The sequence below is a fragment of the Dermochelys coriacea genome, chromosome 1 (genome assembly GCF_009764565.3).
Source record: "Dermochelys coriacea isolate rDerCor1 chromosome 1, rDerCor1.pri.v4, whole genome shotgun sequence".
In the NCBI taxonomy this organism is placed as follows: Eukaryota; Metazoa; Chordata; order Testudines; family Dermochelyidae; genus Dermochelys; species Dermochelys coriacea.
In genome coordinates this window covers 211,045,513-211,113,875 of record NC_050068.2, presented here as the reverse complement: position 1 = coordinate 211,113,875, position 68,363 = coordinate 211,045,513, and the positions used below count along the sequence as shown (strand labels likewise).

The 68,363-nt window shown below is 47.5% G+C and overlaps 2 protein-coding genes across 17 annotated transcripts; one reads left to right on the top strand and one right to left on the bottom strand.

The window, feature by feature from the left end:
• Window positions 1-12,030: 12,030 nt before the first annotated feature.
• PTMS (parathymosin) lies at window positions 12,031-20,858 on the bottom strand. Of its 2 annotated transcripts, XM_038387647.2 has the most exons (5): window positions 19,986-20,858; window positions 14,878-14,949; window positions 13,922-13,997; window positions 13,702-13,769; window positions 12,031-13,009 (listed from the first exon to the last, which is right to left on the bottom strand). In XM_038387647.2, the coding sequence occupies exons 1-5, from the start codon at window positions 20,031-20,033 to the stop codon at window positions 12,959-12,961; spliced, it is 315 nt and encodes a 104-aa protein (XP_038243575.1). In that variant the 5' UTR covers window positions 20,034-20,858; the 3' UTR covers window positions 12,031-12,958. The 2 variants fall into 2 exon arrangements, with proteins under 2 accessions (XP_038243575.1, XP_043357453.1); XM_043501518.1 differs by lacking the exons at window positions 14,878-14,949; window positions 19,986-20,858 and adding an exon at window positions 14,706-14,829 and having other exon boundaries at window positions 12,681-13,009.
• Window positions 20,859-29,330: 8,472 nt separating this feature from the next.
• Window positions 29,331-60,893, top strand: MLF2 (myeloid leukemia factor 2). 15 transcript variants are annotated; one of them, XR_006276771.1, is made up of 10 exons: window positions 29,649-29,894; window positions 30,453-30,527; window positions 30,732-30,858; window positions 31,329-31,364; window positions 33,017-33,070; window positions 33,528-33,653; window positions 34,499-34,658; window positions 34,739-34,978; window positions 38,936-39,047; window positions 60,274-60,893. XR_006276771.1 is itself a non-coding variant. In XM_038416125.2 (8 exons), exons 2-8 carry the CDS (start codon window positions 30,478-30,480, stop codon window positions 34,915-34,917), a joined length of 732 nt encoding a protein of 243 aa, XP_038272053.1. In that variant the 5' UTR covers window positions 29,331-29,412; window positions 30,453-30,477; the 3' UTR covers window positions 34,918-36,368. The 15 variants fall into 15 exon arrangements, 6 of the variants coding, with proteins under 6 accessions (XP_038272053.1, XP_038272019.1, XP_043357390.1 ...); XR_005294854.2 differs by lacking the exons at window positions 29,649-29,894; window positions 38,936-39,047; window positions 60,274-60,893 and adding exons at window positions 29,336-29,412; window positions 35,744-36,368; XR_005294850.2 differs by lacking the exons at window positions 38,936-39,047; window positions 60,274-60,893 and adding an exon at window positions 35,744-36,368 and having other exon boundaries at window positions 29,607-29,894.
• Window positions 60,894-68,363: the final 7,470 nt, after the last annotated feature.

The window sequence follows — 68,363 nt, the reverse complement described above, 5'->3', positions numbered from 1 at the left end:
TCCTCTCCCCCACCATTTCTTCCAGGGTGGGAGTTGGGAGCGCAGCTGCTGAGACATGCCTGGGAAAGGCACCATCAGCTAGCAATACCGCTGATACCCACTAGGTGGTGCCTAGAACAGGGAAGCAAGACAGGGAAGCAAGACTGGGCTGGCATCCCAGCTCTGCCAGAGTGGGCACGGGAAAGCCGTTCTGTCCCTTACTGGCTGGCAGCTGCAGTTACCTGGTCAGGTACATGTCTGGGCTAGCTTGTCTGAGTGCCACTACCTGGGGTGAGCAAAGGGAGCTTGGGGAGTTGGGGCAATGGGATGGGAGGAAGGGGAGACCAGGGGCACTGGGAATGGGATGGGAGTCTGGGGAAGGCAGCAGAACCCATGGGAGATGGGGGATTATCTGGGGTGTTGGGGGGAGGAACGCGGGCAGCAGGAGCCACGGGTGATGGGGATGGAGGCGGGGATGGGAGAAGCAGTGGGAATCAGGGGAAGGCTGGGCAACTGGTTTAGGCAGCAGGAGGCATGAGGTGGATGGGTGGGGGGGAGGAGGTAGTTGGAGCTAGGGGAGATGGGGGGATCCCAGAGGGGATGGGGGGCCACAGGGACAATGGGGGGCAGCACCAGGGGCAAGGGGGGATGGGGAGAGGTGGAGTCCAGGGGAGGCATCAGGGGCCAGGGGCAATGGATGGGGAGCTGTAGGAGGCAGTGGGAGGCACAGGGGCAATGGGTGAGGACCTGTGGGAGGCAGTGGGAGCCAGGGGAGATGGGGAGAGTTGGAAGTCCAGGGGAGGCATTGGTCTAACCTGCCATAAAGGCAGCACTAGCGAGCTTTTAATCTGCCAAAAGGCACATTCCACAGTCATTCTACACCTGCTGAAGCAGGTTGAAGCACTTCTTGCTGTTGTCCAGATTTCCCATGTACAGCTTCATGAGCCATGGGAGTAAGGAGTACACTTGGTCTCCCAGGATCACTATGGGCATTTCAACATCCCCCATTTGAATCTTCTGGCCTGGAAAGAAAGTCCCTGCTTGCAGCTTTCTATATAGGCCAGTGTTCCTGAAGATGAGTGCATCATGAACCTTCCCGGACCACTCCATGTTGATATCAGTGAAGTGGCCACGGTGAGCCACAAGCATCTGCAATACCATAGAGAAGTAGTCCTTTCTATTGATGTACTCTGTCGCAAGACAGTCCAGGGCCAAAACCGGAATATGCGTGTTATCTATCGCCTTGCTGCAGTTAGGGAATCCCATTGCTGCTAAATCATACACTATTTCACACACATTGCCAAGAGCCACAGTCCTTCATAACAGGATGCGATTAATGGCCCTGCACATGTGCGTTAATGCAGCTCCAACAGTGGACTTTCCAACTCCAAACTGATTTATGACTGACCAGTAGCAGTCTGGAGTCACCAGGTTCCACAAGTGATCGCCATGCGCTTCTCCACTGAGAGGGCAGTCTCATTTTGGTATCCTTGCTGGGACAAGCTCTGCACACAATTCTAGGAAGGTGGCTCTCCACATCCGAAAGTTCTTCAGCCACTGCTCATCATCCCAGGCCTGCATACACAATGCGATCATACCAGTCAGTGCTTGTTTCCCAAGCCCAAAAGTGATGGTCCACCGTGTGCAGTTGCTCCGTGAATGCGAAAAGTAATCTGGTGCAGTTTCTTTCCATGGCACACTGCAGGTCAGGCACCTCTGATTCCTCTTCAGATTGGGAGTTCATGATATACTGTATGACCTTCCGTAATGTGTTCATAACAGTGACAACAACAGTAGAGAGCAGTGCAGGATCCATCCTTTCAGACAGAGATGGTGGGTGCACAGTAAACAGGGGCCATTGAAAAATGCAGTGAAATGCAATCAGAAGCCCATGGAATGATGGAATTGAAAAAACTGCATCATGGGATGTTGAGCCCGCACCCATGATGCGCTGCAATCCACTCTGCTTTCCCACAACTCCTAGTTACAGAAGGTGGTGAGTAGCACAGTGGGATAGCTTACCACAGTGCATAGCTCTCACTGTCGATGTTAGAGCACCAACTGTGGATGCACTCTGTCAACAGAAGGAGCGTTGTGTGAGCATGCACAAGCAATGTAATTATACCGGTTTTTGATCGTCAACGTAACTTGCATCAACAAAACTGTAATGTAGACAAGGCCTTAATGTGAGGGGTAAGTAATGCAATCTCCCCGAGAGACTCCTGAGAGCAGGGATCAGAGGGTTTACAATACTTAAGACTTCTTTAGTTTCCCCAAAATTCTTCTTCGCACTCCCTGCCACCCTCCAAGTGCCTAATGAGGTATACAGCACTGAGATCTGCCTGAAGGACTCCTTAGGGTGGTGATCAAAGGGGGGCAGAGTTAAGGCTGAGTCTGGAAAGTATGACTTTAACTGTGCATTGCCTGGTTTTATAAGGTGTGTGTGTGTGACTATTTTTCTCAGTTCTCGGAGGTTTCAGTTTCGAGCTACCGACTTCTATGTGCTGGAAGGATAGATACAAGGCACTGCTAAGCAGCCTTAATTCACCTTTAGCAAAGATTTTTGTGAGTGGGTTTTTGTTTTGTTTTTTTCCCTTTTCTTTCTTAGGACAGGAAAAATTGAAGAGCCGCTCCCCACATCCTATCTTAACTACATGAGAAACTCAAGCTCTTGGCCTTAAGGATTTAGCACAACTGCTGACAAAGTGAAAATGCTGCATGTGCCCCATACATCTCTCTAGAAGTTCAGACACTGCAAAACTATCAGTCTGTGCATGCCCGATGCAACATTTCATTAATTTCCAATCTGTTGCTCTGATACATTTGGCTGCATTAAAACATAAGGTCATATATCTAGGAACAAAGAACATAGGGCACACTTACAGAATGGGGAATTGTATCCTGGAAAACAGCAACTATGGAAAGGATTTGGGGATCATGGTGAATAACTACCTGAACAGGAGCTCCCAATGTGACACTGTAGCTAAGAGTGCTAATGCAGCCCTTGGATGAGCATGGAGATATGACTTCTATATACAAACCACTGCTGGAATACTGTGTCCAGTTCTGAGGCCCACACTTCAAAAAGGAAGTTGACAAATTGGAAAGAATCAGAAGAGAGTTGCAAAATTGATTAGAGGTCTGAAAAACATGCATTACACTGAAAGACTTAAGATGCTCTAGCCATTTAGCTTATCCAAGAGAAGGTTAAGAGGTGGTCACAGTCTATAAGTACCTATAGAGGGAGAAGATTACTGATAGCAGAGAGTTCATTCACTTAGCAGACAGAAGCATAATAAGTGCCAATTAGAGGAATCTGAAACTAGACAAATTCAGACTAGAAAAAAGTCATACATTTAAAGCAGTGAATGTATTTAACCACTGGAACAACTTACCTAGGGACGTGGTAGATTCTCCATCACTAGAAGTCTTTAAAATCAAGACTGGCTATCTTTTTAAAAGATAAGCTCTGGCTCAGTCAGAAGTTATGGGCTTAATGCAGGAATCGCAGGGTTACATTCTATGGCCTGTGTTATACAGGAGGTCAGATGAGATGTTATAAACATCCCTTCTCGACTCAAAGTCTATGAATACGCCTGCCAGTCATTTTCTTCACTCAGAGCTTTTTACCAGCTGGGTTCAGGGTTCAAAGTTCAGCTGTTTCTGAAGACTCAACTTCAAAATGGCCAAAGAAATTTCCTCAAACTGGCTTAAAACACACACTCGTAGGAGACCCAGCAGGAAAGTTTAATCCAAATAAATCAAATTTATCATGAAGTTATGGATGCACAAAAATCAACCCTGTCCACCCTTCACCCCAACATTTTTCAAAGCCACCTCTCCGCCTGCTGTCTCCTCTTCTCAAAGTAAAATACCGCATTTAGGGCCCCATCCAGTAAGGTGCTGAGCATATTAGGCAAGCTGTGTAAAATGTGAACAGCCGTCTCTTCCTCATTCCCTGATGTAATAGTTGTCCCTAGAGTCCACAGATACTGTTCCTTGCCTTGTGAAAGAGGAATAAAACATTTGTAACCCTGGCCCATTTCAGAGAACTGGGACCTGGAAATGAAGATTACTGTCTTACCAGCACTCCTGTGTGTGGCACCTTTGTTACCTGGTGTCAGAAAACTGAACTGTTGTATAAATGTAACAAAGGAAGCCACATGAAATCCTCAGCCTGGAAGGAGGTGAAAACACAAGGAGGTGGCTATGCCTCTTCCACATTTTTCTAAAAGAGAGGCAATGCAGAGAAACTGGAGATGGTGAAATCAACCACACTGCTACATGTGGCAGGCCCTGAGCCATGTGAGGTCTGCAATACATTGCAGTGGGAGCACAAAGAGGTCTGCAAACCACCTGACAGAGTCATTTAGAAATTTCAAGGATACTGAAATCCTCACAAGGTCACTTGGGCAAGGCCCAAGTTTTTGGTTTTTTTTAAACAAGAAACTAGCTACCAGGTAAGCCCATTGAGCGTGCTGTTGCAGACTTACTGAAAGCTAAGGACTTGTCCCTAATCAAACTTGCATCAATTTAACTAAAGGTTTGATTTCAAACCAACTTAGCTAAACCAGTGCCAGCCCCTGGGTAGATGTTTTTTCAGTTTAAACCTGGTTTATATTGCTTTAGCTTAACTCTATTCCTTATGGCAAAAACAAATGGTATTGATTAATTTAGCAACTGAGTGGGTTAACGGTATGGTCACAGAAATAAAACCAAACACGCTAAGAGTTAGTATAGATCCAAGAAACTGGAATTGTCCTTCAAATGGGAGAACCATAAGAACAGTTGGGGAGGATGGGCCTAATTATCCTCTCACTTACACCAATTTTACACAGGTGTAACTCCATTGACTTCAGTGGAGTTCTCATTTATATTGAAGTGAGAAGAGAATCAGGCCCAGCATACCTCAGCTTCAAGATTCAAGAGCATTTTTAATTTTGGATGCAAACTAAATGTTTTGGCAGATCTGACTCAGTAAAGTGAAAAACCCTGCACTTTTAACTCTCCTTGTGGAACATAAGAATGGCCTTACTGCGTCAGACCAATGCTCCATCTAGTCCAGTATTCTGTCTTCCGACAGTGGCCAATGCCAGGTGCCCCAGAGGGAATGAACAGAACAGGTAATCATCAAGTGATTCATCCCCGTCACCCATTCTCAGCTTCTGGCAAACAGAGGCTAGGGACACTTCAGAGCATGGTTTTGCATTACTCCGCATCCTGGCTAATAGCTAAGGCTATGTTTAAAAGACCTCCCTGACATTCTCTGCTTCAGCCCCTGCGGGCCCCCTGCAAGATTCCAGCGAAAGGTGACTGACTCCTGAGGTGGCCCTCCTCAGGGTTCCAGCGAGGGGCGACAGCCTCGTGCTGAGGGGGAGGAGGGGAAGAGGGAGACGCCTCGGGCAAGCAGCTGGGGTGTCCCATTTTCTCTTCGGGAAATATGGTCACCCTGCATCTTCCAGCTGACGTGGGCAGAGGGGGAACCCCACAGCTCCCAGCCATCACGGTGGCAGGGGAAACCATAGAGTTCAAAAAAGAATTAGCTAAGTTCATGGAGGATAGGGCCATCAGTGGTTATCAGTAGGCTAAAATTTTGTCATGGTTATTTTTAGTAAAAGTCACAGAGAGGTCACAGCTTCCATGAATTTTTGTTTATTGCCCGTGACATGTCCGTGACTTTTACTAAAAAGAACCATGACAAAATTTTAGCCTACCAATAAACATTGATGGCCCTATCCTCCATGAACGTAGCTAGTTATTTTTTGAACCCTGATATAGTCTTGGCCTTCACAACATCCTTGGCAAAGAGTTCCACAGGTTGACTGTACATTATGTGAAGAAATACTTCCTTTTGTTTGTTTTAAACCTGCTGACTATTAATTTCATTTCATGACCCCTACTTCTTGTGTTATGAGGAGTAAATAACACTTCCTTGTTTACTTTCTCCACACCAATCATGATTTTATAGACCTCTATCAGATGCCCCCCTTAATTGTCTCTTTTCCAAGCTGAAAAGTCCCAGTCTTATTAATCTCTCCTTATATGGAAAGTGTTCCAAACCCCTAATCATTTTTGTTGCCCCTTTCTGTACCTTTTCCAATCTTGTATATATTTTTTAAGATGGAGCAACCACATCTGCACACAGTTTTCAAGATGAGACAATGGATTTATATAGAGGCAATATGATATTTTCTGTCTTCAGAGTAGCAGCCGTGTTAGTCTGTATTCGCAAAAAAGAAAAGGAGTACTTGTGGTACCTTAGAGACTAACAAATTTATTTGAGCATAAGCTTTCGTGAGCTACAGCTCACTTCATCGGATGCATCATGTCTTATTATCTATCCCTTTCCTAATGATTTCCAACATTCTGTTAGCTTTTTTAACTGCCACTTTTTTTACAGCAACTTCTCTTCACGATTGGCTCAGCACCCGAATATCACAACACAGATCTTTGAAGACCTGCATGAGATGGAAGAAATTGTTGATGATCTCCTGATTTGGGGCAAAAATAACAAGCACGAGAGAAATGTTTTGCAGTGAACCAAAAAAACAAAAACAAAACCCCAAAACCTCCACAAAAAATAAAAACCTTAAATTGAACAGTAACAAATGCCAGACCAGACTGAATGAGATTAGTCAGGTAGGATCAGTTACAAAGGAGTTCAACAGGCCCAAGAAAGATGGAAGTACTTGTACAAGTGAAAATAATCTAAAACAAGAAGTGCTAACACAATTCATGGGCCTGTTAACACACCTAAACGAATTCATCTTTAATTTGTTAGACTAAGTGTTCCATTCAGCATGCTACTTGAGGATGACCACAGAATGACATTGGGATTATTGGCAAAAGGAAAATTTTGGGGAATTAGTAAGAGTTGTCACAGAAGCAGCAGTGCTGAAATATTCTGAGATGAATAAAAAGCCTAAAACCTCACTCAATGTAAACTGACATGCATAGGGGCCTGTCCTTTTACAAGATGAACAGTCAGAAGCATATGCTTTCAGACTACTAAATCACCACAGTTGATGCTCAGGTGAAGAAGAAATGTTGGGAATTGTTTTGGTTTGTGAGTGGTTTCATGAATCTGTTCAAGGTAGAAACAGACCGTGAAGAGTTGGAAGCCACATTACAGCAACCATTGAAGCACAGCCTGGACTTCAGAACAGGAGCATGAAATTGCCACAGCACTGATTAAATGTGAAAGAGGAGGTGAGGAGCTTATTGTCATGTCAAACTTGCCTGGGAATAGTGGCCTCAGGAAGAGGATTTGAAGTAAATAGGATTCATTTACCAACTGCTTCTGAAAGAAAATTTGACAAATTCAAATAAGAAAACAAAAAACAACCCCAGCTCACAACAGTTGAAGAAGTCCTTCTATCTGAATGGTTTGGACGAGCAGTCCAGGGATCTCCAATCTGACAGGGACAATCAAGAGGAAATTGCTGATGATGGGACCTTGTACAGAGGAGGTTGTTTCGTATAATAATATAGCATGAGATCACCACAGCCTCCAGCTGGGTATTATGAATGCAAAAGAGAGCTGGAGGTGGTCTAGTCCCACCAGGTGCGAACACTGTCACAAAGGTAATAAAATTTAAATACAATACCACTGTCAATAGAGGAAGCCAAATGCAAAGGGATAGCTGACATCACTTGAGATACATGATCACCCTTTGTCTAGGGTAGAGCTAGAACTAAATAGGAAGCTCTTATTAGTGAGCAAGTACTCAGCTTCTTAGAAGATTGAGCTGTTGCAGACCATGCTAAGTAGCAAGGGAATAACCATTATGAAGCACTGAGCTCACCAGGGGATTCCAGACATGTTAGTAGCAGAGAATGGCCCACAATTCACAAGTGGCTCATTTCTGCTCTCCGCATTAATGTATCAGTTCCGCACCACATGCCACGCCCTTATGTGCACTCAAATGCAGTCATTTAGCAAAAGTGTTGGTACAAATAGCAAAGAACTTGAGAATCAAAATAAACAAGGGTCCTGGCAGATTTATGGGATCCCTATTTAGCTATGTGAGCCTATCACAACTCACCTCACAGGCTTCCTTAGAGTCATCATGTGGTGAGGCAAAATGGCCTTCCTCCAAGTAGGAGAGTGAGGAACCACTACACTCCCCCTGGTGGGCGGAGCTAAATCCACCCCGCCCACCTCACCAGAAGTCCCGGGGCTGGACAAGAACTATAAAAGGAGAGCCGCACTGCTCAATTGGACCAGGAGCACTAGAGGGAGCAGGCAGCTCTTCCAGGGAGCTGGGATCTCAACAGGATCCCAAACTAGGCCCCGAGTGGAGCTGTGCCCTGTGGCTGGAGGAGACAGACAGTGTGCCGAGGAGCTGCCAGGACCGCTGTCAAATGACTACCCTGAGAAGCTGTGGGGACTGCCAGCGGTCAAATACCCTGAGGTAGGGTGACCAGATGTCTCGTTTTGAAAGGGACAGTCCCGTATTTAAGCCCTCCTGCAAGTGTCCCAACTTTTTATTAAAAATGGGCAAATTGTCCCATATTTTCTGTCTCCCCCGCATCAGTACTGGTGGGTTCTGCTGCTGGCCAGATCCCTATTTGCCAACTGCCTGCCCACCAGCGGTGAGTGGAAGGGTCCAGTGGCTGACAATGGAGGTGGGTGTGCAAGGCTGGTGGCAGAGCAAAGATACAGTGTGCTGGGCTGGCCGCTCCCCCTGCTGGTCCATCAGTGCAGCCCCTGCTGCATGCCAGCTCTCGATCAGCAGGGCCCCGCCCCCTCGTCCTGCTTCTGACCGGCGCTGGCTGTGCACCATGAGCGGTGGTGGCTGGTGAGTGTGGGCAGGCACCACGTGGCAGCCGGTTACATGTCGCCTCTGCTGCCCACCAATGGCCCTTTAGGTGCTCTCCCTCTCACTGTCCTCTCCCTGCTTTGCTCCTTTGACCCCAGCTCCACTGCTCCTCGATATCCCCCCCTGCAGCGCGCATCCCATTCCCAGCGCTGTGTGGAGATCCAGCTCCTGGAGGAAATGCTCAGTTCACCAATAGCCTGGCAAGCAGGCTCCTTCCTTCCCCCACTGCCTCTGGCTGGGCCATTGCCCCAGGAAAGCCCAAGACCCTCCAGCCTGGGGCACTGGTCAGGAGAAGCCAAGCCCTGAATGTGCTAAAGCCCCTCTCAGCCCTGGCATGGGGAAGCCTCTCCACCCTTTAGCTAAGCTCTGGAGTGGTGGAGGGAGAAAGCACTTTCCAGCCTGTTCATGACCTGAACCTGCAGGCTCCACAGCAGCCCCCAGGGCAGGGGCTTAGCATCCTCTTCACCTGTGCCTCCCTGTCCCCCCTGCCCTAGGTCCTGCCCCCAGGGAGCAAGGGGCTGCCCCATCCCCTCCACTGCTGAGCCACTTCTCTGGCTGGTTTGCTGAAGCCTCTGCAGTCAGGTTCCCTGGGGCCTGGTGCATAATGCATCCTGAGGGCTTCATCCCTTCCTGCCCGCACTGTAGCCAGGGGACAGAAGGCAGCTGGGTTATGTCAGGGGCCAGCAGCAGCCTGGAGGTGTTAGCGTGCCTTTTGACACTGTGCAGGCAGGAAGGGACAAGCCGCTTCCAGCCACACGGGGTGGGGGGAGGGGGCAAGGAGAAATGAACTCTGCAAAGGCATGGTCCCTTCCCCCCCCTCCCCTGTGGCTGGAAGCAGCTTCCATCCCTTCCCTCCCGCACAGTGCCGAAAGACTGCTGCTGGCCACATTCTGGCAGAAATCTGGGGAGGAGGGGCATATGACCCTGCGTGCCCTCCCCAATGTGTTGCCTCAGGAAGTCGCAGCACCAGGTACCAGGAGAGGCAGGTCAGTCCTGGGGGCCCAGCTAAGCATGGAGAGCAGAGAATGCCAAGCAGGGAGGGGAGGATCGGTCGGTCACCCCCGTGTGAGAGAGGTGTACAGGACTGTGTGTGTATCACTTCTCCCAGTGTTTGGGTTGGGGGGGGGGGAGGGGTGTATGTGTCATCCCTCCCCATGTGAACCCTAAAGCCTTAAAGAAAAGAAGGTAAATATAAAGAATCCAGCTACTCAGTATTTCTTTTTAACGGGGGATTGGTCAACTTGATGTTAATTTGAACGTTTGTACTGCATAGATCTGATTGATTGCTGTTGAACTTGCCTGAATATGAGTAATTTTACCAGGTGTCCCATATTCAGCATAGGGAAATATGGTCACCCTACCCTAAGAAGACAAGAGGACCTATGGACTGCAGAGCCCTACACCCAGTCTGCGGTAGGAAGTAGCCCAGAGGAACCAGACTCTTGTTTGGTTCTGCTGCCAGAGGGTGAGTCAGCGTGTTGCAAGTGGGATTCCTTGCTGACCCAGTGGTAGAACACTCTACCACTGTTAGGACCCTGGGCTGGGATATGGTGGAGTTGGGTGGGCCTGCATCCCCCTGCCACCCCACCTGAGGCCCAAGAGGCCTGCGTTCATCTGCTGTCCACCCCTAAGCGAGGATGCTAGACCCCAGAATGCTTTGTCTGCTGCATTTGCTCTGCCCCAGCCAGGTGCTGGGCTATAGACTGTTTGTGCTATGCCCTGCCCGGGGAGCCAGCGCTCCCTTATAGATTGCTAAGTACAATTGGCCCCAGCTAGAAGGTGCTGGGCTATAGCTTGTTTGTGGCTCTGCCCCCCTAGAGGGTCTGAGTTTCCCCTATAAACTGTGACTTGCAATCTGCCTGTAGTGAGGCAGAGCGGCCTCCCTCCTCATTTGAGAGTGAGAGACCCTGTTTCAGAGACCCATGGGCAGCAGGACGCAAACCTTAGTGCCAGCAGCTAATAGACTTCGTCAGCTGGAGGGCATTGACCCTGGAGTGATTATGAAAGAGCAAGAAACTGCAACAGAAGAAAATTGACAAGAACGCTGGAGTCACCCCATTGCAAGTGGGAGAGAAAGTTAATTCCAAACAGGAAGGGGCTGGAAACCTTGTCAACAGCTGCACCACGCACCGAGAGGTTGTGTCATAGCATCTCCTGAGGGTCAGTCCTACAGGAGGAACAGAAGACATCTAGACAAAACCAAGGAGTTTCCATTGGCACTCTGTATTTAGAGGACACCCAGAATGCTACTGAGTGAGAAAATTAAGTCAATGGCAATGAAAACACCAGGAACAGGAAACACACAGGCTCCAGGTGGCAGATCCATCTCAGTTGCAGAAGGAACTGTTCTGAGAACAAAAGTGGCTGAGTGAGCGGAAAGCCAATGAGGTTCAGATGAGTTAATATTACTCTGCGGCTGTTGTGTTTTGGTTGGTATACAGCTTTATTTCCATTTGATTTTAAAAATAAAACAAAAAGGAAAGATGTAACAGTAACCACTTGAGTCTGTGGCTCCTGGTCTCTACCACTTGGCAGGGTTATTGGCCTACATGGACAGTGGTTACAAACAACTGATCAAAACAGGAAAAGGTTCTCATGAAGCTTTGTCAAGAAATGTTCCACTATTTTTTCCATTGTAAATCAAAATCTAGATGAAAATTATAATAACTCAGAAATATGTACAATTTTAACCAACACTGTACTCAGGTCATGTGTCTGAGCCAGGAACTAAAGACCAATCTCTTTCCAGCACTCCTGTGCATCCTTATATATATGATTGCTCAATCCAGGGATCAGTGATGACTGATTTGCACAGGGTGCCTTGGTCAGTATGAAAGCTATAAAATACCGCAGAACCTGAATCCAGCAGCCTCAGCATAGAATCCTGGTCATTCTGGGCATTGTTCTGAACCTGGGCATACTGGGCATTGTTGCTTCTGGGGCAGAGACCTGTGCTTTCAGAATGTTACCCGTAAAATAGGCCTGTTGCATTTCTGCGATTCCTGGCATGCCAGTGAAGCAGTACAAGGGAGGAAGAAGTAGGCATAACAGGCTGCTTTTCAAGAGTCTCCAGGTTAATGTCAGGGGGCACCACCCATGGCTGTTCCCTGCAGCAACTGCTGCTCAGGTTAACCCAGGTGCTATTTTTCTTGAACAAACTAACCTGTTAGTTGGTTCAAAATTTGAATTGGGATTCATAGTCACCACCTGACAAATGCACACTTCAACATCTTTTTAAATGAGTTTATTTACAGTGCTACTTGAAAACAATATATATATTTATATCTATCACCCTTATGATGGTTTGTGCCATAGAAAATGCCGTAACTGGATCGGCTTTAATTTACAAAAAACAGCAACAAGGTAATCTGGAAGGGGAATGGAAATTAAAATTTGGTCCCTAATTTTTTTTTTATTTTATTTTTTTTAAAAAGCCCCAAAATGAGAAACTGCAACACACTAATTTATACATAAAAATAACCTTTATCTTCTGGACAAAAATCATGGGGCCAGCTTACCTGTTGTGTAAACTTTTTTTTTTTTTTTTTAAATGTTAAGCTAAATTTCTGCCTGTGTGCGCTTTAATAAAAAAAGTTATTTGCATCTAACATTCCTTTTCTTTCTCTCAGAGGGATCAGATAGAAGGCAGTTAAGGGAAGGCTTAAGATAGGTATCACAAGATCCCTGCCCTCAACCTTCTCTATCCCAAGGAGGATGCTGGAGGGCAGATCTCAGAAGCAGAGGGGTGAGAATCTTGATCAAATTAGTGGAGAGAGGTGGCAAATGAAAAGGGATTAGAGGTGCTTGTTGTGGGATGAGTCTGGAATTTGAAATATGTCAGGTTGCTTGTTGGGAAAGGAGGGGTCATCATTTTGAGGACTATTGGGATTATTTGGGAGTGGGGTGCAGGAATAGTAATCAGCAGTGGAGATGTGCTGGGGGAGTGGGCAACCTCAGATTTGGGAGCATCATAGGAAGACTAGAACTTGGGGTGGAAGGGAAACTCTTAGTCCCATGCCCTCTTCCCTGTCTGAGAGCATTTCTAATCCTTCCTCATCTGAGATTGTGTGAAGCCAGAGGCTAAATGACAGTGCAAGCACAGGCTGGAATGGAGGGAGGAGACACAAATGGAGCAAGAAAGGATGGGATGAGAGAACTCAAGCTGAAGACCCATTTTCTGTCTTCTGTCTCTTTGGATCAACTTCATCCTATACAGGATTGGGGAGAGGGTGTGATTAGCACAGTCAGAACCCCCCTACCCCCCAGATGTTTCATAGGATTCAGCCCAATATGTGATCCTACACATTGAAGCACACTCTCTGCCTGTGATTCACATTGCTGCATGGTTCCCCGCACCCCAAATTCTGTTTATTTGTCCCCCCAGGAGTCCCCTCTTCTCTACAGACCCTACAGGTGACTGGTGCTCAGATATGCCAGTGATGGGCATGGTATAAGAACCCTGGACAGATCAATCCACATGGTATCAACACTATTATTTCGAGCACATAAACTCCACAAGGATCCACTCTGTCTTAGTCAGACCCCTAGAATCCACCCTCAAAACTGGATCCCCGTGACCTCATTAAAAATCTCAATTTCACATTGGATCCAGTTTCCTACATAAGCCACAGAAATAACTGATGTACGTGAGATCCAGGGTCCCACACAATCTCAAGCACCCTACATGTAATAAGTAAGGTGAAGGATCTGGATCAATTGTACACAGCATCCACTGGGATTACTTATCCTTCACTACATGAAATGTATGTATCCTATAGTCACACAAGATCCACGGTGGTGATGTCACTGCTCAGTGATAGAATCCACATGGATTTCACCAACTCCCACACAGGCAGGACAGCCCCCTTTTGCTCCCTCTGCTCCCAGTGCCATCACCTACCTCCTCTTCTTCCTCTGCAGATCGTTTTGCTGCATGTCCGTCCTGCTCCTGCTCATTCTCATCTCCATCTAAACACAAGCAAAACAGCAAGTCATATGTTAATACCAGAAATGCTCAAGGAAACCTGCCCCTGCTGGGGATACCCAGAGGGGAGATTCAGTCTCCGTGCAACCCTGGCTGTCCCAACCCCTCTCCCCACACACATATTAGCAGCTCCCACCGTCATCCTCTTCTCCTGCCTCTTCTTCATCCACATCCTCAGGATTCTCCTCCTCCTCCGCACCATTCTCCTCATCCTGAGTAAAACAAAGCCACAGAAGAAATCAGCTTTGGCCTATTCTTTCCAGGCCACCCCACACTCCTGCTGCCTGAAACTATCCCCATCCCAGCCAGCCTGTACTGCCAAAGCCACCCACTCTCCCAACCTTGTCTCCCCACACAACCCACCTCCCTACAACCCACCCTCCACCCACTCCCCTAGCCTGCAGTCCCATGCTACCTGCCTCCTCTTCCACCAGAAACCCTCCCAGTTTCTTCTTGGGACTCTGCTCCCCATATCACCTACATCACCTTCTAGGCTGTGCTCTTCATGATGCTTGCCTCTCCTAGTGCCTGAAGCCCTCCCCAAACCTCGCTAGTCTGTGCTTCCCTCACATCACCTGCCACCCGAATCCTATCCCTTCCTCACAGGACTGGGCCCATCCCCAGACATCCACCTCTTCAATCCCCCCCCCCACCCCACACTACCCACCTCCTCAGTATTCCCACCCAGCCCATGCCTATCACTTTACCCTATGCCACCTGCCTCAGTGATCCATCACCTCTCACCATGGACCATGCGTCCCAATCCCACCTCCTCTGGTCTACAATTTTAATTTCCAGCTACCTTCTCATTGCTCCTTGGCCCATACTCCCCATGCTGTCTGCCTCCCAGGTGGCCCACTCCCCTCTGACTTGTGCTTCCCATCCCCATCCCTCTCACCCCAGCCCTTCCCCTAACTCACATTCTGCCACCTGCCTCCCTGATAGGCTCCGCTGGGCTGCACTCCTCATCCGTCTCACCTCCCAGATTCTGTTCCCCTGTCCCAATTTGCACTCCTCAGGCCAATTGCTTCTCTCACTGCCAAAAATCCCGTCCAAACGAATGTCCTGAGGGGTGAATATATTTGGCCTCACCTCTATTATCTCCTTCTTCTTTTCTTTGCAGACAGCCTTTTCCTCCAGTTTTTCCTTCTTTTCTTTCAATTCCTAGATATGGGATGAGAAAAATAATTCTGAGATTTAGCATCAGAGAGAATGACAAAACTGGGGTTGTTTAAATTTGAAGTGAAGAGGGATAAAAGAGGACATGATAAAATGATGAGTGGGATAGAAAAGGTAATTACACAAAGGGACATTCAATTAAATGGAAAGGTAGTCAAATTAAACATTATAAATGAAAACATTTTTCACATAACACACAACTGGCATGTAGAACTCATTGCCACATGATAAAATAGAGGCCAAGAGCTTAGCATATTTCAAAATGGGATTACATATTTATGTGGCAAATGAAAAAATCCAGTGTTACAACAGACAGGATTCAGAGTAGCAGCCGTGTTAGTCTGTATTCGCAAAAAGAAAAGGAGTAGCTCATGAAAGCTTATGCTCTAATAAATTTGTTCGTCTCTAAGGTGCCACAAGTACTCCTTTTCTTTTTAACAGACAGGAGAAACAGTTTTTTTAAGTAAGGGATATAAAACCCTTGTGCTCGAAGCATAAGCCAACCACTAACTGAGATTGGTTTGAAAGAAACTTCTCCTGTGTGCAGTTTATTGTATAATTGTCCACTAGGGGGATTCCTGAGTCTTCCTCTGAGGCATCTGGTGCAGGCCACCGTCAGAGACAGGATATAGGATTAGCTGAACCCGGGTCAGATCCAATACAATTCTTACAGCAGGATTATCTGGCTATTTGGACTCTCTCCTCAGACCCTATGCTACCAGCACTCCTAGTTATATTCGAGACACCACCGACTTCCTGAGGAAGCTACAATGCATTGGTGATCTTCCTGAAAACACCATCCTAGCCACCATGGATATAGAAGCTCTTTACACCAATATTCCACACACGGATGGACTACAAGCTGTCAGGAACAGTATTCCTGATGAGGCCACAGCAACAACTATTTCAGATTTGGGGACGACTTATACCTTCAAGTCAGTGGCACTGCCATGGCCCCACAGAATGCCAACACTTTTATGGCTGACTTAGAACAATGCTTGCTCAGCTCTCATCCCCTCGCACTCCTCCTCTACTTATGCTACATTGATGACATCTTCATCATATGGACCCATGGGCAGAAGGCCCTTGAAGAATTCCACCTGTATGTCAACAATTTCCACCCCACCAGCAATCTCAGGCTGGACCAGTCCACACAAGAAATCTACTTCCTGGACACTACAGTGCAAATAAGTGATGGTCACATAACCACCACCCTATACTGAAAACCTACTGACCGCTATACTTACCTACATGCCTCCTGTTTCCATCCAGGACACATCATATTACACAAGGTCTACAGCCAAGCCCTAAGATACAACTGCATTTGCTTCAATCCCTCAGACAGAGGCAAAACACCTACAAGATCTCTATCAAGCATTCTTAAAACTACAGTACCCACCTGGGGAAGTGAGGAAACAGACTGACAGAGCGAGATGGGTACCCAGAAGTCATCTACTACAGGACAGGCCCAACAAGGAAAATAGAACACCACTGGCCATCACGTACAGCCCCCAGCTAAAACCTCTCCAGTGCATCATCAACAATCTACAACCTGTCCTGGAAAACGATCCCCCACTCTCACAGGCCTTGGGAGGCAGGCCAATCCTCATTTACCGACAGCCCCCCAACCTGAAGCAAATACTCATCAGCAACTACACACCACACCACAGAAACACTAACCCAGGAACCAATCCCTGTAACAAATCCTGTTGCCTTCTCTGTCCCCATATCTACTCTAGCGACACCATCATAGGACCCAACCACACCATCAGAGGCTCCTTCACCTGCACATCTACTAATGTGATATATGCCATCGTGTACCAACAATGCCCATCTGCCATGTACATTGGCCAAACCGGATAGTCTCTATGTAAAAGGATAAATGGACACAGATCAGACATCAGGCATGGTAACATACAAAAGCCAGTAAAAGAACACTTCAATCTCCCTGGACACTCGATAACAGATTTAAAAGTAGCCCATTCTTCAACAAAAAAAACTTCAAAAACAGACTTCAAAGAGAAACTGCAGAGCTACAATTCGTTTGCAAACACCATCAATTTGGGCTTGAATAGGGACTGGGAGTGGCTGGCTCACTACAAAAGCAATTTTCCCTCTCTTGGTATTGACACCTCGTCATAAATTATTGGGAGTGGACCACATCCTCCCTGACTAAATTGGCCTTTAACATTGGTTCTCCACTTGTACGGTAACTCCCTTCTCTTCATGTGCCAATATATATTTATGCCTGTATCTGTAATTTTCACTCCATGCATCTGAAGAAGGGGTTTTTTTTTACCCGAAAAAGCTTATGCCCAAATAAATCTGTTAGTCTTTAAGGTGCCATCAGATTCCTTGTTTTTGTGGATACAGACTAACATGGCTACCCCTCTGATACTTGACAATTTCTATGTCATCCCAGTGTATATCATTGTCAGAATAACTATTCTCCTCCTCGCTTCCAACCCTAGGAACAAAATCTCACTCCAGTTACAAATTTGCAGAAGTCTCCTTCTCACAGGAGAGGCTGGGACTATATTAATCCTACTTAATATAGGATTGGGAGCGGGGGTGGAGACTGTCCCTCCTCTCCATGATCAGAGACAGGAAAAGTTCTCTCCGGCTATGTCTACACTACATCTTATGTCGGCATAACCTATATCACTCAGGGGTGTGAATAAACCACCTCCCAAGCGACATAAGTTACACCAACATAAGCGCCGGTGTAGATAGCGCTATGTTGGCAGGAGAGCTTCAGTCACCCTCCCTGAACCAAGAGCTGGATCACTCCCTCCAAACCATATCCTGGTCTCCTCGTTCCCAGTGTCTTGAGCAATGGGATTCTAGGCCCTTCAGTTGGTAAAACAATTCCCCAGACTCACAAACCCCACAGCACTGTGCAGTGGTTTCTAAACTCTAGTCAGAAGGGGTTGAGATTTAAAGACCTGTCTTCCTGCTATGACTAATGGGAGACTGACAATCCTCTGCTAGTGTCTGAAGGGTATGAACCCCGGAGGGGGATTGTTTAGGGTAGGGGGAGAACTATTGGAAAAGAACTGAAACTGAGCAATGGAAAAGGAGTTCAGTGACCATCCTTCAACACTTTGGGATCTAGGAACCTGGGGAATCATCTCCCCAAAGGAGTGGTCTAGAACCCTATCACTCAGGACACTAGGAACTACAACTCTGAGTAGAACTACTCACATGCCTAAATACCCTGCTGAATTGGAGCCTAAGCACCCTGGGAATGGAGTGAGGGGGAAAATCCTTCTCTCCCTACCTAGTGCAGGAGGTGATGTGGGTTTTCCCAGCTCTGATTTCTACCTTTGTAAATATATTTTCCACATTCTTATTCTATATAATGAAAAGAAGCTACAGGAGAGAAGACTGGATAGTATTAACCTTTACCTCGATGCCCCCGGCTGCCCCTGGGAATTTGGGAGGCAGTTGGAAGAACGCAGTATTTAGCTTGCTCAGCTACTAAAAAAACATTGGGCAAGCTCCAGTGCCATAAGGTACATGTTAGGGTCTTTCCCATTTACCCCCTCAAACCCCGTTTTAGCAGATGATTTTCTGTCTAGATTTGCAATGAGCACGGGCAGCTGAATGTGCTCCCCAGTCCCTACAACACAGCAGTGGAAAGGCTGGTTCAGGGGCATTTTATTCTTTTACCATTTGGGACTTGTCTTCGTCCAAACTGGTAATGAGAGCTTATATTTGCCCAAGGACTAATAAATCATAGTGATGCCATCTGTTCGCTACACTCTCTTCCTCACTCTTCTCTCTCTCTTCACCCTCCCTCCTTCTTTCTCTCTCTTTCCCTCATTCGTTTTCTTGCCTAACTCTACTAACCTTTAGCTAGCCAAAAGAGCAAAAACATTTCTAAAGCAGCAGCTTCAGCCCCTGCAGCCTTTAAAAGAGATCCACTATGGCACTGCATATAGTACTGGGGGGACGGGACATACACGCCCAGATTTTGGATGAATTGCTTGTGACTCCCCCCCCGCCCGACCTCTGTGCCCCACATAATGCAAAAATTCAAATCCTCAACACACAACCAACCCTCACAACAGTCCAACCCACAGCAGCTGCAGTACAAAGAGCCCCTTTCCACAGCACTCACAGCATATCCAATGCTCACAGCACAGAAACACAACTCAGGCAAACATCATTCACAGCACACAATGCTCAGTACCACAGCACTCAAGGGACGAAAAATAAACATTCAGAAATACCCAATCTATGTGCTAGCATAACTCGCACCCACTCCTGCACACACCCAGCAATCGCACCACGCACAGGCACGAATGTGCTCCCACTCCCTCCTGTTTTATTACTTTACCTTCGTTAATCTAACAAAGCCCCTAACCACCACCCACCCTTGCTGGTTGGATACATCAGATCTTTCCCCCCTTCCTTAGCTATGACCCTGGGGACCCCGACCAGCCAGCCAGACTGGCACTGGCACAGCCACAGATCATTTGATCAGGTCGGCACCGTTTGCCAAACGCGCGGATCCAGTGGCAGCAGAAACATCAACAGGCTTTTAAAGAAAACAATCAGGGACCAGCCCGCGCTTGGTGCAGGGTTAATGGCCAGGGAGGTGAGCAGCAAAGTAAAGGGAGATCGGAGCGCAGGCAAGGCAGGGCGAGACAAAGCAAGCCAAGAGGGGGAAAGAGAGCGAGCGTTGTGAGCGCACAAACACTTCTGTCTCGCTCACGTGCGCACTGCACTGAGCACTCGGGGACCCACCGCTCCACGCAAATGCTACTTCAGAGCCAAGGACAGGAGAAACGCCAGGGGCGAGGAAAGAGCCCCCTGAGAGGAGACAAGAGCAATGGAAAGGGGTGGGGAAAGGGAGACCGACAACACTGCCCTGCCCCTGCTTTCCCCGCGCCGCCGCTGTCGTGCGAAGATCTCCGAGCACTTTACAGCCATTCCCCAACTGACAGACTGAGGGGGCGAGGAGGACCGGGGGGAGGGGGCAAACAAGCTGGCGGAGGGTCAGGCTGGGTGCTCACCGTGGCACCCACTTCTGCAGGCGCCTCCTCCGCGCGTTTCTCTGACATCCTGGTGCAGCAACGGGAGCAGAGGAATCACCCACCAAGAAATGCCCGGCAGCCCCCTACGGAAACGAGCTAACGGGGATTGGGCAGTGGAGCCGAGGAGTTCAAAGTCCGAACAACCCAAAGGCCAGTGGCTGCAGCTTGTGCCCCGGGGACCGAAGTGCCAGGGTCTCCCGTCCCGCCGTGCTGGGGGATATGCCAGAGAAGGGGATTTATACACCAGTCGGTGACGACGGAAGGAGGGACCTGGGGAAGGGAGGGGAGAGGGACTGGGAGGGAGAAAAGCGGGAGGCACGATGCAGAGAAAGCCAGGTTGGTGGAAAGAACCTTAGAACAACAATGTGTACTCGCATTTGCCAAACGATCACTATCAATTAGGGGAAGCAGCATGGTGAGCGGAAGGGGTGCTAGGAGCCCTGGGTTCAGTTCCAGGCTCCAGCACCCACCTGTTGTGTGACCTTGGGCAAATCTCTGCCTCGGTTTCCCCACCCCTGCCCTGTCTATCAGATTGTGAGACCTGGACAGGGACCCTGTCTCACTGTGTATTTGTAGTGTACCTAGTGCAAACGGGGCTCAGATCTTCATTTGGGGCCTCTAGGTGCCACTGCAATACAAATAATCACTAACACATTAATAAAAGGAGGACTTGTGGCACCTTAGAGACTAACAAATTTATTTGAGCATAAATTTACCGAGCTTTTTGCGAATACAGACTAACAGGGCTGCTACTCTGAAACCTAACACATTAATCTTCACCCTCTTGCGCAGAGGAGAGGCTGAGGCTGAGAGAGGGAAAGTCACACAAGTCAAATAGAGCCAGAAGTCCTATCTCTACAGTTCTCTAACCCATTGGATCCACATCCTCCCAAAGCTAGAAGAAAAGAAATACTTGTGGCACCTTAGAGACTAACACATTTATTTGAGCATAAGCTTACGTGAGCTACAGCTTCATCGGATGCATGTAGCTCACGAAAGCTTATGCTCAAATAAATTCGTTAGCCTCTAAGGTGCCACAAGCCCTCCTTTTCTTTTTGCGAATACAGACTAACACGGCTGCTACTCTGAAAGCTAGAAGAGAGTCCAGAAGTCCTGCCCCCAACTCTATCCCATTAGACCCAACTGTGTCCCACAGCTAGAACTAGGGGGTGGAGAAAACAATGGGCGTGTGCTGGTGATGTGGTGTTTCCTGAGGTCGCCGTCTGAAAATCCTAGATAGGAAAAATGCTATTAGCAACCATCTTGTTCAATGTGCCGCTCCTGCCCGTCCCTACCGCCTCGCCCCACTTCCCTTTTCTCTCCCCCCCCACCCTCGGAGGACAGATGTGAACACTTTGTTCTATCGCCCTGCCCAACCACTAGCTGCTGCTGCGGCTTCAGCTATTGGTCGCTCACTGATCCCGCTTGTCTAGGCTCCCCGCTGCGTTCAAGCTGGACCTGACCCAGCTGCGGGCTGGAGGACGGCTGGGGAGGAAGCTGGTGCTTGGCATGTAAAGAGGAGGCCAAATTCGGTCGCCCTCTTGTTCAACGTTTCCCTCCTTTTGTCTCGTTCTACATCTGCCTCTTCAGCTGGTGCCTTTTCGGGCTGGCTCCTGGCCCAGAAATCCCTCTTCGCCCCCGCCCGACATACACCAAAGGAGCCTAATGCGGTCCGGGAAAGAACTGAAGCACCTCAATGGATGGCCAAAATCACCAGCCCTCCCCGACCCCTTGCTTCGTATAACGCCGCATACAAGGCGCTCTACCCTGCAGGGCTTGGGTCTGGAGCCCCGGCTCTGGTGGGAGCCCCTCCACTCCTACCCATGCCCAAAAGGAGGCGCTGTAGGGAAGGGGGCAGAGCCCCTGACTGTGGGGACAGCTCCCAGCTAGAGTAGCAGCCGTGTTAGTCTGTATTCGCAAAAAGAAAAGGAGGACTTGTGGCACCTTAGAGACTAACACATTTATTAGAGCATAAGCTTTCGTGAGCTACAGCTCACTTCATCGGATGCATTTGGTGGGAAAAGTGAGCTGTAGCTCACGAAAGCTTATGCTCTAATAAATTTGTTAGTCTCTAAGGTGCCACAAGTCCTCCTTTTCTCCCAGCTAGAGTCACTGGAGAGCGTGCACCTCAGGCGGTTCCCAGCTGCTCCAGGCGGGCCCGCAGGAAGTGCTGCCTGGGTGTGGGGGGAGGAGGGCACGACGTGCCTGGCAGGGCTGTGTGGGGCAGAAGGGTCGGTACGCTTAAGTCGCCCGCGGTTCCTCCTGCCTGGAATTTTCCACTCCAGCAGCCCGCGCTCCCAGCACGCCCCGCCCCCGCCTGGCACCATTCCCAAGCTTCCCAACCCCTTCCCCGCTCGCTCCGCCCCTTCCCCCCGCGGCCCGAGTCCCGTCAGGGAGGAGCCGGGCCGGGGACAGAGCACTCCTGCGCGGGAACCAGGCAGGGCGGGGGGTGTTTTTCCCGCGCTCACATGGTGGGGTGTGGGGCTGCTGGGGGAGGGGAGAAGCGGCTTCCAAAACCCCATATAAGGAGGGACCAATGGGCGGGCATCTGATTGGATAATTCAAATGAGCTCTTCGCCTGGTAACAGGCTTCTCATTGGCTGCTGGAAACAATTCTATGCAATGGGGAAAAGGCATGAAGCAGAGGAGAATGGGAAAGAGGCCAGCGGGTCGGGACGGGGAGGGCAGTTACTGTGACAACCAGGGCGGGGTTTGGGTTTGGGTTTCCGGCCTCTGGGGCCCTGGGTGCCTGGGTTCTGTCCCTGGTTGTGGACGCCTAGGGTCTCTCCTATCTGCAGGGGGGGGAAGCAGGGGCACTAATAAAAGCAACAGCTTGAGCGCAAAGCCAACAGCAGGCATGAGACAGAAGACGGTGTCAGCAAGAGGCTCTGGATACAGTGTGCAGCATTGACACCTGCTGTCTCCCAGAGTGTACCACTTGCTGGCTGTCTTTAACCCAGAGGTAGAACTGTCAGACTCCCAAGAACTATTTGCCTCTAGGATGTCAGTTCTATTCTGGTCCCAGCTCAGGGGTAGTGGTGTCAGGGACTAACATACAGAATCTTCCACCTTGAAGGCCCTTGTTTCGGTCTAGTCTCAGGCAAGGAGACTGCCTGTTTCAGCGAGATCAGTAGATCCCTGAAAATCTGCAGGTACCCATGGACCATGTTTGCAGATCGGATGCGGATACAAATTTTGTGTCATGCAGGGCTCTAGAGATCAGGTTAGAAGATACAGAGCCTTTCGTTGCTAGGGCTCTGGTTCTAAACTTTTTCAATAGAAGTTGTTTCCAGATGATAGTTTTGTGGCCCCTGCATGAGAGGTTTCTGAATCTTGTTCCTAATGAAAGGAAGTACTTGTGGCACCTTAGAGACTAACAAATTTATTAGAGCAAAAGCTTTCGTGAGCTACAGCTCACTTCATCGGATGCTAACACGGCTGCTACTCTGAAACTTGTTCCTAATGAAAACACATATCCCTATTGCCACACTTGGCACTTCTCATCAAGCAACACAAACACTGCACTCTTTTTTTTTCCCTGGCTGGATGCTCATGCACATTGCCAAACACTCAAAAACATATGCACACATACCCCAAACACAAACATACACATATACAAATTCATGTATACTCACAAACGTGCATACCATGCACATGCACGCACATTCATAGATTCCAAGGCCAGAAGAAACCACTGTGATCATCCAGTCATAGAGTTTCCCTAGAGTAATCCCTAGAACAGATCTTTTTGGAAAAACATCCAGTCTTGATTTTAAAATGGTCAGTAATGAAGAATCCACCAAGAACACCAAGTAAAGTGTTCAAATGGTTAATTAATCTCACTTAAAAAATTATGCCTTATTTCCTGTCTCAAGAAGCCTTGCACCCAACATAGGGGAATTCTAAATTAGACCTTACCAACTAATCACAGAACTAAAAATTAATGGTAACTTGGGTTATCATGACTTGATAATGTGCAAACAGATTGAAGTCCAGACTAGTGATGTAGATACTTGGTGCTTTAAAAAGGTAAATTTCACAAAGTTTAAAACAATTATGAGCCAGATCAGCTGGGAGAAAGTATTTAATCAGAAAAAATGTGAAATATAATTGGGAATTCTTGAAGAATATTTTACTAAATGCCCAAAAAGCCCAAGAACAAGGAAGAAGGCTGTATTGGTTAAAAAACTCATCTGGTTTAGAGAAGTGAAGGCAGCTATAAAAAATAATCTATAACAATTGGAAGAAAGGGGAAGGTAATGAATATAAATCAGATGCTAGGAAATGTAGAAAATTGATAAAGGAAGCAAAGGGACAAATGGAGAAATCTATGGCCAGCAAGTTCAAAATAAAATGGAGTGTTTTAAGTATATTAAGAACAAGAAGAATCCTAACAAAGGTACTGGTCCATTACTAGATGGAAATGGTAGAATTATCAATAGTAATGGACACAGGTGCCAGCTTCTAATTTTCCTTGGAGGTGCTCAACCCTTGCTCAGCCCCAGGCCCTGCCCCAACTCCACCCTTTCCCCCAAGCCTCCACCCCTGCCCCATATCTTCCCGCCCCACCCTGCCCCTTTCCACCTCTCCCCCAAGCACACCCCATCCCCTCTCCTCCCTCCCAGCGCCTCCTGCACTCCACGGCAGGCGGGAGTGGGGGGGGAGGGAGGGACGCTTGACTGCCCATGGATGCTAAGCACACACTAATTTTTTTCAGGGAGTCAGCACCTAATGTAATGGAGAAAAGGCAGGTGTGTTCAATAAATATTTCTGTTCTGCATTTAGGGAAAAAACTGATGATGTAGTCATATGATTTAACACTTTTTCTATTCCACTAGTATCTAAAGTGCAGCTACTAAAATTTCTCATTTTAAAATCAGAAGTTCCAGAGCAACTTTCATTCAAGTGTTTTAAGAGAGCTGGCAGAGGAGCTCACTGAACCATTAATATAGATTTTGAATAAGTCTTGGAACACTGAAGAATGGAAGAAAGCTAATATGCCAATTTTTAAAAAGGGTAAACAGAATGACCTGGGTAATTATAACTAAGGCTACAATTTAGTCATGGGTATTTTTAGTAAAAGTCATGGACAGGTCACGGACAATGAACAAAAGTTCACAGCCAGTGACCTGTCCATGACTTATATTAAAAATACCTCTGATTAAATCGGGGGTGGGGACACTGGGGACGCTGCTGGGGGAGCCTCTCAGGGGAGGGCTGCTGGGAGGGAGGCACCTGGGGCTATCGGCTGGCCAGGGACTGCTGCCCGGGGCTGCTCTGGCCAGGGACCACTGCTCTGGCCGACCAGGGACAGCTGCCTGGGGCTGCTGGAGCAGGGTCACGAAAAGTCATGGAATCCATGACTTCCGTGACCTCCGTGATGGACACAGAGCCCTAATTATAACCATGTTAGTCTGATATTGATCCCAGAGAAGATAATATGGGACTCAGCAGCTGATATGGGACTCAATAATTAAAAGAGGGTTATATAATTAATGCCAATCAATATGGGATTATGGAAAATAGACCTTGTCAAACTAACTTGATATATTTTTTGATGAGATAACAAGTTGGGTAGATAAAAGTAGCAGTGTTGATGTAATATACTTAAACTTCTGTAAGGCATTTGACTTGGTACTGAATGACATTTTAATTAAAAAATTAGAATGATATTAACTGTATTAAAAACTGGCTAGCTGATCAGTCTCAAAAAGTAATTGGGGAGTCATCATCAAGTGTGTGTGTGTTTCTAGTGGGGTCCCACAAGGATTAGTTCTTGGCTCTCCACTATTTAATATTTTTATTAATAACCTAGAAGCAAACAAATCATCACTAATAAAGTTTGCAAATGACACAGAAATTGAGAGAAGTGATAAATAATGAAGAGGACAGATCACTCAAACAGTGATCTGGATCACTTTGTAAGCTGGGTGCAAGCAAACAATGTGTGTTTTAACATGGCTAAATGTAAATGTATACCTTTAGGAACAAACAATATAGGCCATACTTAGACAATGCTGGACGCTATCCTGGGAAGCAGTGACTCTGAACAAGATTTGGGAGCTGAACTTGAGCTTCCAGAGTGAGGCTAAGGCCAAAAAGGCTAATGCAATGGTTGGATGCATAAATGGGAAGTCAAGTAGGAAAAGAGAGGTTATTTTACCCCTGTATTTGACACTGGTGCGACTGCTGCTGCAATAGGGTGTTTACTTCTGCTGTCCACGATTCAAAAAGGATGTTGATAAATCGGAGAGGGTTCAGAGAAGAGCCATGAGAATGATGAAAGGATTAGAAAACCTGCCTTCTAGTGACAGACTGAAGGAGTTAAATCTATTTAGCTTAACAAAGAGAAGGTTAAGGAGTGATTTGATTAAAGCCTATAAGTATCTACATGGGGAACAAATATTTAATGATGGGCTCTTCAGTCTGGCAGAGAAAGATATAACATGATCCAGTAACTGGAAGTTAAAGCTAAACAAATTCAAACAGAAAATAAAGCATACATTTTTAACAGTTTTCAGAGTAGCAGCCCGTGTTAGTCTGTATTCGCAGAAAGAAAAGGAGTACTTGTGGCACCTTAGAGACTAACAAATTTATTGAAAGGTTTTCCTCCTTTCCCCTCCCTGCTGCTGGTGATGGCTTATCTTAAGTGATCACTCTCCTTACAGTGTGTATGATAAACCCATTGTTTCATGTTCTCTGTGTGTGTATATCAATCTCCCCTGTTTTTTCCACCAAATGCATCCGATGAAGTGAGCTGTAGCTCACGAAAGCTTATGCTCTAATAAATTTGTTAGTCTCTTAGGTGCCACAAGTACTCCTTTTATTTTTAACAGTGAAGATAATTAAACATTGGAACAGTTTACCAGGGGTTATGGGGGATTCTCCATCACTGACGATTTAAAAATTAAGATTGGATGTTTTTCTAAAAGATATGCTTTAGGAATTACTTTCTATGGTCTGTGTAATACAGGAGGTCAGACCAGATGATCACAATGATCCCTTCTGACCTTAGAATCTATGAAAAATCCACAGTGCTGAGTACAGATATCACTCACTTTCCCATGGATTTTAAGGCTCTGTATTGCATGGGAACTCCAGTCTCTTCTTCAGGTTGGCTTTGTAAATGCAGCAGAATATTTCTCTCCCTTTTAGGGTCTTATGTCCTTGGCACACAAGCAAAACTGAGGTTATATGAGCTAGCTCTCTCTGGGAATAAAATATGAGGCGTGTGCATACATGTAGAGTATATGTGGATTTTCTCTGTATGTTGTGTATGTGTGCATGTTCTTGAGCTGCACATTTGTTTGTGATTTTTTTGAGTATTGGGGGGGTGCATGTCAACCATGTGTTGAGTGAATATTGCATGTGTGTATTTTTGTGTGCACGTTAAATTGTATGTCATTTGTTTTATGTATTGGTATGTGTGGGAGAGTGGTATATTTGCATGCATTTATGTTTGTATACATGTATATGTGTGTGCTTGGATGTGGGCAAGTATATTGCATGTGTGCAGTCTCTTTGTATGTTTTGTGTGTGCATGTATATCGGGGTGTAAGTATTTGCATGTGTGTCATGTATTTCATGTATGCACACATCTGTATCATGTGTGCATACATGAAACACATGTGCATGTGTAGACATATGTGTCATGAGTATGGTCGTGGACAAATACATTTGTACATTTCCTTTTGAGTCCCCTCCTGTTCTCGATGTCTTTCCCTCCCAAGGTGATTTGATGATGTTTGTTACTGCTGTTTTGCAGATTTTGAACTAACTCAAGGTTTTTTCTGAGTGAAAAGAAAACACAATGTTGAGTAGTTTAAGACTTCTTTTAAAAAAAAAAAAAAGACGTCTTTCTCAGCAACAACTCAAAAATGGCTCAATAAAAACTTCCAGACTATGACTTCCAGACTAGACTTCCAGAACAACAAAAAAGCAGGAGAGTTTAATATTTGCATAACTTTTCATATATTTGCATAAATCTAGGCACAAACCATTGGGAGCAGCTGACATCCCATTTTAAAGTGAGATTGTAGCAAACTTACAATGCGGGGAGAGACCTTATGGGGTCAAGAACAAGAGACACTGTTCATCCATCTATCTGTCTGTAATAATAGTTCAGGGCAGATTTCTGTTCTTGTTCCTATTTTCATGGAGGCTGCATTCTGCTAGCATGAACAAAGAGAAGGTGTTGAAACAACCCACCACTGCATGCAGCTTTGAATGGGGAAATGGTCTCTTTGGGTTTGGCACTGGGAAGTCACTGAGCCAAATGATGCATTTCAACCCCCCCCCACCCCCTCCTTTATTGTGCTGCCAAAGAGTTTGTTGTCTGTAACTCCCAAAGCCACATGGGGTGACCAGATGTTCAAAATGAAAAGGTATGGGGATGTGGATATGGTGGAGCAATGTCTGTTAAATGAAAAGGTATGGGGATGTATAGCATGTATGAGTGTGTCACATTCAGATAAGTGCAGGGAGAGAGATCTGAGAAGTGGGGGAGGGAGGGCAGGATTGTTGGGTGTCAGTCAGGGTGCCTGCCAGCCAGGTATGGAAAACGGAGCGGCGGGGCAGATGACACAAATGGGAATTTCAGGTTGAAGCAGAGAGGTTATTTTACCTCTGTATTTGGCACTGGTGTAACTATTGCTGTAACAGTGTGTCCAGTTCTAGTGTTCACAATTCAAAAAGAAGGCTAGATGTGTGGCAAGGAAGGTAGACAGCAGCGATGATGAGACAGGGCATGTGGCTTGCAGGTCTCCACGGATGAAAGGCATGGGGAGGGGGAACAGGCTAAATTAACACCTTTGTGCATCCCGCTCCTTCAGCAGATGCAGGAGGTGGTAAGAGGCAGAAGCCAAAAGTCAGTACTTGAGACTTTGGGTCCCCGGGCAGCAGGGACTTCGAAAGGTGGCAGAGCAGAGAGGTGCGGGAATTACAGAGCAGCGCTGCCTGGACCCAGCTCAGCCTGCTCTGCTGGAGCGGACATGGGCCAAAATGGTCAGCACGCCTAGAAAACTAGAACCGGGTGGATCCCAAAGGCGCCCGCAAGAGCCATCCGAGCCAACCTCCAATGGGAGCAAGAAGAGCCGTGTACGTTCGGGCCGGGCTGGCAAGCAAGGCTACCGCCGGAGCTCGGGGAGCCAGTCGAGCAGAGAAGACGGAAAGCGGCAGCGGCAGCGGCCTTCGGCCAGCCGCTCGCCTCCGCCGGCCCCCGCAGCGCAGCTCTCCTGTGTGGCGCGAGGGAGACCCCTGCTGCTCCCCGGTGTGCACTGCAACCGCGCGCGGGCCCGGCCCCACGCGGGCGGCTCCTCCCCGTTCAGGTGACGGGAGCTGAGGCCAGGCTGCTGGCAGCCATTTCCTTAGCAGCCTCACAACAAAAGGAGCCCACGGGCCATTAAGGGTATCACGCCCCGCCTCAGACCTTCTCTTGTTACACCCCCCCCCCGGGACAGGTTCCCGGGGCCCCCTGGCGCTGTGCGGGGCGATGGGTAGAACCACCCCCTCCCCACCACTGTGCCCCTTGCTTCTCCTCCCACCCACCGACGCCCCTCGCCCGTCCTCTGGCCCCGCGGAGCTGTTCCAGCGCCGGCCGGCTGGGCTGGGCTGCGCGTTGCGGCCGCGGGGAGGCGCTGGCGGGCCCGGCCGACCTCACTTCCTGGCCAGGCCCTGGTGCGGGCTGGCAGCGCCCGGCGGCGGAGGGCAGCGCGCTCCCAGCTCCCCTTCCCCCAGCGCACCCTCCGCGAAGGCCGCGCGGGGAGCAGGCGGGCTCCGGGGCTAGATGGGAGCGGACGCTTGAGCGGGCGCTGCGCTGCCTGGTGCCCGTGGCGGAGGAAGGCCTGCGGGAGCGAGCGGCGGACACCCCGCCAGGCAGGGGAGCGTGAGGTGGGCGGGTGGCAGGCGGGGTGCGGGGCCGGGGGGTTACAGCCTACAGGAGGAGCGGTGGGAGAGGAGGCTGCCTCGGCTGGGGGCCCGGCTCGTGCTCGCCTGGGGGGAGGGGGGTGGGGGCTGTCTGCAGGGCGAGGAGCGCTTGTATCTGCGCCGGGGTAAGTAGTGACGCTGCGGGGCCGGCCTGGTGCCTCCGCACCTTCGGGAGTCCTCGTGTGAACGCGGGGCGCCTGTGCCTGTGCCTGTGCCTGCACTGGGGGCCCGGGCTGAGGTGTCTGTGCGGGGCAGGTAGGCGATAAGGAGGCTGGCGGGGGGGGGCTGTGGAGACGGCAGTTTGGTTATATTCCCTGTCGGGGGAGGGGTAGTTTGGGAAACGGCTCCTATTGGTTGAGCTGACCTGCCAGAGGCATCTGTGGAGATTGCTCGGCTACCCACGGGACCTGGTGCAAGAGGGAGGGTTGCATGAGCTGGTGAATACATATTGGTGTGAAAAGAGAAGGGGTCATGCCCTGTGGCCCCAGCTTGCTTATGTTCACTCAGGCTCTCTGTTTGCAGAGCCCTCCCCAGATCTGAAGGAAGTATGTTCCGGTTCATGAGGGATGGAGAACCAGAGGACCCCATGTTTACGATGTGCGTATGAACCCCAAATTTATTGGGGGGGGAAGTGGGTTTAAATAGATTAGATTAGGGAAGACTGTGTGTCAGGACTCACAGGTTGTATTGCCCACTCTCAGAGGGAAGTTGGGTCAGGGTTAGATCAGGGGACAAAGTCAGGGCTGGTGGGTTATCTGGGACTGCATCCTAAGGTCTCCTCTCCCTGTTGATCCCCTCCAGGGACCCTTTTGCTATTCACCGTCAGCACATGAACCGCATGCTTTCTGGAGGCTTTGCATACAGCCCCTTCCTCAGCATAACTGATGGGACCATGCCTGGGGCACGTCAGGCCAGCCGCAGGATGCAGGTAAAAGGGATGCTGAGTATAGTTGTAGAGTCTCTTTGCCCTCTGACTTCCCTCACCTTCCCACGTGGTTAGGATGGGGCAGTTCTCTTCTTTGCACAAAGTGGGGGAAGGAAAATTAGTTCCCTAGAACATGGGTGTTATATCCCTTTACTTCACATACTTGCCTCCAGTCTACTCTATGCCAGGGCATCAGTGTCTTGGGGTGATGGAAGATAAGTGTCATTTTGCAAAGCCTAAATTAATATCACCAGAATAGGTTTGAAAGTGTCACTTCTTTCCCCACCTGCACCTTGTGGGCAGTGGGGGGACATGCAGGAGTTTGTGGAGCAATGTCTGTTAAACCCTTTGGCCTCTTGGAAGGCCTGGGTCTTTTGTTTCCTTCTATTTCTTGTGAAGGGGAAAGGGTCCTGGGTTTGGATAATGAGCGGATCCCTCCTAATTTTTTTGTGTTTCTCTGTTGCCCCCTGCAGGCAGGAGCCATCTCACCCTTTGGAATGTTGGGAATGGTAAGGCCTCAATTTCTCTGCAGCTCTGGGGCCTTCCCCAAAGTGTAACATCCAGATTTACAGCTCCCCAGTAGGTCACTTTATCCCCAAGTTCTTCATGTGCTCCACATACTCGGCAGTGCTACAATGCAGTCACCTCTAGGTGAGCGTGTCAGCAAACACAGTACAGGGAAGGGGGAAGCAACATGGACACCAGGGCAAACCCCAGCTTATAGGAAAATACCTTAATAGGGTGTGGGCCAGTGGATAGGAGGCCTGGATTCAATTCATGGCTTTCAATGATCCTCTGTGTGACTTTAGTGAGGTCACTTTACCTCTCTGTGCTTTTGTGTCCCCCCTCCAGCACTTTCTCTGTTTGGAGTAGAGTCTGTCTCTTATTAAATGGTTGCACAGGGTCTTGCACAGAGGAGCCCTGAGCTCAGCTGGGGCCTCAAGGTGCTACTGTAATATAACAAATAATAGAAATGGGATGGTTGATTATCAGGAAGAGCAGGCAGAACTGTGTCTCTTTCAGGTATGACCCTGAACCCCACATACAAGCAATCTGCATGGCGTTCAGAGAGAGAGGGCTGAGATTTGGGTTCCAAGGCTAGGTGATAAATCTGAGTCGGGGGACTATAACTTATCAGGAAGCAGATCTGGGCACCATTAAGGAGGCTCAATGAAAGCCTCTGCTCAATGGGTAGAGGCTGTCAAAAAAGCCAGTAGAACATTAGGATGCCCAGGAATAGGATGGATAATACTGGAGCTATTCCAATATCATTACATAAATCAGTGGGATGCTCTTACCTGGAACACTGTGTTGTTCTCTGGTCACCTTCTCTCTGAAAGGACATAGCAGAAATAGAGGGAGTTCAGTCATGGGTGGCAAAAGTCATCAGAAACCTAAAGATTGCCACATGAAGAAAGATGGAAGAGATTGGGACTGTTTCTGTTAGAGAAGACATGAAAAATAGATGAGATAGGATAAATAAGAGCATACTATTTACCTTTCTCCTACTACAAGAATGAGAGACTATTCAATTACATTGAAAGGCAGCACACCTGAAACTGACAAGACAAACTTCTTTTGTATATTTCATGATTAATTTGTGGAACTTTCGGCCCTAGGATATCAAAAATGACTAGACATTTTTATAGAAAATGAGAACATCCATAGTTAGGTTAGATCAAGAAAAGCAATAGAAGAGAGAAGTCCCAAATTGAGTGGCATAAATGAGGAAGTAGCTTCCCATAGGGACAGGCTGTTTCACAATTTCCACTAAGGGGTTTCTTTTACCTTCAGTTGGGTAGCCAAGACGAGACACTACATCAGATAGAGGATACTGGGCTGATCTAGTGTTGTGACCCTATCTTTCTGTGAGCCAAATCAAAGCTGGGGGATTCAGGCCAAGAGTGAGATAACCCATCCCATCCCAAGCTTCTGGGAGTTGAAGAGCTTAGAATGAGATCTTGGGGACAAAGGGTCGATGTTACAGGTGAGCACTGTGCAGTTCTATTACCATAGCCTGGCCTTCTGATAGGGTGAGGGATCGGGAACTCTCATTTATTCTCCTAGAGGAGCAGCTTCCATGTGTCTTTATGAGTGCATTCACTCGTCTCCTCTCCCTCTGTTCTCTTCCCACCTGACTCTGTTCCTTCCCTCCTCCCAGGCAGGTGGCTTCATGGACATGTTCGGAATGATGAACGATATGATTGGAAATGTGGTAAGAACCTTCCTCAATACTGTTTGCATTGACAAGCATGCACTGATATCATCGCTGCCATCCTGGGTAATCAGTTGCCACCCAGAGTCTCCTGTTTTCCACCTCCTCCACTAGGGCTACTGCTGCTCCCATGACATTGTTTCTTCGTGAGCAGTAAAGATGGCATTGCCTATACATTTGGAGCATGAGGGAGCAGCCCCTCCATGCAGAGAAGATGTGGCAGTGGGAAGGGTGTGCAGGGGATGTCCCCCTCACTTTCGGAGCAGAAGGAATGGGCTGGGGAGTAATGCAAAGGAGAGAGGTGGGTGTGAAAGGGAAGAGGATGACCCCCCTTTTATCAAAAAGAAACCAAGATGAATGGTGGGGGGAGGAGAGTGTTCCCTATGGGGAGGGGCTCATAGGAGCAGCTGACTTTTTTTTTTTTCTCTCTTTTTTTTTCCTTACCTTCCCTCACCAGGAGCACATGACAAGTGGTGCCAACTGCCAAACATTTTCTTCCTCAACTGTCATCTCCTATTCCAACTTGGGTGATGGCCCCAAAGTCTATCATGAGACCTCGGAGACACGCTCTGCACCTGGCGGGGTGAGAAGGAAGCTGCTTTTTCTGGGGATCTGCCACATTTAGTTGTATGGCACTGACTACCCAGCGCATTTTATTATTTGTGTTACCATAGCACCTAGGAGACCTAGTCATGGACCAGGACCTTATTGTGCTAGGTGCAGTTGAGACACAGAACAAGAGACAGTCCCTGCCCCAAAAATCTATACAATCTAAGTATAACACAAGAGATGGATGCATTTTGGATGAGGGAGGGGTATAAGTAGACAAAGACAATATTGGTTAGCATGGTAGGTTGTGATCTCTACGCACCAGCAGTTTAACCAATGTCAAGTTTTTTGTAGGCATCATGGCAGAGGATGAATTTGAAAGTGGATAACGAGGTAGTTTTGCAGATGTTTATGGGGAGCACCTCCCAAGTGTGAGGGCAGCATAGGAGAAAGCACAAAGTTGCTTGTTTGAAAATTTAACAAGTGGGTGATGGAGGCTGGCATCATGGGCCCACTGAAGGTGAGTATTTACAGCTTGGTAGTGAATGAGAGAGAAGTTTTGTGGGGATTGACTGTGAAGGGCATACAAACTGAAGACAAGCAGGTTATGTTTGATGCATTTTTGCATAGGGGTGAATCAAAGATCTGGAGAAATTATGTGACTCAATGAGGGGCCAGTGGGGTCGTGCCCAGGGCTACATGAAGGATTTGTTTTTCCCTTGTTGATGATGTTTCACTTTGGAAGTAGTGGAGAGGAAAACAGTGATTCTGTTGGAAGGCTAGGGAGGGGAACAATATTGCAGGGAGGAAATGAGGGGTGCTAAATAGGATTGTGGGGGACAGGTGAGGGACTGACACTGCTCTACTCTCTGCACCCAGATCCGTGAAACAAGACGGACTGTGCGGGACTCAAACAGTGGCCTGGAGCAGATGTCAATTGGGCACCACATCCGGGAGAGAGCCCACATCATGCAGCGCTCACGGAACCATCGCACAGGTGACCAGGAGGAGAGGCAGGAGTACATCAACCTGGATGAGAGTGAGTGCTCCTTGCTGCCTGGGGCTCCCAAATCCTGGACTGCCTTCCCATTGAGCCTGCTGTTCTCTTTCCTTGTGTAGGTGATGCAGCTGCATTTGATGATGAGTGGAGGCGAGAAACGTCCCGGTTCCGGCCACAGCGAGGACTGGGTTATCGGCGTCACGAGAGCAGCAGTGGCCGCCGGTCTGAGGGGACGCATCTCGCTATCCAGGGCCCTGAGGATTCCCCATCCAGACAGGCCCGCCGATATGACTGGTGAATCTGGAGCAGACTTTGGGGGGGTGCAGCATGGTCACCCCCAAATCCACCTACTCTCTCTTGTAAGTCTAACTGTCCTCTCCACTCCCCCCATTGTGTGGCTGCCTCACTCCTTTTGAACCTCACTTTCACTACCCCCAACATGGGGTGCAGGGCCTCAATGTGAGCCACTTGGGGGTGTAAGTTGGAGAAGGGGGACATACTCTAGGGTCCAGCAGGAAGCTTCCTCTTTGGCAGCTCATCTTTGCCAACATCCAAAACAGGATGTGTGGCTCCAGCCTGAGTCACTTCAGATACTGGTTTGGGGCTGATAGTGTGGGAGTATCAGAACATGGTTCCCCTCATTTTTCTGTCTATCTTGTGGACACACTTTGGGGAGTATGTGCCTCTTGCACCCTGGATTGTGTGGGAGTTGCTGTCTTCCCTCACTATCAGGCAAACAGATGTGGGTTTAAATGTGCGAGGAAATGGGGAAGCAGCATCTGGGGAGCCAAGGAGATAGTGTTCAAAAATGTCACTAAATTGAAGTTGAAGCCTATCTGCAGGAACTGTCTATTTACAGGTGAAACCAAACTCTCATGAGATCAACTCAAGTCTAGATTCAGTAGAGAAGTGCTGGGTTTTTCCTTCCTCCCAGCATTCTGAATTGAGTTTACTGGGGTAAATCAAAATTTAGTGCTAAGAATTTATTAATTTATCTGATCAGTTTCTCTGGCTGAATTTTAAATTACAGTGCTTGGTTTTACCTTCTGTACCACCCCTTTATTTATATCTCTGTAACTTGCATTCTCTCTCTTTCTCTTCTCCCTCTCTCCATCTCCTCTCAGGTACAGACAGTGAAACTCTGATGACAAAGCACTGCTTGGAATCTTCTCAAATTTAATATTAACCCCCACCCTCTAAGAATTGAATGAAGTGATTAACCCTCCACACTGCTCTCCTTCTCACCCAGTGCGGGGGGCTACAGGGTGGTTTGGGGACCTTATGGGTGTACGAAGGACACATTTATTATCCTGCCTCAGTTCTCCCTCCCCCTTCCCCCCCCCAACTCTTCTTCCTCTTTTTCCAGTCACCCTTGGCTCAGTTCCCTTTGCCAGTGTTCGTGCACACAAGGGTCATCACCCTGTCCTTCCTGTCCCTTCCAGCTCTCCTGTGCCTGGTTGGGCTGGTTCTGGAGTGATATTTGGTCCCTTCTGAAATGATCATGTAGAAGAATTTCTTGCCCCATTCTTAATCCCCCTCACTGGGACAAAAGCCCCCATTTCCTCTCCTGCTTCCTGGTATGGTGAGGTGGAAGGATGTGTGTTTGGGAGGGGGAGAGGAACAAGAACTGAACCAGCCTGTATCTGCCTGCCCATGTAACCCCATTTGCAGTCAACTTTCCCCTTTTTTAATTTGATTTGTGAAACTTGTAACTAGGTGTTTACTGAATAAAGGAACAAGAACTGTAAAGAAAATGGAGTTGGGTCCTTTCTGCCTTCTCTCTTCTAAGGGAGCTGAATTGCCTGCTGCAGAACTATTGCCCTAACATTTCCCTTCAACCTAACACCGCTTATATGGCTGTCCTGTCCTGTCCTTCCCTTCACTTCCTTGTTGAATCAATCTGACAACCACCATGTTTTTTCACACACACACCCCACTTTCTTACTAACTTGGGAGACAATGATTTATAAGATGGAAATTGTAAAAAAGCAACAGCAAGAAACCTCTAATTTGTTTTAAATGCTATTATTTCACTTAACACGCACAAGTGAATGAGATTGCTCTTTCAGGTCTTCTGTGCTCACATGAAAAGACTTTTAAGATGGGGGGATAAGGTGAAATTACAAGGCGGCACATCTATCAAAGAAATAATACTTCACTTAGCGTCAAACTTGTTACAAGAGGATTTTATTGGTACAAATAGTTCAGGAAGAATCCCTACCTGTTTGTTGCACAAATATCAGCTCTGGGCGTTGGCAGGGACTCAGCAAACATTATTAATTAGAGCAGCCAATGGATGAGGCCATAGTTAACCGGGCTCATGGCCCTTTACGCTGAGTTTCTCAATACATATCAGCTGTGGAAATGTCTCAGTCAGAACCAGGTAAGACCAATGTAAGATGCAGTTTGGCAAACTCAGTGCCATATCTAGTACAGCGGCAGAAATGAGAAGTTTGCAGGAGACTCATTTCTGTGCATCACCTGTGCATTGGAAATAAGGTGCAGAAGCAGGTCCCTCAGAACTAGGTGCAGGGTGTTCACACTATCCCATGTTACAGCTGTGCGTCTGTTGGATCCTTGTCTCCATAGGGAAGCACCACTCATGGTCTCGCATTCTGTTCTGGCCTACTAGCTGGTTCTGATAGGGGCCAGGGTCTGGTTCCCTTAAAGTGGGGCTCACCAGGGTCTCCACATCTGAGGTGTAACTGGCAGCATTGGGTGAGTCCAGGAGAGTGAAGGAGGGAGGTGCAGCTGTGGCCATGAGGCAGGAGGTGAAGAAGGTGAGACAAGTGCCCCCCAGGGAGGGTGTGGGACTTTAGATCTGGTGAGATCAGGGCAGGTCCTGGAGGCAGAAAGGAAGGGGGCTACCCAAAGAAGGGTGGGAGTGGCTTATTGGAGAGCAAGAAAGCCCCCCTGGGGCTGCTGGACTTTGGGAGGGGATGCCAAGGCAGTGGAGGCCCTGGCCTCAGTGGTATGTTCCAGCCTGTGGGGGATCTGGGACTTCAAGTCTTGATCCACCAAAGAACCAGCTGAGCTCAGGAAGGCACTGACAGCATTAGGCAGTGGTAGTAACCAGCAGCAAACTCCTGGCCCTCCTCTGAGAAGGCAGCAGTGCCTGAGGAGAGAAGGTGAAGAGTGAGGGAGTCAGGCTTTGAAGCTTCTTAATTAGGCCTCCATTGCTTCCCCCCCCCCATCACCCCTCTCTCCGCCTCCCCCATTCTATCTAGCTATTCAAAACTTGAAATCTTCCTCATGGTCAAGGATTCAAAGCTCAACCGGAAAGAGAATGGAGGGAAGGACAGTAACAAGACGGCAGCTTCCTGCTGCATCGCTCTCCAGCTTTACACTGGAGTAACTTGTTTCAGCAGAGTTACTGGCATAAAATGAGTAAGACATTGGGGAATTGGGCCCTTTGTGTGCATGTCTGTTTCTAATAGGGAATCAAGTTTTGTCTGGATTCAACCTGTGTGCCTGGCCAATTATGGAACACAAACTTTTATCTACTCCTCTCCCCACCTGCACGTTCCCCCCCCCCCCACAGAATGAGGTGAGAGGGACTGGAGCCTATTAAAGGAGTTACCTTGTTTCTTGAGCCTTTCTAGTTTCTGCACTGTCATCTCCAGGATCTCTGCCGTCTTTAGGCATGACAGAGCTCTGGCATTCTAGAGAAAAGGAACTGGGGTCAGCTTGAAGAATGTGCTATGTTGTAGTAAAAGGAGGAGCCAAAGAGGGAATTTTACTTACATTTTTTAACCAGTGAATGAATTTCAGGAAGTACATTTTAAGCTTCTGGCTCTTGGTAGTTTTGAAGTTCCCCCCACCCCTTTGTATGAGCCTCTGAACTCTCATTAGTGTAAGATTGTGTTTTATAAGGGAGTGTGGGAACATGACAACTTTTCACGTCCCCCAACCCCAGTGGCTGATTCTTTACCTGTTGCTCTGGGCTCTGCTGAAGGAGCCTTCTCAGCTGCTCCAGGCTGGCATTGTTCCAGGCTTGGCGACATTTCTCAGTCAGGAGCTTGATGGACTACGGGGGAATGAAAAGAATATGAAACATCATGGAAAGACCAAGAAAGGTCCATGAGAAAGCTGTAGCAGGTTAATTTAAGTCAGGTTTTAAAGGAATTTAGGTGACTGGTGCAAACCCCTGGGTGAATGCTCTTAGTTTTGGTTGAATAAGCTTACTGCAGTTTAGCTTAGACTGATTCTTACATGAATTTAAGCTAAAACACAATGTCTGTTTTAAGATGAAATAAGAATATTCATGTTGGTGTTGGCACTGGTCTAATTATATTGTTTTGAATTCACATCTCTAGTTAAGTTACTGCTGCTGTGCCATACAGAGAAGGCCAGGAAAAGAGAGGGTTAGTCTATATCCAAATGGGAACCAAAAGAATGAAATCTGCTGTAATTCACAACTTTTACTAGGTGAGTAACAGGGAAGGTGGGGAAACTCATTTCAGAATACAATTATTGTAATTTTATTATATTAAATTTACCAGTTTAAGTTACGTAATTGAAATAGGACATCCTTAATCAAATGAAGAGCCTCCACTCAGACTTCTACAGAAATAACTGAAGGTGTGAATTACAATCAGTATGCTTATTTTTGTTCCACTTTGTGTGTAGACAAGCCCAGATAGACTCGGGCTAAACTGTCATAAGTAAACTGAGTTTGCACTAGTTTAAAAACTGAGTTTTAGTTAGACCAGTACAACTTCTGTGCCTAGACCAGCTCTGACACTTTTGATTTTTGTTCATGTCTGTTTAACCTGAACGTGCACTCGGCAGAAAAGTTCTCTGTTAAAGATTCCATACTCGGACCCTTCAATGAAGGGCTGCAAAAGTGCCTGATCCACATTTCTGAGACATCCAACAAGTTTTCCAACAAAATCAGGAAAGATGAGATTTGACATTTGTGATATTTCTAAAATCAAGCAAATAAATAAAAATAATAAAAAACCTCCTCTTTTGTTATGGGGTCAAGAGTACCCCTTCCAGGCCATCATTATTCACCGGAAAGAAGTAAAAATGGGAGTGATTCCCCTTTCCCTCCCCCTTAGCTGACCTTTTAAAAGTGGGTTGGGGATGGTACTACAGTGAGGCAGGCTAGTGGCATTTCTGGGCCTCACAGAAGAAACAGATTTGCAAGAGGGACTGGAATGAGGAGAAGGCAGGAGTCTGGCATAGAGAAATTGGGAAATCCTTGCAGGCAGCATGGAAGAAGGTATAGCAAGTGAGTTGGAAACACTGGCAGAATGAGAGGGGCAAAGTAATGCAAGCTCAGAGCACATTTGCTATATGCAAATAGAATATGGTCCTGTCCAGTAGTATATATACTCAGGTCTGGTCTAACCTGGATTGGGGTGGGAAATCAATCTAAATTATACAACTTCAGCTATGTGAATAATGTAGTTGAAGTCGATGTACTTAGATCTACTCACCGCGGTGTCTTCACTGTGGTGAGTTGACTGCTGATGCTCCCCCGTTGATTCCACCTGCGCTTCTCGCTCCGGTGGAGTACCAGAATCAACGGGAGAGGTCGATTTAGCATGTCTAGACTAGACGTGATAAATCGACCCCTGCTGGATCGATTGCTGCCCATCGATCCAGCGGGCAATATAGACAAGCCCTCAGTGCTTTAAAAAGGCAAGTTTCCCAAAGCTGAGAACAATCATGAGCAAAACTGAGCATAAGGAAATACTTAACATAAAAATTTGAATGATAATTGGAATTAAATGCTTTATTAGATGTCTTCCCCCACCAAACAAGCCCCCACAATTCTGCAATCCTGAAAGGATTCTTTGATTTAAAAAAAAACTCACACTGGTTAAAAAGGGAGGTGAAAGAAGCAATTAAAGAGGCATTTATATTAAAAATGGCAAAATGGGAAAGCTGAAAGTAGTGAGTAAAAATCAGCAATTAGAAAATGTTGACAATAAGGGAAGCTAAAGGTATCGGGGGGAGAGAGGGGGATGGAATCTAGGTCCAGTTGCGTTAATGACAATAAAAAGGAATGCTTTAAATATGTTAGGAACAAACAAATTCCTAGTCTATATAGATGGGGAAATTGTACATCATGATGCAGAAAAGGCAGAATTGGTCAAATATTTTTCCGGGAAGAAGCAGGATGATGTATTCATATCTCTCGGTGATAATGGAATACTCTTTACCAGTAACTAGTGAGGATGTTAAACAGCAACTGTGAAAGTTAAATATTTTTATATCTTGCACCCAACGGCATTCAAAGAATTGTCCAAGGGGCTCTTTGAACCATTATTGTTGATTTTTAACACATCTTGGAACACTGGGGAAATTCCGGTGAACTGAAAAAACTAATGTGAACATATTTATAAAGGTAAATAAGATGAACCAGGTAACTATGAGCCATGCCAACACTGATCCCAGGGAAAATCATGGAAAGACTGTCAGGGCATGTAATCAGTAAAGAACTAGAGGATAGCAATGTCAGTTGACATGGTTTTGTGGAAAAAAGGCTTGTCAAATAAACCGAAGATTGTTTTTTGATGAGATCACAAGTTTGGTTGACAACATACTAAGAGGTGTCAGTATCCCACAGACCTGATGGGAAGGTGCCAGACTGAATTTGTGACCCAAACTCTCTTAAAAAAACCCTGTTTTCTGAAAGTAGCAAAAAACAAACCAACCCTGATACCCCTTATTAAAGCACTCTCAGATGCAAACCTTGTCTAGATTAGAAGGTTGCACTGGTTTAACTCAAATTGATCTTGTGAAACTGGTGCAAACTGCTCATGTAAACACACTTGTATTGGTTAACCTTGTGTATATAGATTTAGCTTAATTTGATCATTAGTTTTTAAATCAATCCAGTTAAGCCAGTAAGGTTTTCTAGCATAGATGAAACCTCTCTCTGTACAAAATGTAGGAGAAATTGGCAGTAGAAAAGAAATTTTGGAGGAAGTTATAGGAGAGTCAAAACTGGGTTGATAATGAAAAGCAAATTGGAACCCTGATGACAGGGTCAGCTGAAGTGTCATCTTCAAAGATACTTTACAGGTACTAATTAATGAACCTTACACCTCCCAGCAGGGAAGGAACTTGCATGATCCATAAAATGAGGCAGGGATGCTGGAACAATTTGTATAGTGGGGGTGCTGAGAGCCATTGAACCAAATTGTAAACCCTGTATATGATGGAAACCACTTCAAGTCAGGGCATGCAGGAGCACCCCCAGCACCCGTGAAATGTAGGATTGCCAACTTTCTAATTACAGAAAACCAAACACCCTTTTCCTACCCCCTGCCCCACCCCTTCCCCAAGACCCCACCTCTGCCCTGCCCCTTTTCTGAGGCCCCGCCCTCACTCACTCCATCCCCCCTCCCTCTGTCACTCGCTCTTCCCCCACCCTCACTTGCTCATTTTCACCAGGGGTTGGGTTGCGGGAGGGAGTGAGGGCTCCAGCTGGGGGTGTGGGCTCTGGGGTGGGGCTGGGGATGAGGGGTTTGGGGTGCAGGAGGAGGCTTTGGGTTGGGGTCGAGGGGTTCAGAGTGTGGGAGGGGGCTCTGAGCTGGGGCAGGGGTTGGGTTATGGGAGGGAGTGAGGGCTTTGGCTGGAGTGGGGTTGAGGATGAGGGGTTTGGGGTACAGGAGGGGGCTGGGGCAGGGGATTGGGGCACAAGAGCGGATATGGGCTCAGGGCTGGGGGTGTGAGCTCTGGGATGGAGCCAGAAATGAGCGGTACAGGGTGCAGGAGGGGCTTCGGACTGGGGCAGGGGGTTGCGATATGGGAGGGAGTTGAGGGCTCCTGCTGGGGGTGTGGGCTCTGGGATGGGGATGAGGGGTTTGGGGTACAGGAGGGGGGTTCCGGCTGGGGCCGAGGGGTTCAGAGTGCAGGAGGGGGCTCAAAGTTGGGGCAGGGGGTTGGAGTGTGGGAGGGGGTGTGGGGTGCAGGCTCCGGGAGGAAGTTTGAGTGCATAAGGGGGTTCTGAGCTGGGACAGGGGGTTGGGGTGTGGAAGGGGGCTCGGGGTGCAGGCTTCAGGCAGCGCTGACCTCAGGCGGCTCCAGGGAAGCAGCGACAAGTCTCTCCAGCTCCTAGGCGGAGGGGTGGCCAGGGGGCTCCACGCACTGGCCCCGCCCACAGGTGCCATCCCCACAGCTCCCATTGGCCATGGTTCCCAGTCAATGGGGGCAGCACCTGTGGGTCGGGATAGCATGTGGAGCCCCTCTGGTCACCTGTTCGCCTAGGAGCCAGACATGCTGGCTGCTTCCCAGGAGCCATGCAGAGCCAGGCATGGAGCCTGGCAGCCCTGCTGCAGCCAACCGGAATTTTAATGGCCCAGACAGCGGTGCTGACCAAAGCCACCAGGGTCCCTTTCTGACCAATTGTTCTGGTCAAAAACTGGACACCTGGCAATCCTAATGAAATGAGGCAAAGAGACAGGATTCTGAAGTTTGCACGGCAACTGAGCTGAAAATTGAACCCAGGAATCCTGACTCCCTGTCTCATCCCCACAAGCATGCTGGCCAGCCCACACACATGCTCCAGCACCCTAGATTACCCACTGCCAGAGCCAGTAACAACAACAAAGACAGAGAAATAATCCAAGGGAATCTAGACAGATTAAAAACATAAGCAGAAATAGAACGAGATTTCTCTAGTCCAGGCAGGGAAAATAATACAAACCTCAGCTGTGCAGTGGAGGGAAATACCTAGGATGGCAGGGAGAGGGCAGTAAATCTAGACATTTCCAATGGGATAGTGCAGACAGCAATCCTGGAGGTGCCTCCATAAAGGAAGATGGGACCTATCTGTGATGTCTTGGCTGTGGGCATCTCAAGCCCCAAAAGACAGAGGAACTCAGAGAAGAGCCAGGGGACCGTAGAAACACTCAGGGGCTGGAGGGGTCGAGTTCTGCAGTGAGGCTCCACGAGCTAAATCCAGCATGCTTGGCAAAGCCAAAATGACAGGAGGCTGCTGAGAAACAAGCTGCAGGGGTCAGAGATGTGAGCTGCAGGGGAAGGGGACAGTCTGGGGCAACAAGGTGCCACTGAGCCAAGGGAAAGGTGCTCAGGGCCATCCCCTGGCACGGAGGGGTCTGTGAGCCTGGGGAGCCATCTCCCTGAGGGAAGGGCCTGCAGCCCCAGCACATGGGAAAGTAGGAGCTAAGGAGCCCTAGGAATGGAATAATCCTGCCCTGGATCCAGGGTGATTTGCTCCCCCCTCCTCCGGCCCCCCATCTCTGGGCCACTCCCCTTGAACAGGCATCTTCTCCACCCAGGCTGGGGTGATTCTACCAGGCAGCCAGCTGCCCCCCACCCCCAGGTAAATATAAAACATCAGCCCTGAACTGTCCTGAGGGGAACTGCCTCCTGGGCCAGCCAGGGAGGGACAGCTGTTTCCTCAGTTCCATCTGCCCCTTACCTTTTGGTAGAGATTTTGAGGGCCCCCTGGAGAAAGTAGCATCCCCAAATATGGGGCGGTTGGGCTGGTGAATGCATGGATCCCAAGGGTCCAGCGTCCAGAGTAGGACCATCCCACTCTGGGTGTGACTGATAACTCCAAGATAACTCCAGGTACTGGAATGCAAAGCTCACAGGCACCAACTCTGTGGGTGTTCCGGGGCTGGAGCACCCAAGGGAAAAAATTAGTGGGTGCTCTGCACCCACCGGCAGCCAATCTCCCCTTAACCCCCCCCCACCTCCTCCCCCTCTGATCGTGCTATGTCCCCGCTCCTCCGCCTACTTCCCAGTGCTTCCCACTGCCAAACAGCTGTTTGGCGTGCTTAGGACTTTCCAGAAGGGAGGGGGGAGGAGCGGGTATGCAGCGTGCTCAGGGGAGGAGGCGGGGCAGGGGTGGGGAATAGGGGAAGGGGGTGGAATGGGGGCAGGAAGGAGGTGGGGACTTTGGAGAAGAGTTGGAATGGGGGCGGGATGAGGGCGGTACAGAGGCAGGGTAGAGCACCCACCGGGAACAGTGGAAGTCGGTGCCTACGCCAAAGCTGGCTATGAATTCCTTGGGCCTACTGCTGGGCTTGAGAGATATTCCAGGGCTGCTTCTTAACCTTTTTCTCCTGTGTTACCCCAGATGTGAAGGGCCTGTCTATAATAGACAAAATGGGGTACAATAAACCAATGTTCAAGAAGCTTTGAACTTGTAATGCTGGTACAGCCCTTCTGTCCCCTGAGGTAGGACTAGAAACCAGGAGTCCTGTCTTCCAGTCCCCTTCCGGAGATATTCCAACTTCTCTTCCAGAGCAGGGAATAGAGTCCAGGAGTCCTCCTAGTCCCTGATAATCTGTCCAGGGCCCCTTTTTTGAATCTGCCTTTCTGTGGGAGAGAACAGGGTTAAAAAAAACAAAAAAATTTAAAATGAAAACTTATAAGAGTGCTCAGCACTTATCTACCTTTTGCCATCTATACAGTGACTTACAAACATTAACTTATTAATTAATTTTTCACATCCTCCCTGACTGTAAAATTCAAAGTCACAGTGACTGAGCAAGGAAAAAAAAGCCTGGCGTTTGGGTGAAGCGTGGAGGAAGATCCTGATCTTGTCTGCTAATTACAGACAGGCAATAAAGTTCCCAGCAACATTTTAATTCTGTACTGAACAGTTCTCGTTAATTTTTAATTTTAAGTGATATAAGAAATCGATGATAATTTTTTCTACCAATTGCTTTTTGGGAAATAATGTTTTTTAAACAGGTTCTTAAAATTTGCTCCCTTTGAAAATAAATAAAATGGAAAAAAGTTCTGAGAGGTTGTATTTTTCCCCTATAAAATCTTTTACCCTAAAATCTTCTCAAGCTCACAGTGAAGCCCCTGGGGAGGAGTGGATCAGAACAACAATGGGAAAGGGCCAAGGAGACCAGGGCCATCACTGACACTTATGTCTGGTCTACACTTAAAAATTAGGTCGACAGAGCTGTGGCACTAAGGGAAGTGAAAAGTCCACATTCTTTAATGCTGTAGCTATGCTGACCTATCACCCGGTGTAGACAAAGCTAGATCTATGGAAGAATGCTTCCATCAAAATAGCTACTGCCGCTCAAGGAAGTGGTGGTCCTACAGCAAAGGAAAAACTCCTTCCATAGCTGTAGGCTGTGTCCAGGCTGGCATTGCTACATCACCAGGTTATGAGGGTGCTCCAGGCTGGGACCAAGGGGTTAGGAGGGCAGGAGGGGATCAGGGCTGGGGGAGGGGGTTGGGGCATGGGAGGAGTTCAGGGGGACAGGCTCCGGGCAGCACTTACCTCAAGCAGCTCCCAGAAACAGCGGCATATCCCTCTCCGGCTCCTATGTGGAGGTGCAGCCAGGCAGCTCTGCGTGCTGCCCTGTCCACAGGTGCTGCCCCTGCAGCTCCCATTGTTTGCAGTTCCCAGCCAATGGGAGCTGCAGGGGCAGCGCTTGGGGTGGGGACAGCATGTGAAGCCCTCTGGCTGCCCCTGCACTTAGGAGCCAGAGGTGGGAAATGCTGCTGCTTCTGGGAGCCATGTGGAGTGGGGCAAGACCCCGACCCCGCTCCCTGGCTGGAGCACCAAAGAAGGGCAAGCCCTGGACCCCAGTTCCCGGCGGGAGCTCGAGGGCCGGATTAAAACATCTGGAGGGCTGGATGTGGCCCCCAGGCCATAGTTTGCCCACCACTGGCATAGAGAGTAACCTGCATGGTGTTCAGTTAATCAACTTGAGGAGCTAGAAGGAACATCCAGCCCAAGTGTGGGATCTGGAAGTCAAAATGTGAATTTCTGGATCCAAGTCTTTTATACCTGATGCTTGGAATATAACCTGGTTAAAGAATCTAATAGGGTAGAAGAGGGGTGGAGGGTCTGGGAGTCAGAACTCCTAGATTCTATTGGCAGCTTAGCCAATGAGTCACAATGGAATCCTGTGGTAAAGTCCTTTCACCTCTGTGCCTCAGTGTCTCCCTCTTCAGACGGGGGAGGGGATTGTACCCACCACGAGGGTGTGTGAGAGGTAATGTCTGATAGGACAAGTGCCCTGTTTCATTATCTGATGCCCTCAGATCTCCCTAGAAGTGCTGCAGTTCCCCCCATTACAGGGATACATATGAAAAGGCTAGACTGGCTGTGAAATGGCCTGATTCCTTTTCACCATTGGATTCTCAAGAACATCTTAAAAAGAAAAGGAGTACTTGTGGCACCTTAGAGGCTAACAAATTTATTTGAGCATAAGCTTTCGTGAGCTACAGCTCACTTCATCGGATGCATTCAGTGGAAAATACAGTGGGGAGATTTATATACACACACAGAGAACATGAAACAATGGGTTTTGTCATACACACTTTAAGGAGAGTGATCACTTAAGATGAACCATTACCAGTAGGAGGGGGGAGAAGGAGGAAAACCATTCATGGTAACAGGTAAGGTGGGCCATTTCCAGCAGTTAAGAAGAAGGTCTGAGGAACAGTGGGAGGTGGGGTGGGGTGGAGAAATAACATGGGGAAATAGTTTTACTTTGTGTAATGACTCATCCACTCCCAGTCTCTATTCAAGCCTAAGTTAATTGTATCCAGTTTGCAAATTAATTCCAATTCAGCAGTCTCTCACTGGAGTCTGTTTTTGAAGTTTTTTTGTTGTTCCCTTAACCCACCCAGCAATATTGTTAATCTATCCAACTATACTCTTAGCCCAGCAGAAGAATCTGTCCTATCTCGGGGCCTCTCCTTTTGCCCCTCCACCCCCACGAACATGATACAGTTCTGTGGTGACCTAGAATCCTATTTTCAACGTCTCCGACTCAAGGAATATTTCCAACACACCTCTGACCAACATATTAAGCCATAGAGACCTTCCTACCAACACTACAAAAAGAAGGATTCTGGGTGGACTCCTCCTGAAGGTCGAAACAGCAGACTGGACTTCTACATAGAGTGCTTCCGCCAACGTGCACGGGCTGAAATTGTGGAAAAGCAGCATCACTTGCCCCATAACCTCAGCCGTGCAGAACGCAATGCCATCCACAGCCTCAGAAACAACTCTGACATCATAATCAAAAAGGCTGACGAAGGAGGTGCTGTCGTCATCATGAATAGGTCGGATTATGAACAAGAGGCTACTAGGCAGCTCTCCAACACCACTTTCTACAAGCCATTACCCTCTGATCCCACTGAGGGTTACCAAAAGAAACTACAGCATTTGCTCAAGAAACTCCCTGAAAAAGCACAAGAACAAATCTGCACAGACACACCCCTGGAACCCCGACCAGGGATATTCTATCTGCTACCCAAGATCCATAAACCTGGAAATCCTGGACACCCCATCATCTCAGGCATTGGCACCCTGACAGCAGGATTGTCTGGCTATGTAGACTCCCTCCTCAGATCCTACGTTACCAGCACTCCCAGCTATCTTCGAGACACCACTGACTTCCTGAGGAAACTACAATCCATCGGTGATCTTCCTAAAAACACCATCCTAGCCACTATGGATGTAGAAGCCCTCTACACCAACATTTGACACAAAGATGGACTACAAGCCATCAGGAACAGTATCCCCGATAATGTCACGGCTAACCTGGTGGCTGAACTTTGTGATTTTGTCCTCACCCATAACTATTTCACATTTGGGGACAATGTATACCTTCAAATCAGCAGCACTGCAATGGGTACCCGCATGGCCCCACAGTATGCCAACATTTTTATGGCTGACTTAGAACAACGCTTCCTCAGCTCTTGTCCCCTAGTACTCCTACTCTACTTGCGCTACATTGATGACATCTTCATCATCTGGACCCATGGAAAAGAAGCCCTTGAGGAATTCCACCATGATTTCAGCAATTTCCATCCCACCATCAAACTCAGCCTGGACCAGTCCACACAAGAGATCCACTTCCTGGACACTACAGTGCTAATCAGCGATGGTCACATAAATACCCCCCTATATCGGAAACCTACTGACCGCTATTCCTACCTACATGCCTCTAGCTTTCATCCAGATCACACCATATGATCCATTGTCTACAGCCAAGCTCTATGATATAACCGCATTTGCTCCAACCCCTCAGACAGAGACAAACACCTACAAGATCTCTATCATGCATTCTTACAACTACAATACCCACCTGCTGAAGTGAAGAAACAGATTGACAGAGCCAGAAGAGTACCCAGAAGTCACCTACTACAGGACAGGCCCAACAAAGAAAATAACAGAACGCCACTAGCGATCACCTTCAGCCCCCAACTAAAAGCTCTCCAATGCATCATCAAGGATCTACAACCTATCCTGATGGATGACCCATCACTCTCACAGATCTTGGGAGACAGGCCAGTCCTTGCTTACAGACAGCCCCCTAACCTGTAGCAAATACTCACCAGCAACCACACACCACACAACAGAACCACTAACCCAGGAACCTATCCTTGCAACAAAGCCCATTGCCAACTGTGTCCACATATCTATTCAGGGGACACCATCATAGGGCCTAATCACATCAGCCACACAATCAGAGGCTCGTTCACCTGCGCATCTACCAATGTGATATATGCCATCATGTGCCAGCAATGCCCCTCTGCCATGTACATTGGTCAAACTGGACAGTCTCTACATAAAAGAATAAATGGACACAAATCAGACGTCAAGAATTATAACATTCAAAAATCAGTCAGAGAACACTTCAATCTCTTCGGTCACTCAAATACAGACCTGAGAGTGGCTATTCTTCAACAAAAAAACTTCAAAAACAGAGTCCAACGAAAGACTGCTGAATTGGAATTAATTTGCAAACTGGATACAATTAACTAAGGCTTGAATAGAGACTGGGAGTGGATGAGTCATTACACAAAGTAAAACTATTTCCCCATGCTATTTCTCTCTTCCCCCCCCCCCCCCCCCGACTGTTCCTCAGACATTCTTGTTAACTGCTGGAAATGGCCCACCTTGCTTGTCACCATGAAAGGTTTTCCTCCTTCCCCCCCTCCTGCTGGTGATGGCTCATCTTAAGTGATCACTCTCCTTACAGTGTGTATGATAAAACCCATTGTTTCATGTTCTCTGTGTGTGTATATAAATCTCCCCACTGTATTTTCCACCGAATGCATCCGATGAAGTGAGCTGTAGCTCACGAAAGCTTATGCTCAAATAAATTTGTTAGTCTCTAAGGTGCCACAAGTACTCCTTTTCTTTTTGCAAATACAGACTAACACGGCTGCTACTCTGAAAGAACATCTTAGCACTTGTTTTCTGTCTTGCGCTACTCTGCATGTCTTTGAGCTCCCATTTTCACTGTCTCTTGGGAATCAGCTCCAAAGGGCTTCACACAAGCTTCCCTTTCAAAGGCTGTGTGTCACAGCCATTTGGCAGGTGCTCACAGATTGTCAAGTATCATGCCACCCATTATCATCTCAGTTCTTTGTCACCTATTTCCTTGTCCCAGACCTGCCTCTCCCCAATCTGTTTGTCCAAGAATGTAGGAAAATTTAATGTACAGACACACTATCATCTCAGAAAGAAAGGGAGTACTTGTGGCACCTTAGAGACTAACAAATTTAGTCTCAAAGGTGCCACAAGTACTCCTTTTCTTTTTGTGGATACAGACTAACACGGCTGCTACTCTGAAAACTGTCATCTCAGTGCACAAGAAAACTGCCTCCTCCCACACAGGTGATTCACAACAACTGAGACAGACCCAAGACAAACTGTAGGGGGAGAAAGGACTCAAAGTAATCAGAACAAAGGAAGGGAATATAATTAATACAATCAACATGTTTTATGGAAAATAGGCCTTATCCAAGGAACTCAATATTGAGATTAGAAATTTGGGAGATTGGCTATAATATACTTTAACTTCTGTAAGGCTTAGTACCACATGACACTTGCTAAAAATTAACATACTATAAAATCAGTATGGCACATATTAAATGGATTGTACACTGGCTAACTGATAGATCTCAGTAGAGCATTTTAAATGGGGAATAATAATTGAATGAGGCTATGTCTGGTGGGGTCTCACAGGGATCAATTCTTGGGTGAACTATAATATTTCTATCAACAATTTAGAAGAAATATAAAATCATTGCTGATAAAGTTTGCAGAGGATACAAACATGGGTGGTGCAAATTTGGGGTCATTTAGTCAAGGGGTCAACATCCCAGAAAAAAAGAAACCATTATTAATTTTGTTGTTGTTGTGGGTAGTGTTATTATAACAGTTTTGCAGACAGCTGTGGCTCAAATTACGGCACTTATCTGCACCAAACTGAGATTATCTGACTGGATTTGAGATCCCTGAACTCCAGAAAGGACATCTAGTAAAGCTATGTTGACATGGTAAAAAATAGGTTTATTTCTACATCGAGACAACAAACTCAAGATCACTATCTCAATCTAAAGCCCTGGTGGAGAGAAGCCCTGTAATTTTTACCTCAGTGGAGCTAGCCCAGGTCACCCCAGGGGTGTGGGTGTATACACAGTTAGCCTCAACTAGCTCCACTGAGGTAAAGGTACAATGCCTTCTCTCCACTTGGATTTTATGTTGAGATAGCAATTTTGAGTTAGCTGTCTTGCTGTAAAAACAACTTTTTTTGCAGTGAAGACAAAGACTTAGAGAACAAGCACTAAATGATTAAGACAAGAGATGGAGGGCAGGAAGATCTGCGCAAAGAGTAGCACCCAGGTCATACATGGCAGAAGTACAAGGACAATGCTACCACCACAACCATTGTTTCCTAAATGCAATCAGGTAGCAGGTGTCCTTAAGGACAATCTGGGTGAGAACCTACCACAAGGATACTGATGCAGGGGCAATTGGTGGTAACTGAGGGAAATTCCTCTACTGGTGACTCCTGTGAACTGGCAAAGATGATGCCAGAAATCTAATCGCACAGAAATATCCTGAGAGAAAACAGCAGGTGAAGAAAGGGAATTGGGGAGTGATACGAAGTGGAAAAGCTATGGAGTTGCCTAGTCATTTGAAAGACTATATATCAGGGGTGGCCAAACAGTGACTCGTGAGCCGCATATGGCTCTTTTACAGTTAAAGTGTGGCTTGTGGAGCCCCCCAATCCCCCCCCATTCTCCACCTACCAGACTGGGGGCAGGGGGAGAGCTCAGGACCTTTGCCTTGCAGCAGGGTGGTAGGGTAGGGGCTTCTGCCCAGCGGGGAGAGCGGTCTCGGGGCTTCAGCAGGAGCAGGGGCTTCTCATGGAGCTGAAGCCCCAAGCCCTGGCAGGTGTGCTCCAGCTCTCGAACTTCTGAAGATTGTCATATGTGGCTCAGAGGGTCAGTAAGTTTGGCCACCCTTATTATATAGCTAATTAGGCCATGTCTACACTAAAGAGTTAAGTTGACTTAAGTTACATCAACAGTCATAAGTCACTGTAATTACACGACTTGTACATGTTCACACAATGCACCTTGTGTTGGCGGAGTGCATCCACAGTTGGTGCTGTAGCACCAACAGAGAGAGCAGTGCACAGGAGGTAGCTACCTTCTGCCAGCTGGAGTGTTAGGAATGGATTGCAGTGCGTCATAGGGGTGGGATCACCACCACCCCATGATGCAATTTTTCCATCTCATAATTCCAAGGGCTTCCAACTAAGCTTCACAACGTTTTTTAACTGCCCCTGTAAACTGTGCGCCAGCGATCTGTGTCTGAAAGAATGGATCCTGCACAGCTCACTTGTCTTGTGATGAGTGTTATGAACACAATGTGGCTGATCCAGCAGTATTTCATGAGCTGCAAATCTGCTAATGACACTGTGGTGCCTGCCCTGCTGTGTGCCATGAACAGAAACAATTCAAGATTGATGCTGGCATTCACAGAGCAGTTGCACATGGTGGACAATTGTTATTTGGCTCCGGAAACAAGCACCGAATGGTGGGATTGCATAATGATGCAGGTATAGGATGATGAGCAGTGGCTGCAGAATTTACGGATGTGCAAAGCCACCTTCCTTGAATTGTGTGCGGAGCTCACCCACGGCTTCGGGAGAAGGACACCAAATTGAGAGCTCACGGTGGTGAAGCAAGTGGTGATCATTTTGTGGATGCTGGCAACTCCATATTGCTACTGCTTGCAAATCAGTTTGGAGTTGGGAAGTCCACCCTGGGAATTGTAGTCATGCAAGTGTGCAGGGCCTTTTATCGCCTCCTGCTATGAATCATAGAATCATAGAATATTAGGGTTGGAAGAGACCTCAGGAGGTCATCTAGTCCAACCCGCGGCTCAAAGCAGGACCAACCCCAACTAAATCATCCCAGCAAGGGCTTTGTCAAGCCAGGCCTTAAAAATCTCTAAGGATGGAGATTCCACCACCTCCCTAGGTAACCCATTCCAGTGCTTCACCACCCTCCTAGTGAAATAGTTTTTCCTAATATCCAACTTAGACCTCCCCCACTGCAACTTGAGACCATTGTTCCTTGTTCTGTCATCTGCCACCACTGAGAACAGCCTAGCTCCATCCCTTTTGGAACCTCCCTTCAGGTAGTTGAAGGCTGCTATCAAATCCCCCCCCCCCCAACAGTCTTCTCTTCTGCAGACTAAATAAGCCCAGTTCCCTCAGCCTCTCCTCATAAGTCATGTGCCCCAGCCCCCTAATCATTTTTGTTGCCTTCCGCTGGACTCTCTTCAATTTGTCTCCATCCTTTCTGTAGTGGTGGGCCCAAAACTGGATGCAATAATCCAGCTGTGAGCTCACCAGTTCCCTCGATCTGCTGGCAATGCTACTACTAATGCAGCCCAATATGCTGTAGCTCACGAAAGCTTATGCTCAAATAAATGTGTTAGTCTCTAAGGTGCCACAAGTACTCCTTTTCTTTTTGTGAATACAGACTAACACGGCTGTTACTCTGAAACTAATCTGTGAAAGAAGCTTATTGGGACATCTCTGAGGGTGAGATTTACCTGTATTCAGTTTTGTACTATATTAGGCTTAGACTTGCATGTTTTGTTTTATTTTGCTTGGCAACTTACTTTGTTCTGTCTGTTATTATTTGGAACCACTTAAATCCTACTTTTTATATTTAATAAAATCACTTTTGCTTATTAATTAACCCAGAGTAAGTAATTAATACCTGGGGGAGCAAACAGCTGTGCATATCTCTCCATCAGTGTTATAGAGGGCAGACAATTTATGAGTTTACCCTGTATAAGCTTTATACAGAGTAAAATGGATTTATCTGGGGTTTAGGCTCCCAGAAAGACTAAATACTGGGTGCTGGGAAAGTCCCTGTTAACTGAGAAACAACTGGGCTAAGTGAATCTTAGTTTCTGTGCACTGCAGGACGGTGTGGCCCAACCTTTTGGTCTGTGCTGTAGCTGACTGAAGTGTCTGAGCCATGGTCTACACTAGGACTTGAGGTCAAATTTAGCAGCATTAAATCAATTTAACCCTGCACCCGTCCACACGACAAAGCTTTTTTTTTTCAACTTAAAGGGCTCTTAAAATCGATTTCCTTACTCCATCCCCGACAAGGGGATTAGCGCTGAAATAGGTCTTGCAGGGTCGAATATGGGGTACTGTGGATGCAATTAGACGGTATTGGCCTCCAGGAGCTATCCCAGAGTGCTCCATTGTGACTGCTCTGGACAGCACTCTCAACTCAGAGACACTGGCCAGGTAGACAGGAAAAGGCCCATGAACTTTTGATTTTCATTTCCTGTTTGGCCAGTGTGGCAAGCTGCAGGTGAGTGCAGAGCTCATCAGCAGAAGTGACCATGATGGAGTCCCAGAATCACAAAAGAGCTCCAACATGGACCAAACGGAAGGTACAGGATCTGATCGCTGTTTGGGGAGAGGAATCCGTGCTATCAGAACTCCGTTCCAGTTTTCGAAATGCCAAAACATTTGTCAAAATCTCCAAGGGCATGAAGGACAGAGACCATAACAGGGACCTGAAGCAGTGCCGTGTGAAACTTAAGGAGCTGAGGCAAGCCTACCAGAAAACCAGAGAGGCAAACGGCTGCTCTGAATCACAGCTCCAAATATGCTGCTTCTATGATGAGCTGCATGTCATTTTAGGGTGTTCAGCCACCACTACCCCAACCTTGTGCTTTGACTCCTTCAATGGAGATGGAGGCAACACAGAAGCAGGTTTTCGGGATGAGGAAGATAATGATGATGAGGTTGTAGATAGCTCACAGCCAGCAAGCGGATAAACCAGTTTTTCCGAGAGCCAGGAACTGTTTCTCACCCTGGACCTGGAGCCAGTACCCCCCAAACCCACCCAAGGCTGCCTCCCGGACCTGCCAGGCAGAGAAGGGACTTCTGGTGAGTGTACCTTTTTAAATGGTATACATGGTTTAAAAGCAAGCATGTTTAATGATTAATTTGCCCTGGCATTCATGGCCAGTACAGCTACTGGAAAAGTCTGTTAACATGTCTGGGGATGGAGCAGAAATCCTCCAGAGACATCTCCATAAAGCTCTCCTAGATGTACTCCCAAAGCCTTTGCACAAGGTTTCTGGGGAGGGCAGCCTTATTCTGTCCACCATGGTAGGACACTTTACCATGCCAGGCCAGTAGCATGTAATCAGGAATCATTGCTGAACAAAGCATTGCGGTGTATGTTTGCTGGCGTTCAAACAACATCCATTCTTTATCTCTCTGTATTATCCTCAGGAGAGTGATATCATTCATGGTCACCTGGTTGAAATAGGGTGCTTTTCTTAAGGGGACATTCAGAGGTGCCCGTTCCTGCTGGGCTGTTTGCATGTGGCTGAACAGAAATGTTCCCTGCTGTTAGCCACGGAGAATGGGGAGGGGTAAGGGGTTAGCCACGTGGTGTGGGGAGGCAAAATGCGACCTTGTAACGAAAGCAATGTGCTATCTATGTAATGTTATCAGCAAGGTTTACCGTGAAAGAGTGTACCCATTGTTCTATAAAATGTGTCTTTTTAAATACCATTGTTCCTTTTTTTTTTCTCCATCAGCTACATGTGTTTCAAGGATCACAGGATCTTCTCCTTCCCAGAGGTTAGCGAAGATTAGAAGGCGAAAAAAAACGCACTCACGATGAAATGTTCTCTGAGCTCATGCTGTCCTCCCACACTGACAGAGCACAGACGAATGCATGAAGGCAGACAATGTCAGAGTGCAGGAAAGCACAAAATGACCAGGAGGAGAGGTGGCGGGCTGAAGAGAGTAAGTGGCGGGCTGAAGAGAGGGCTGAAGCTGAAAGGTGGAGGTAGCTTGGTGAGAGGAGACAGGATTCACTGCTGAGGCTGCTGGAGGATCAAACTCATATGCTCCAGCGTATGGTTGAGCTGCAGGAAAGGCAGCAGGAGCACAGACTGCCGCTACAGCCCCTGTGTAACCAACCGCCCTCCTCCCCAAGTTCCATAGCCTCCTTACCCAGACGCCCAAGAACGCAGTGGCGGGGCCTCTGGCCACCCAGCCACTCCACCCCAGAGGATTGCCCAAGCAACAGAAGGCTGGCATTCAATAAATTTTAAAGTTTTAAACTTTTAAAGTGCTGTGTGGCCTTGTCCTTCCCTCCTGCACCATCCCTCCTGGGCTACCTTGGCAGTTATGCCCCTATTTGTGTAATGAATTAATAAAGAATGCATGAATGTGAAGCAACAATGACTTTATTGCCCCTGCAAGCGGTGATCGAAGAGAGGAGGGGAGCGTGGTTAGCTTATATGGAAGTAGAGTGAACCAAGGGCCGGGGAGGAGTGTTCATCAAGGAGAAGCAAGCAGAACTTTCACACCGTACCCTGGCCAGTCATGAAATTGGTTTTCAAAGCTTCTCTGATGCGCACCACGCCCTCTTTTGCTCTTCTAATCACCCTGGTGTCTGGCTGCATGTAACCAGCAGCCAGGCAATTTGCCTCAACCTCCCACGCCACCATAAATGTCTCCCCCTTACTCTCACAGATATTGTGGAGCGCACAGCAAGCAGTAATAACAGTGGGAATATTGGTTTCGCTGAGGTCTAACCAAGTCAGTAAACTGCGCCAGCGCGCTTTTAAATGTCCAAATGCACATTCTACCACCATTCTGCACTTGCTCAGCCTGTAGTTGAACAGCTCCTGACTACTGTCCAATCTGCTTGTGTATGGCTTCATGAGCCATGGCATTAAGGGGTAGGCTGGGTCCCCAAGGATAACTATAGGCATTTCAACATCCCCAACAGTTAATTTCTGGTCTGGGAAGAAAGTCCCTTCCTGCAGCTTTTGAAACAGACCAGAGTTTCTGAAGATGCGAGCGTCATGTACCTTTCCCAGCCATCCTGCATTGATGTTGGTGGAACGTCCCTTTTGATCCACCAGTGCTTGCAGCACTATTGAAAAGTACCCCTTGCGGTTTATGTACTCGCCGGCTTGGTGCTCCGGTGCCAAGATAGTGATATGGGTTCCGTCTATGGCCCCACCACAGTTAGGGAATCCCATTGCAGCAAAGCCTTCCACTATGACCTGCACATTTCCCAGGGTCATTACCCTTGATATCAGCAGATCTTTGATTGTGTTGGCTAGTTGCATCTCAGCAGCCCCCACAGTAGATTTGCCCACTCCAAATTGATTCCCGACTGACTGCCTGTCTGGCGTTGCAAGCTTCCACAGGGCTATTGCCACTCGCTTCTCAACTGTGAGGGCTGCTCTCATCTTGGTATTCTTGCACCTCAGGGCAGGGGAAAGCAAGTCACAAAGTTCCATGAAAGTGCCCTTATGCATGCAAAAGTTTCGCAGCCACTGGGAATCATCCCTGATCTGCAACACTATGCGGTCCCACCAGTCTGTGCTTCTTTCCCGGGCCCAGAATTGGCATTCCACCGGATGAACCTGCCCCATTAGTACCATGATGCCCACATTGCCAGGGCACCTGCTTTGAGAGTAGTCTGTGTCCATGTCCTCATCACTCTCGTAACTGTGCTGACGTCGCCTACTCGCCCAGTTTTGCTTTGCCTGATTCTGGTGCTGCATATACTGTTGGATAATGCGCGTGGTGTTTAATGTGCTCCTAACTGCCAAAGTGATCTTCATCGGGCTCCATGTTTGCCGCGGTATGGCGTCTGCACAGAAAAAAGGCGTGGAACGATTGTCTGCTGTTGCTCTGATGGAGGGAGGGGCGACTGACAACATGGCTTACAGGATTGGTTTACAGGGAATTAAAATCAACAAAGGGGTGGCTTTTAATCAAGAAAAAACGGAAACAACTGTTACACAGAATGGCCCCCTCAAGGATTGAACTCAAAACCCTGGGTTTAACAGGCCAACGCTCAACCCACTAAGCTATCCCTCTCCCTGGTATTTCAGGCAGGACTGAATCTTCATTAAACTTTTCAAAGTGCCACTGACAGACCTCACTGAAACAATTGTCGGCTGTTGATTTCACTGATGGGGGGCAAATGAATACAAAACAAATCTGGTCTATTTCTTGTTTTGATCCACTCCATCTATCTTTTACATCTCTGGCTGGCAGCAGACGGTGCAGTAGGACTGCTAGCCATCCTCATCTCCTGGCTGCTCACCATAAGACAGTACAATAGGACTGTCGGCAGGACTAAAGAGAATGACCTGGTCGAGTCACTCCTAATTTAGTCCCTGCGCCCTTGTCTGCCCAGGCGCCCCTGACCAACCTTACCAAGGTGGCCAGGAGCACCTCGGACATGACGATGGTGGCTATCAGGCCTATTGCACCATCTGCTGCCACAAGGCAATGGGTTGCTGCTGTGTAGCAATGCAGTACCGCGTCTTCCAGCACCCAGGAGATGTACGTTGAAAGTGAGCTGAGCGGGCTCCATGCTTGCCATTGTATGGTGTCTGCACAGGTAACTCAGGAAAAAAGGCACAAAACAATTGTCTGCCATTGCTTGCACAGAGGGAGGGAGGGAGGGCCTGATGACATGTACCCAGAACCACCCGCGACAATGTTTTTGCCCCATTAGGCATTGGGATCTCAAACCAGAATTCCAATGGGTGGCAGAGACTGCGAGAACTATGGGATAGCTACCCACTGTGCAGCACTCTGGAAGTCGATGCTAGCCTCGGTACTGTGGAAGCACACCGGTGAGTTAATGCACTTAATGCACTTAGAGCATTTTGTGTGGGGACACACACAATTGACTGTATAAAAACACTTTCTACAAAACCGACTTCTATAAATTCGACCTAACTTCATAGTGTAGACATACCCTAACTCAGGAAGACAGGAGTGGAGGGAAGCCATCTCTGGCAGGGGGGTTTGCTCAGTGGTATCCCATCACATCTAGTGACAGTCTTGAGGGAGTTTCTGTGACCAAACCCATCACAGGATATGCTGTTGACTCATATCCAACTTCCTGTCCAGGCCCTTTTCTGCTGAACTGCCGCTTAGCCAGTCAGTCCCAAGTCTGTAGCAGTGCATATGATTCTTCCATCCTAAGTGCAGGACTCTGCACTTCTCCTCATTGAACCTCATCAGAGTTCTTTCGGCCCAATCCTCCAATTTGTCTAGATCACTCTGGACTCTATCCCTACCTTCCATCATATCTACCTCTCCCCCCAGCTTAATGTCATCCACGAACTTGCTGAGGGTGCAATCCAGCCCATCATCCAGATCATTAACGAAGCTGTTGAACAAAACAGGTCCCAGGACTGATCCCTGGGGCACTCTGCTTGATATCAGACTAGACATTGAGCCATTGATCACTACCCATTGAGCCCAATGACCTAGCCAACTTTCAATCCATACTTCTTTAACTTGCTGGCAAGAATACTGTGGGAGACTATCAAAAGCTTTGTTAAAGTCAAGGTGTATCATGTCTACCGCTTTCCCCATATCCACAGAGCCAGTTATCTCACCATAGAAGGCAATCAGGTTGGTCAGCCATGACTTGCCCTTGGTGAATCCATGTTGACTGTTCCTGATCATCTTCCTCTCCTCCAAGTGCTTCAAAATGGATTCTTTGAGGACCTGCTCCATGATTTTTCCGGGGATGGAGGTGAGGCTGACTGGCCTGTACTTCCCTGGATTCTCCTTCTTCCCTTTTTTAAAGATGGGCACAATATTTGCCTTTTTCCAATCATCCGGGTTCTCCCTGATCTCCACGAGTTTTCAAAGATAATGGCCAATGGCTCTGCAATCACATCCGCCAACTCCCTCGGCACCCTCGAATGCATTAGATCTGGACCCATGGACTTGTGTATGTCCAGCTTTTCTAAATAGTCCATAACCTGTTCTTTCACCACTGAGGGCTGCTCACCTCCTCTTCATACTGTGCTGCCCAGTGCAGCAGTCTGGGATCTGACCTTGTCTGTGAAGACTAAGGCAAAAAAAGCATTGAGTACTTCAGCTTTTTCCACATCATCTGTCACTAGGTTGCCTCCCCCATTCAGTAAGGGTCCCACATTTTCCCTGACCTTTTTCTTGTTGCTAACATACCTGTAGAAACCCTTCTTGTTACCCTTCACATCCCTTGCTAGCTGCAACTCCAATTGTGAAGAACTGTGACTCTGGGCAATGTGCAGAAAATAGTGGATGGCTTTGTGGCAATGGGATTTCCTAACTTTGGCGGCGGGATAGATGGCATTCATATCCCCATTTTGGCCCCAGACCATCTTGCAATGGAGTACATCAACAGAAAGGGCTACTACTTCTCTATGATATTGCAGGTGCTGGTGGATCACCAGGATCATTTCACTGACATCAATGTGGGGTGGTCCGGCAAGGTGCATGATGCACGCATCTTCAGGAACAGTGGCCTGTATAGAAAGCTCCAAGCAAGGACTTTTTTCCAGACTAGAAGATTCCAATTGGGGAATGTGGAAATGCCCATAATGATCCTTGGAGACACCATCTACCTCTTAGTTCCATGGCTTATGAAGCCATACACTGGAGACCTTGACAGCAGCAAGGAGCACTTCAACAACAGGCTCAGCAGGTGGAGAATGACTGTTGAGTGTGCGTTTAGCAGGTTAAAGGGTCACTGGCACTGCCTTTTTGGCAGGTTAGATCTCAATGATTAAAATAGTCCCATGGTCATAGCAGCCTGCTGTGCTCTGCATAACATTTGTGAAGCCAAGGGGGAAAAGTTTCCCAAGGGGTGGAGCATTGTGGTAGATTGCCTGGCAGCTGATTTTGAGCAGCCAGATACCAGGTCTATTAGAGGGGCACAATGGGGGAGGAGGAGGTATTGGAATTAGGAAGTCTTTGGAGCAGCATTTTGACAATGAGCCCCTGTAATATATCTTTCTATAATGCATTCAGCCAGGCATTGTTTACTTGCCATGTTCAATGACAAACAATTCCTGCCTAAGCATTAATTGTAATCTGCAAATGTACCGATTGCCACTGTGTATGACTTTCTGCTGCAACCACCATATATAGGTTAGAAATAAAGAATCATTGTCTTTGTAAATCTAAAGTTTTATTAAACAGCAGTACACAGATTAACATTTCTTACAAGGGACAGGACAGTGAGCAGTGCTCTCTGAAGTGTGGATCTCACAGCTGTGTGTAAGTTGAGCTTTTAGTATGGAAAATGTTCCTAGGGATGGAGTGCAAGGTATACTGAGACAGGCTGGGAACATGAGAGAAATTGGGTGGGTGGGGGGGACTTTGGGGAGGGCATGGAAGGCAATTCTGTATGAACTGCAGGGGGAGTTGAGGACATGTGTTTGACCTACAGTGCAATCAGGGACTTCAGCATCTCTGTTTGCTCCTCCATGTTTAATCCACTTCTGCCCCTCTATTATCTGCTCCTGCCCCTGTTTCCTCTCCTGACTATCCATTTCTAGTTTTTTGTTTATTGTCTCTCTCCATGCTCTGTGTTCACTATTGGCCTGATCGGACAACTGCAGCACTTCTTGAAACATGTCCTCCTTACTCCTCATTCACCTCCTTATCTGACAAAGGCGCTCCACTGGTGTGTAGGAGCCGGTCCTCAAGAGCACATCTGCAAAAGCAAAAGAAACAACATACAGTCAGTATTGTGTGTGCATTCACAGTCTTGAATCATAAAAGTTACATACACCTCTTTCTCACTTTCCCTTGGCAAGCACGCAGCATGGCCAGAGCACTAAACATGGTGAGTTTGGCCCAGGGAGAGGCACAAGACGGGACAAAGTGTCTAAGTGGTTTCAGAAGGGAATCAATACGAGTGCTTAGGGACACTATTCTGAGTACTTGCATCATTTTCAGGCAGAGGTGATCAAAGCTGAAATTACACTACTGAGAGTAACCGAAGATGCAAGGGTGCATGTCCTGCATGCATGTGGCCTCAGACTGGGTCCATGTGCTGTTCGCCTGTGTGCTGCTTTGGTTCCTCTAGAAGTAATTGCTGATTGGCACCACAAAGTTTCCTACAATGGGAGAAAGAAACAAAGCAGCTCTTCCAAGGAACCTGCAGCAGAGAATTGCGCAGTATCTGTAGGAAAGCTTCCTAGATATCTTATGGAGGATTCCCAGAACATTCTTTGCATTAACAAACTTATTGCAGGGCCCCCACTGCATAGCAACACAGGGGAATGAGAAGCAGATGCAAACAGTACCTAGTGTTGTTAGTTTTAATACCTTCTCCTGTGTGCACCATATTACAAAATAAAGGACACCTCTACCTCATGACTCCGTGCAGTATCAAAGAAAAATGAGTCCTTACCAGAGCTCCCCTCTCCTGCTTCAGGCATGCCAACGCCGGAGTGCTGGGACTAGCATGACTCCCCCAGAGTGAAAAAGAGGTCCTGGCTTGCCACGTAACTGGATGAACCTGTTGCCTGTTCCACATCCTCCTCCAACTCAACCTCCTTGTCCACCGCTTCGTCCTCAGGTTTGACTCCGCTGGCTGCTGCCTCCAGTCCACCTGAAGTATCCACGGGGCTCTTGATGGAGGAGGTGGGATTGCCACCAAGGATGGTGTGCAGCTTCTTATAGAAGCGGTATGTTTTCAGTGCTGCACCGGAGTGACTGTTGGCCTCCCTTGCCTTCAGGTACACCTACCTCAGCTCCTTGATCTTAACAGGGCACTGCTGCATGTCACTTTTGTGCCCCTTCTCATCCATGCCGTGAGCAATTTGCCCATAGGTATCGAAGTTCTTAAAGCTGAGGTGGAGCTGTGACTACACAGCCTCCTCTCCCCCACAGACCCAGCAGCTATGACAACTCTGATGTACTGCAGGTGGGAGCACATTTGGCGCGTGGAGCCTGCATGGTCAGCTGGGAAGATGTGATGTGAGCTGTCCATGTCGAGCAAACAGGAACTGGAATTTCAAAAATTCCTGGGGCTTTAAAGGGGGAGAAGCGCGTGCCTGTGTACTTGGGTGCAGGGCAGCAGAGTAGAAATTGCCTACCAGAGCAGTCATGATGGATATTGTGGGACAACTTTTGGAGGCCACATAGGGCAACATAAGCAAGTGCACTGTCTACACTGCCACTGCATCACTAACTTAATCACAAAAAGCTCTCTGCTGCTCATCAAGGTGGTTTTATTATGTCAGCATAGCAGGAGGGTTAAATTTCAGGAGGATCATTGTTGTATGTACACCTTGTCTCTCTAATATTGTGGGACCGACACAGCTACAACACCACTGCCTGCATATATAGCTAATTGACATTTTTGTTACAAGAAGATATGTTACAGGAGTGTTCTATATCTGTGTACATATAAATAATTAGTTAATAGATAAATGTGTGCTGCTTGGCAACAGATGGTGCTCAAAAACATGTTGAATAGTTCACATACAGTTCCATGACAGGGAAGCACAACCGGAAAAGTTACTAAAGGATCTTTCTTGCTGTATAGCTGGCATGTGCACCATAGACAGTGATTTGCACAGGTGATGTGAGACTGATGCACTGTATGGAACTGTATGAAAGATCTCAACTTGCATCACAATCATTTGGGGTACCTCTTAGTTAACCTGGGCTTCTACCCAGATTTTAGTCCTGCCCACACACCAAAAATTTTTACCTGGGCTTAGCTGTGCTTTGAACCCAGGCTTTTTTACCCAGTGTGACAGGGTCGGGCCAGATGGTTACAGGAGAGTAATAGAAGGCAGATATATTAGCCCCAGGTTAAGTAGGTCCCTTTTCCCTGGGTAAGGTAACAGGGAAGGTTCCAGAACAATCAGGAACCTTCTGGAGACAATTAAGACAGACAGGCTGATTAGAACACCTGCAGCCAATCAAGAAGCTGCTAGAATCAATTAAGGCAGGCTAATCAGGGCACCTGGGTTTAAAAAGGAACTCACTTCAGTTTGTGGTGTGCGTGTAAGGAGCTGGGAGCAAGAGGCTCTAGGAGCTGAGAGTGAGAACGCATACTGTTGGAGGACTGAGGAGTACAAGCATTATCAGACACCAGGAGGAGGGTCCTATGGTGAGCATAAAGAAGGTGTTGAGAGGAGGCCATGGGGAAGTAGCCCAGGGAGTTGTAGCTGTCGCACAGCTGTTCCAGGAGGCACTCTAGACAGCTGAATTCCACAGGGCCCTGGGCTGGAACCCAGAGTAGAGGGCGGGCCTGGGTTCCCCCCAAACCTCCCAACTCCTGGTCAGACACAAGAGGAGTTGACCTGGACTGTGGGTTCACAAAAATGGCCAACTGAGGGCTGCCATGAAGTTCCAAGGTGAGCAAATCTGCCAATAAGTGCAAGACCCACCAAGGTAGAGGAGGAACTTTGTCACACCAGTTTGGGCTATTGGTGAGAGCCTAAGTTTTGTTTTGATTTGGGCTCTAAACCACCTACTTTGCAGTGTGGACACAAACTCTAACCCAGGTTACAGAACTGTTGATAGTCCTCCAGTGCCTTCCTACAATTTCCCAGGGGCTCTATTTTCCTGCTTTTCTACCTACTCCCTTTTACTGAACTGCAAGTTTCTTAGTAGTTTATATACACTAATTAACATTTAAACCCCACATTTAATGCAGCCTGCTCCATTTCTACACAGCATTTGAACAGTGCTTAAACAGATATGCCACCTGGGAGATCCCATAGTGCTGCCAGCTGGCCAGAGGCTCACACCATGGTTCTGGTGGATCTCTGGTGTGAGGTCAGTAAGGTCCATGATTTGGGGAGATGGCCTTGAGCCCAAAGCCCACTGTTGTGCTGGATAGACTTTTTAGACCAAATAGGCTTGTGTTTGGAGAAGTTGGAACACACAGCAGAGCCTGAAGAGACCCTAGTAGCAGAGAGATGGGAGGACATGCTCAGCCTGAAGTCCATGGACCTGTTCAGGGAAAGGACCAAGGAACAGACTGTGCAGGAAACAAAATTGAAGCCACCATCATCTTTCTATTGTTAGTGGGGGAGGATTTGCTGGTTTAGGACCAGTTCACTTATTGTTAAGAAGGAAAATATGTGCTTTGGAGTGGCCTGTGCTTCAATTGGGGGAAGAAGTAACACCATCTCTCTAGCCCCACTTCTTCTCCTTCCCCCCTGAACACATGCAGTCCAAGATGAAGTCCAAAGAGGGGAAGAAAATTAAATGTGCAACTGGTAGTGCTGGTTGGGGACTTCTTCCTAAGGGGGAAAGAGTCATCCATCTGCTGCCCAGACTGGGAATCCCAAGAAGTGTACTGCTTGCCTGGAGCTAGAGTTCAGGATGTGATTGAGAGTCCGTCGAGACTCATCAAGCCCTCGAACTGCTACCCCTTCCTACTTATCCATGTAAGCACCAATACTAGTACTGCCAAGAATGACCTTGAGCGGGTCACTGCAGATGATGTGGCTCTGGGAAGAAAGGATAAAAGAGTTTGGGGCTCAAGTTGTGTTCACATCCATCCTCCCTGTTGAAGGAAAAGGTTTGGGTGGAACCATCGAATCATGGAAGTAAATGCGTAGCTATGCAGGTGGCGTCTGCAAGAGAGCTTTGGTTTCTTCGACTATGAGCTGATGTTCCAGGAAAGAGGATTACTGTACTGGGATGGGGCTCTGTCATAAATATAAAGGGAAGGGTAACCACCTTTCTGTGTACAGAACTATAAAATCCCTCCTGGCCAGAGGCAAAACCCTTTCACCAGTTAAGGGTTAAGAAGCTAAGATAACTTTGCTGGCAGCTGACCAAAATGACCAATGAGGAGACAAGATACATTCAAAGCTGGACGGGGGGTGGGAAACAAAGGGTCTGTTTGTCTGTGTGATGCTTTTGCCGGGAACAGATCAGGAATGCTCTTCATAACTCCTTAAATTAGTAAGTAATCTAGCTAGAAATGTGTTAGATTTCCTTTTGTTTAATGGCTGGTAAAATAGCTGTGCTGAATGGAATGTATATTCCTGTTTTTGTGTCTTTTTGTAACTTAAGGTTTTATTTAGAAGGATTCTCTATGTTTTGAATCTGATTACCCTGTAAGGTATTAACCATCCTGATTTTATAGAGGTGATCCTTTTACTTTTTCTTTAATTAAAATTTTTCTTTTAAGAAGCTGATTGTTTTTTCATTGTTCTTAAGATCCAAGGGTTTGGGTCTGTGTTCACCTATGCAAATTGGTGAGGATTTTTATCAAGCCTTCCCCAGGAAAGGGGGTGTAGGGCTTGGGGGGATATTTTGGGGGGAAGACGTCTCCAAGTGGGCTCTTTCCCTGATCTTTGTTTAACACGCTTGGTGGTGGCAGCATAGGGTTCAAGGACAAGGCAAAGTTTGTACCTTGACGAAGTTTTTAACCTAAGCTGGTAAGAATAAGCTTAGGGGGTCTTTCATGCAGGTCCCCACATCTGTACCCTAGAGTTCAGAGTGGGGAAGGAACCTTGACAGGCTCCATCTATCAAATACTGGGAAGAGCATTTTTGGACATCTTCTGATTAACCTGATAAAGAGAGCTTTAAACTAGGTCCTATGGGGGACAGTGACAAAAATCCAGCCATTGTGCATCTTGGCTTAAGTAGCGAAGACAAGGGGAAGGGCTAACTTCTGGAGAAGAGACTAGAAATCACAACTGCATCACAAAAGCAAAAAGAAGTGCAACAGGGCATTCTGCAAAATATCTTTGATACCTATATACAAATGCAAGGAGTATGGGGAACAAATAGGATGAACTGGAAGTCATGGTATATGAAAAAAATTATGCCTTAATTGGCATTACAGAGATTTGCTGGGACAACGCCAATGATTGGAGTATTAGAGTGACAAATGACCAGAAAGGGTTAAGCATCCTGCAGGATAAATGACTCAAATTCAACCATTAAAAACATACAGGGAGATGTTGTTTGTGTTTTTGGGTATTTATATATGGGTAATGGTCAACAATGTAATCAACAGTGCCTGTCTATGCTGTATTCTGATAATTCAGAGATCAAAAAAACATCCTAGCATTTAAATGAACTGTAAACACAGGATATTGCTGTATTCATCTCTCTTTGAAATTTAGAGCAAATCATTTGTGAATGGAGGAAAACAGGCAATTGCCTTATGTGGATCTGTATGGATAATTACCAGCGATGCTTAGGAAATGAGTGTCTATTGTTTGCCAAGGGACTCCGAGATGTCAGAAGAAGGCCTGAAACTGTATAAAAAAATGGCTTGAGTTCTGATCCTGTCATCTCAGATCTGCTTGAGGCTTCATACAGGAGAAGGAAGCCTAAGTCACAAGGACTGAGATCACAGTTCTGACTGGACCGCCCTGAATATAAACATTGGACTACAACCTATGAACTAATCTTTAAAAGAACTCTTTGCAATTACAGAGTTTATCATCTCTGCTATGAATCTTAATCTCAAGATTGACTCATGCCTGTATGTATATTGATATTTTAACCATAATCTCTCTCTTTTCATTTTAATACATTTTAGTTTAGTTAATAAGAATTGGTTGTATGTTTGTATTTGGGTAAGATCTGGAATATTCATTAACCTGGGAGGTAATGTTTCCGATCCTTTGGAATTGGTAGAACTCTTTTGATATGATGAATAAGATTTTCAGAAATCCTCATCATACCTGACTTGGGTGTCTGAGGCTGGGTTACTTTAAGGGAACTGTGTTGTTAAGTTCTGAGTAACCAGTGAGGTATAATAGAAGCTGCTTTCTGCTGGCTGGGTAAATCTAAGTATTGGAATATCCACCAGCTCTGGGGATTGTTTGCCCCATTCTTTGCCATTCACCCTAATTGAGTGACTTCAGCTGGCTCCCCTGGGACTCTAGTGACAACCAGCATTGAGGGCTATAGCTTGTTCCAAAAGGATAGGTATGGGGGGGGAAGGAAGAGCTGTTGTGCTGTACATCAAGAACATATACACTTGCTCTGAGATCCAAGGGGAATTGAGTGACAGGCGTACTGAGAGTCTCTGGGTGAGGATAAAAAAGAGAAAAGAACCATAGTGATGTTCTTATTGTAGGGGTCTACTATAGACCACCAAATCAGGAAAAGGAAGTGGATGAACCATTTTACAATCAGGTAACAAGATTAGCTAACAAACATGAGCTAGTATTAGTGGGGGATTTTAACTTCCCTGATATCTGTTGGAAGACTATTTAAGCAAAACATAACGTATCCTACAAGTTCTTAGCGTGTGTAGGCACAGATTTTTGAGGAAACCACCAGGGGTCATCCATTTTGTATCGGGTTTTGACCAACAGGGATGAATTAGTTGCGAACATGAAAGTGGTCAGGAACTTGGGAGGAAGGGATCATGATCTGATAGAATTCAAGATCCTAAGGAAAGGAGGACATGAGAACAGCAAAACAAGGATACTGGACTTCAGAAAGGTGGATTTCAACCAACTCAGAGAAATAGTAGGCAAGGTCCCATTGAAAGACCAATTAGGAAGAAAAGGTGTTGAAGGGGGGCTGGCAGTTCCTAAAAGACGTAATACTAGAGGAGGGATTGGCAAACTTTTTGGCCCGAGGGCCACATCTGGGTATGGAAATTGTATGTCAGGCCATGAATGATCACAAAATTACGG

Bases quoted from the DNA above. Each gene is read 5' to 3' on its own strand.
- PTMS (XM_038387647.2), bottom strand. From the start codon at position 20,033: ATGTCAGAGAAACGCGCGGAGGAGGCGCCTGCAGAAGTGGGTGCCACG. The intron at 14,950-19,985 runs GTGAGCACCCAG...TCCCATATCTAG, and splicing joins CTGCAGAAGTGGGTGCCACG to GAATTGAAAGAAAAGAAGGA. The intron at 13,010-13,701 runs GTAGGTGATGGC...AATCCTGTATAG, and splicing joins CTGCAGAGGAAGAAGAGGAG to GATGAAGTTGATCCAAAGAG.
- MLF2 (XM_038416125.2), top strand. From the start codon at position 30,478: ATGTTCCGGTTCATGAGGGATGGAGAACCAGAGGACCCCATGTTTACG. The intron at 30,528-30,731 runs GTGCGTATGAAC...GATCCCCTCCAG, and splicing joins GAGGACCCCATGTTTACGAT to GGACCCTTTTGCTATTCACC. The intron at 31,365-33,016 runs GTAAGGCCTCAA...CCCTCCTCCCAG, and splicing joins CCTTTGGAATGTTGGGAATG to GCAGGTGGCTTCATGGACAT.